Source organism: Camelus dromedarius, chromosome 23 (assembly GCF_036321535.1).
Source record: "Camelus dromedarius isolate mCamDro1 chromosome 23, mCamDro1.pat, whole genome shotgun sequence".
Taxonomy (NCBI): domain Eukaryota; kingdom Metazoa; phylum Chordata; class Mammalia; order Artiodactyla; family Camelidae; genus Camelus; species Camelus dromedarius.
Window position 1 is genome coordinate 12,456,140 of NC_087458.1, and position 59,334 is coordinate 12,515,473.

Consider the following 59,334-nt stretch of genomic DNA (forward strand, 5'->3'; position numbering starts at 1 on the left):
TGCTTTTTGGAACTGAGGGAAAGCCTAGGAGGCTAAAACTTTTCTACAAACAAGAGCTGGGGGACACAGTGGGGTCTGGACCCTGAAAGGCCCTGCGGAGTTGTGCGCTATTTCAATAACAAGTAACTCAGGGCAGACTGAAAACCAAAATGACCTGTTTCATAACAAAGTAAGACAATATAGTAACAGGATTCAGTAAAATCTTCTATATGCGTAGTTCACTGTGTTTGTATGTATACTCCTAGGTCTAGCACAGTGAATCAACCTCTGGTCCTCACCTGCATTTCTGCTTACAGGTATCAGGGAGGGGCTGAGGGGCTGGGCAGACACAGTTCCTTTCCTCGTTAGATCCTCACGGCAGACTTTCAAGACTGTGCTTTTCTTCAGCCTCAAGGAAGTTCAGGGTACTCAAAAAACTAGGTCACAAATTGCTTCCATCTCTTAGAAGAAAGGAGTTAAATGACAGTGTTGTTCTCCCTGCTCCTCTAATCCAGAGATAATGGTGAATATGTGCTACTTCAGAGGAGTAGTTATGAATGTGTGAAAGTCTACCGTGATTCAGTGCCAGCGCACATTAGTCAAAGCCCTTTACGGGAGCTGAAGCTTGTGCTCTCCTTGAAGCCCCAAACCCCCAGATCTCGAAACTGAACAGACAATGAAATAAATCACAGTCATCCTGTGAGTCAGAGGCAAAGAAGCTGGCAGCCTTGGGAGTGATCCCAGTGCTTGTGGTCTGAAAAGAGACCTCTTCCACAGCTGTGGGGTGGAGAAGGGCCTCTTCAGCTTCTCCCTCCCCCAGGAACTCTCACAGGTCCCGGCACCACCCCAGTACAATGAGCACCCCCCAATAATGCAAATGAAGCAACTGCTCACCCATGAGATTTTGATATATCTTAAGAACATATCACAGCCCACTTTAGAGCCCTAGTTTGAGAAAATTTCCTGTGTGGGAGAAGTTAAGTGACTTACAAAGGTGAAGGAGGAAGGGGATGGTGAAATGACTTAATCACCTTCCTCCTTCCACTCCTGCATAAAAGAGCAGTAACTGGCTGCTGAGCAGAGAGGCCAAGATCCTCCAAAGTACACATTCCCTGGCCCCAGCCACAGCTCCCGGTTACAGCTATCTTTGTAATTAGTTCTAGACAATGACAACTGTTCCCAAATCCCTGAAGGGGCCCTAGAAGAAGGTCAAGCAAGTTGGGGGAGTCATGCCTTGTGGTAGGATGTGTGTGTTCGTCCCTGAGCACTCTGAGTTATGCTATCTGAAAAGCCAGGTTGCTGTTTGCAAGCAGGAGCAGAAAGTAGCAGACTCGGCAGATCACACAGTCATGGCATTGGGCTTTGGTGAATTAGGTAGAGAAGACATGCATCGTAATGGAATAGCACTCTATACCTTTGATTTCATCTAAAGCGTGGAAGGGAGAGAGAGATGAGCAGGAATTCTAAGCTGCTTGGAACAGCCTCAACCCAACACCGCAAGGGTGGGAGAGGAGATAGATTGATTACTTCCTCTACTTTCATGGGAGACATTTAGGGGCAGCCAGTGTTCCTGATCTAATACCAACAGGTGCCTGAGAAGGTTTAAGAGGGCCTTTTTCCAAAGTAAAGCACCCGCTGTGAGTGGGAACTTTAATGACATCTTTCTTGAGCATCACCAGGGCAGTTTAGCCTGGGGTGGAGGGACATGGTGTGATGAAGGGAATGCAAATTCTGGCTTTGGAAACAAGTACCCACATAGGACAGAACCGGCCCCTTCACCCCATTCCTCAAAGCCATCTGGCTGTGGAATGCTCTAAGACAATATAAATTAGTGTTCTAATGCAAATCTTACAGGATACTGAGTTCAAGAGGTCTCCTGGCTACTTTAAGTGCAGCCACCATTTACTCAGTAACCTGAGTGAATCACATAATTTTCTGAAACCATCTATAAAGCATAAAGGCGGAAGATTAGAACAGAGCTAAAAACCTTATCACTTATAATATCCTATATACCTCTTGCAACCCCCTATAATTTCTCACCACCGCTAAATTCAATTAAGTAAAATTGCTTAATATTTCTTCATTCTTTGTTTTTTTTTTTTTTTTTTCTCTTAAAGAATCCTGTTATAGAACTTAATGGTCAAAATGGATGCCAGGAAGAAAAATGGCAGCAACAGTGGAGTAGATAATTCCCTGTGTAAAAAACATAAAAATAAAAAAAATTACCCAAATCAAAAAAGCAAAGGGGGATGAGTGGCATCATTGCCAGTGTTCAGGTAGAATGCTGGAGGATGTTAGAAGGTCATCCTTTGTGCCACTAGGACCACTTACAACATTTCCCTCTGTGAACCCCAATCTCTTGTTGGGCTTTTCCCCTAGGTGGTGCTTCCTCCTCCCCAACCTACGTGCATTTGTTCTCTGCCCTGCTTCATCTAAAAATCTGTTCTCCATTTTTCCCTGCACAGATCTTCCTTCAGACTAAAGAATGTGCATCAAAAGTTCACCTCCTGCAGAGGGCTTTGCAACTTAACCTTGTCTGAGTCCTAGGAAGCTCATTGCAGGCGTAGACCCACACATTGGGCATGGGCACCTCCACAGAAATCTCCCTCATTCCAGCCAAATCCTCCCCATTCCAGCTAAATTCCTCCCATTCCAATCTTGCCAAGAGCCATGTAGTCAAATCATTAGTCCAGTGTGGGGGCTGTTTTTTCACCAAGGATTCTACTGAAAAGTCAGAAAGACTATGTTGCCTTTTAGACCAGTTCTCTTAAGCTGAGAGGACAGTCTTTGATCTCTGGTCAACGTTATTCCTTTGGTACCTTCTACATCAAAAGGAAAATTGCTGACTTAGAGGCTCTCCATTTTCCAAAGGCTGGAGGTGTTCCTCTTTTTAATATCGTTAAATGTGGGTTTGAAGAACCCTGGAAATTCACGGCTCTGAAGAGTCAGATTGCCCGTGCTCTACCTCCTGTCTTGCAAGTTGTGCTCTCTGCCCACCTTTTTTCTCTGTGTGTGTCATCTCTCAGTGGGCTTTCTGGAGTCACGGTGAAGGCACATTTTTTAAGTACTTGCCAAGTCTCCCTTCAAGAGCAGTTTGCATCAAAGGCAAAGTTGTCAGTGAAGCAAGAAAGGTGGCTTCTGGAGAGAACTGAACACAGTTCACAGGGCTTCTTGTTCACGATGGAGCTAATGTAGAGCTCCACAGAGCAAGGAGTACCTTGCTTTTTCCAGTGCCCCTCCACCCAAGCTTTATACTCTTCTTTGAACTGTTCTCATAGTCCCACACTTTATAGCCATAAACTCCACAGCCATGAGCACTGGCATTTTTTTCAAGAAGTTTTTGACATTTTGCTTAATCCTCACCATCATGCCTCCTAGTGTTCTTGCCTGTTAATCATCATGACTCCTTTACCCTCACCCCCATCTTATTCCAGGAGAGCAGAGGGAAACACATATCAAACCTCAGATGTTCTTTCATATTAATACTTATTGGCCATGGCTCCCCCACATTTATAAGGCATTGCTCTAGCCTGTCAAAGAGCTCATACGCAGCTGGAGAAGGCTGACATAAAAAAAAAAAAAATGACCAAGTAACGTGGTAAGTGCAAATGGGGTAGATGCTCCTCTATCATGGGGCAATGAGAAGCAGATCAGTCAATGGCATGTGTGTGAATGTGGAGAGAGTCAGAAGTAACAGAGCTGGGGGAGGCAGAGAGCGGATGCTGGTTAGAGAAAACCATCAGTAAAGACAGAGTAAGAGTTGAATTTTGAAGGTTTAAAAGAAAAAAAAACTTGTCAGGCAGGAAGAACATTTCAGCCAGAGGAAACAGCATATGCAAAGAAGTTGAAATAGCACTGCAGATGTTCAGGAAGCCACAAAAAGCACAGCCTAGCTAGAGGGTAGGGTTTGGTGTGGGATGGGAGAGGGAGGCAGGAGACCATCTGCCCAGGAATGCAGAAGTAAGCAGTAACCAGGCTGGGAAGGAAAGTGACTCTGTGGTGGGAAGATTTAAAGATATCCAGGGTCTTGTGGGTCTGATTAAGTGAGCGAGTGAGACAGAGAGAGACAGAGACAGACAGAGAGTGACAGAGAGAGAGATTTAGAAAGAAGAATTGGGCTGACACACTTTGGTGCTGTAACAAGATTCCTCTGAATCAGAGGTTTTCAAGGGATAGTCCCTAGACCAGCAGAATTAGCATCACTGGGAACTTTCTAGAAAGGCAAGTTTTCATCCCCCACACCAGACTTGCTGAATCAGAAACGCTGGGATTGGCATTGCTCGGGTGATTCCAATGTGGGATCAAATTTGAGAACCACTGGTCCAAATCAGACAGTTCCTCTTAAAGTTTGGATGGGACAGGCAGATAACAAGGCAACTGGAGAGGTCAAATAGAACACAGACCTCACTCTATTTGCTCAGTTAAGGACTAAGTTATAGAATTCTTCCTTAAGTGATTTAAAAAGCAGGCAAGAGGTTTTCTTGAGGAAAAAGTAATTTGAATAATGAGTGCAAGTTAGACAGACAAAGAAGGGGAGTATTTCATAGATAAATCCACAGATCAATAGGTAAATAGATACGTTCAAAAAACAAATAAGTCAACACTTTTAACAAAACTCTATGGAGCCTCTATCATGAGCAATACTCTCTCCCAGGTGCAAGTAGGAGCAGAGAGTAAAACATGTCTTCAAGAAATAAACCAGTGAGCACTCAGACATCTGCAATTCTCCCTTGTTAATACTTATCCAGATACAGTGGAAAATTTCTGTCTAGTGCCCTAATCCTTCTTTGGAATAAAACAGCACAGATTTGGTCCATGGAATCTCTGGGTGCCTGTTCTTTCACCTGGACTCGGGGTTGGTGAGGGAGGCGCTGGCCATTCTCCATGTGAGAGTCCTCGCACGTGTGGGTGGCTGGTTGGCAGCAGCTGCTGCAAAGAAAATCATTACTTTACAGAAATGGAAACCTATTTCCTCCAAGGCTTAATCAAGACAAAAACAATCTAAATCCCATTAAAACACATTTGATCAATTCTCCCCTGTGTTCTCTCGTGGAAAAGATGGATTATCTCAGTCCCTCTTCTTCACCCCTTCCTGGAGCCATGCCAGATCTTTTTCTCTCTTCATATTCAGCCATGGGAGAAGCTTTTTTTTTTTTTTCTCATAAAATCAGGAGTTGCTATGCAGTCACTAGGTGATCTTGATGAGATCTGAAACAGAATGGTGAAGGAAAAAATATTGCATAGGTGAAATCCCATGGTCACAGGAGGTGGCTATAAGAGTGACTATAAAAGGAAGCCATTCCTGTACTCCCATAGATGACTCTCCTGTTTTGCTTTTGGTTTTTTGCAAAGCATTTTCTGAGATAATTAAATCCATAAATCTCTCTCTTTTTCTTGGACAAATCTAATTCAGGCTAGTATAGCATTTACTATGTCTAAGATATTTGTCCAGGTGCTAAGAGGAATATAAAGTTTAAATAAATAAGACAGGACCTTGCCTCTAAGAAGATTACCATGTAGTACCTGAAGATGCTTATAAATATGCTAACCACAGACTGAGGCCAAATGTAATAGGTACTAAATAGAAGTGTAAAGCAATACTACTGGGGCAAAATGCTGTATAATATTGGGAAAAATTAAGGAAGACTTCCTGGAAGAGGTGGCATTTGAGATGGTTTTGAAAAGTAGAGATTGGGGAAATAAAAATGGAGTATGACAAAAGGGAAGAAGGCATTGCAATTGAAGGAAATAACATGAAAAATCACAAAGTCATGAAACCTGTAACATTTTAGGGAAAGTGAGTAGTAAGACAGCATAACACAGCAGCTGGGAGGGTAAAGAGGGAAATGAGGTGCGGAAGGGCAGTTGGGCTCAGAGTCAGGTAGATCTTGAAGGCTATGGGTTCGCATTAAACTGGAAGTAGGAGTTTGCACTAAACATTTATAATCTTGAGAATGAGAATATAAATACATCTTGGTGTTTTTGTTTTGTTTGTTTTTGTTTTTTTTGCACGGAAGTTGATAGGTTGGGATCTGGAACATACTTCTTGGTTCTAGAAAATTTCATTGAGTCCATGCACCCCTTTCCAGAGCCAACATTCCATTTATCTCTGTAATAAAAGGTATCTGTTCTCCCCCTCAGAGAATTTGGTGGGGGGGAAGCTTAGCAGTGGGGACTTCTGTTTATCATTTTCATTTTCCACTTGCTATAGGAAGAATCCTCCTTTTTTGCTTGCTAATTCGCTTCAGAGAAACAGACTGGTCCCCAGCTGTTGCAAAACAAGAACGTGATTCCTAGAAATGTAACCATTAAAACAAAATTTTATTATATGGAGTTTGAGCAGCATCTGACCTTCCTTCTCATTTCTGCGAGCTGAGATTCCAAGCTCCAGGATTCACAGTCTCCATGTGATACTCCTTGCACGTGTGCATAGTCTGGTTGCTAAGCCACGGGGAGAGCACAGCTTAATGCAGTTTTCAAAAGATCAATTACTGTTTATCCAGTTTTGTATCTGTGCCCTTCTAAAACAGAATAAAGCAAATCCTTGTCTACCAGGCTCTGTATGAGGGCTAGTTGGTCCTGACTGACAAACTTTAGGGCAGCTGAGAGTAACTTTAGACGGCAGACTGAGGGTTGATCGAACCTACTAGAAGACTTCCACTGTGCATGAACCTAAGTCTATAGAGATTTGAAGGGAAACCCATGAAACAGGGCGGATGTAATCAAATATAAATGGACATGGAAATCCTTTAGAGGAGTTAAAATCAGGAAACATATGATGTTGTCCTGCTTTAAAAAAATATATCATTACTTGGTGGTGGTGATGGTGGTGATGTGTGTGTGTGTGTGTGTGTGTGTGTGAGACAAGTGTCAAAGAAAGGCTATATGGTGACCAGGCTTGGAGAAGCCAACTGCTGATGTGAAGGATTTCAGGAAGTTCTTGAGAAATACATACAGTAAAGAATCTGAATCAATCAGTTAAGGCTTCTGGAAAGCTTCTAAAACAGTGGTTCTCAAACTAGCCTGAACATTAGATGTCTGGGATGGTTTCATGAAGCCCTATGCCCAACTGCCATCTATACACTAAAGGGGCAGGTGTAAATTGATACAGCCACTTTTGAAAAACTTCTGGAAGTATCTACTGAAGATATACACATGTATCCTCTACGGTTCAACAATTCCATTCCTAATATTCAGTAGAAGTGCATGACGTGTTTACCAAAAGACATGAAATGTAACAGTAACATGATTGTAATCAGTCAAAACTGAAAACTAATCAAATACCCATTGCTATAATATTAAACAACAGTGAGAAAGAACTAAATTGATATACCTGGATATGGATGACTCCTGCAAACACAATGCTAAGCAAAAGACACCAGACACACAAAGAGCTACATATTGCATGATTCTATTTAAATAAAATTTAAAGGAGGCATAACTAACCTACGCTGTTGGAAGTCAGAATGGTTACCCTGGGAGGGTATAATAGCCAGAAGGAGGGACACAAGGAGCTTCTGGGGTGCTGGTGATGCAGTTTCTTGATTTGGAAGCTGATCACAGAGGAGTGGTCACTTTATGAAAATTCATTGAGCTGGGCACTTATGATTTGTTCACTTTTAAGGTATAGTATACTGGAATAAAAAGTTAAAAATAATTCCAAATAGCATGGTAGAAAAGACACAAAACTCAACAGAACAGAATAGAAAGCCCAGATATAGACCCACATAAATATGGTTGATTGATCTTCAACAAGAGAGCAAAAGCAATTCAATAGCGAAAGGATAATCTTTTTAACAAACTGTGCTGGAACAAATGACAATCTACACGTAAAAAAAATAAATAAATAAGTTTAGACACAAACCTTATGCCATTCACAAAAATTAACCCAAAATAAATTGTAAACTATAAATTTTTTTAGAAGATAGCATAGAAGAAAATCAAAGTTACCTTGGGCTTAGTTACGAAATTTTAGATTCAACACCAAATGCATGATCCAAGAAAGAAAAAATTAAGTTGGACTTTATTAAAATTAAAATATTTTGCTTTGTGAAAGACACTGTTAAGAAAATAAAACGATAAGCAACAGATTGAGATAAAACATTTGCAAAACAGATATCTGATAAAGGACTTGTATCCAAAAGGTTTAAATAACTCTTAAAACTCAGCAATTCAAAAAAAAAAAAACAAAAACCACCTATTAAAAATTGGCAAAAGATCTGAACAGATACCTCACCTAAGAAGATATACAGATAACAGGTAATCATATGAAAAGATGCTCAACATAATTTTTCACTAGAGAATTGCAAATTAAACAACAGTGGGGTACCATTACACACCTATTCAAATGGCTAAAATCTAAAAAACTGACAATGCTAAATACTGACAAGGATGCAGAACAATGGGAACTCTCGTTCATTACTGATAGGAATGAAACATGGTTCAGCCCCTTTGGAAGACAGTTTGGCAGTTTCTTACAGAGTTAAGCATAGTCTTATACAACTGGGCAGTTGTGCTCCAAAATATTTACCAACTGAGTTGAAAACTTATATGCAAAAACCTGAACACACATGCTTATAGCAGCTTTATTCATAATCACTAAAAACTGGAAGCACAGTATGTCCTTTAATACATGGACAGATAAACAAACTCTGGTACATTCATACAATGGAATATTATTTAGCAACAAAAAGGAACGAGCTGTCAAGCCACAAGAAGACATGGAGGAATCCTAAATGCATATTGCTGAGTGAAAAAAGCTAGTCTGAAAGAGATGTATACTGTATGATCCCAACTATATTACATTATGGAAAAAATAAACTATAGATATACTAAAAAGATCAGTTCAGAGGGGGTGGGGTGAAGGGTAATGAATAGGTGAACTACAGGGGATTTTAGGGTGATGAAGCTATTCTGTATGATACTGTAATTGTGAATATGATATGCATTTGTTAAAATTCTTAAAACTGCACCACACAAAAAAGAGTGAACTTTAATGTGTGCAAAATTTAAAAAACTTACTTAGGACGTTAGGTGATTCCGGTAAAGAATGCAAACTGTGTATTACACATGCACGATACAAACTCAGTGGGGTTGGGGGTAAAGGACTAACTTAGGTAACTTTAGAAATAAATGGAGTTTGTAAGGCTAAAGGCAAAAGGAACTGCATATAAGCACTTCAGCTCATAAAGTTGTCTCCCATGGGGGTAAAGGTTAACATTTCTGAGAGTGCTATACATGTATACTGGAAGTGACCGATTATAGATGGTTGATGGAGGGAGGTGGGTTTCTCACTGTTGGAGTTGGAGGTTATAATAAAGGGAGGAAGCTGATTGGCAGCAACATAGATGAACGTAGAGATTATCATACTAAGTGAAGTAAGTCAGAAAGAGAAAGACAAATACCATATATCACATATATGGAGTCTAAAATACGACACAAATGAACTTACGTACAAAACAGAAACAGACTCAAAGATAGAAAACAGTCATATGGTTACCAAAGAGGAAAGGGGATGGGGGAGGGATAAATTAGGAGTTTGGGATTAGCAGATACAAACTACTATATATAAAATAGATAAACAGCAAGGTCCTGCTGTATAGCACAGGGAACTACATTTAATATCCCATAATAAACCATAATGGAAAAGAATATGAAAAAAATGTAAATATATTTATAACTTAATACTTTGTTGGACACCAGAAACTGATACAATATTGTAAATCAACTATACTTCAATTAAAAAAAAAAAGGAAAGAGGCTAGAATCATTCATAAGGTAACAGATTAGAGTCAGAGGCATTATAACTCATGTATAAGCTAATATATGGATCAAGTGGTTCGTTAACTGGAATAAATACATTAATGAACGAGGTTAATATTAGGGAAAACTGGGGGGTTGGGGTGCATAGGAGCTCTGTACTAACAGCTCAACTTTTTTATAAATCTAAATAGCTCAAAAACTAAAGTCAATTTTAAAAAAGACTCTAAAAATCAAAGTCTACTAATAAAAAAATTCTTTATAATGCTAGGTGAGTAGACTTTACTATCAGTTGAAGGCTTTAAGAGCAAAAATAGAGATTTCTTAAAGAAGTTCTGCTTCAAGACTATTGCGTAGAAATCCTGCGTGAAGTTTCCAGCCTACTGAGCCGGATTTTGGACAGACTGCAGCATCAACTCTTAATTAAATTTCCAGCCTGCGGATTTTGGACTTGACAGACCCCACAATCATGTAAGCCCATTTCTTAAATGTCTCTTTCTGTTTCTTCCCCGTCCCCTGCCACCCCTAATAGTCCTGTTTCCCTGGAGAATCCTGACTGATATACCCACTGAGCCCTCTTAAGACCAAGGCTCAGAACTGAAACATGGTCAAATAGTCAAGCACAAAGAGGAAGGCAGGGTAATGCTGTCTGTCTGCCCATAATGAGGATATAGCAAAGGCATGGACGCAGGGAGGGAGGAATAACTGAGGCCAATAATGCAATCTCCTGTGCTAGGGAAGAATTTCTTTTTGCAGAAGCAATACTTATATTTGAGACCTAAAAAATGAGTAGCAGTCATTCCAGAAAGAAAAGGGAGAGGAAAATTTCAAGCAGCAAACATAAGGTGGGCAAAGGCTTGAGGAGAGAGAGTAGGGGTACATGTCAAGAGACAAGTGGTTACTAGGAGAAGTGGGGAAGGATGCTGGTGATGCCACAGTGCATGGCATCAGAGTAAGATTTCAGACTTTATTCTAACTGTAAAAGAAGCCACGGACATGTTCTATGTTTTAAGCACAATAGTGAGATGATAAACTTGCATTAACATCTTTTTTCACTCTAGCTGTTATATGGAAATTATATAGCGGGAGAGCATAAGATTATGTTGCAATAAGAAACTATTGTAATAGTCCAGGCAAGAGATAACTTTTTTTTTAAGACTGAGTGGTTGTAATAAAGAAGAATATTTATATAATAAGTAAAGAATTTATATATATATATTTAATTCTTTATTTATTATATAAATATTCTTATTTATACAATAATTTATTATATAAATATTATATAAATTTATAATATAAATATATTTATTTATATTTATTATATAAATATTCTTATTTATTATATAAATATTATAAATAAATATTCTTATTTATATAATAAATAAATTAATTAATTAATAAGAATATTTATATAATATATATATTGTAGATAAAATTAAATAGAACTTGGTACTCCTGGATGGAGATGTCATTTACTGAGAAGGAAAACATCAGAAGAGAATCAATTTTGGGAGAGATCTATAAACATACCTTTCATGTAATTACTAAGAATTCCTTAAGGGATAGGGTTCATTTAAATCAAGGATGCCGTTTATTTTATAAGTATTGAACAAACAACAGGGGATGCTAGCATACTACCAGCTTGAATAAAAGTTTAAGCTTATTTTTCTCACTACTTCATGAAACTCATACTAGAAAATTACTTTTTAATGTGTATTTTGAGATACGTTAATATAAATGAGCTTAGACTAATTTAATAATTTGTTGAGTTTGTATAATGAGCTGGAGTTTTGTGTCATATTAACTGTTTCAAACAAAGGATCCTCTGCAAAGGATGTTTATAAAAGATGGCAGCACAACTGGAAGATGCCTTCGTGAAGTTCCAGGGCAGTGGACCTCAACATGATCGTTAATGCCAGAACTTTACAATGAATTGTTCTCATCTGTTTCCGTGACAGCCATTGAAACATTTGCAAGAAAATACTTTAAGGTAGGTATGTGTCATAGAGCACATCTATTATTAAAAAGACTGGTAGAAAAATAGAAATGTAAGAAGCGCTAAAAGAGAAGGAATATAGTTTCCCTGACTGCATGCACTATCCACGTGCTTTCCTTGGAAAAGCGACATGATTTCTTTTCTCTTCATTTAGGAACTTTAAGAGACGTTATCAGTTCAATAGAAGTGGAATCATTCTTTCTTGTTTAAATCCTACTAATAAGACATGTCTTGCACATAAATATGAGGGATAGGTTTACATTATGAATATTTTCATAAATATTCAACTTTGAAAACCTTCAAGTAAATTTATGCATCTCCATTTTTAGGAAATGAATACCCGAGAGAAGTTCCCACGCATAAAAGTCAAAGAAGGAATAGATAAATGGGTGGATTTCAGTGCAGTGTGGGTGGGGAAACTTTGCCTGGCAATTGAGTGGTAGGCAACTAGCTCTTAATGTTCTATTTAAAAGAGGTTGGAAGTCATAATTCAAAACAATAGATACATTTATATTTAAGTAAGGAGCATATTTATATGCAATTTGTATTATGCAATAATTCGCATATTATATGCAAAATGTATTATCCTGAGATTTTTGAAATCCAGAATATTTCCAACAGCATTGTGAAACTACAACATGAAGAATTGCCTTTGAATAAAGAGGAAGCTGCCCAGCTCTTCTCTTTTGTCCTAAGGGTCTGTGGCAGTTACGGTGAGGTGCTTCTCAGACCTCATTTCAAAAGAGAATCTGCCGAATTGAGGGCAATCATTTGACAGCCTCTTGCTGCATTATCTTCAGGTTCCATTACAGCATTGAAGCCAAAGACATGTTCTCTCTACGCAGCACTAGCCTATGCCTAAGTGTGGTGATGGAAACAGGGCTTGGTCATCTCTCTGCAGTGTGGAGATCCTCTGATGAGTGACTTGCTCTGCAGCTCCACATTGAGCTGGCTGAGATCTCAGAGCTGCACTTCAGTCTGGGACTGTTCCTGTCTAGTCTTCTTTCCTACTGTCTCTGTTTGCACAGGTATTAAGCCTGCATAATGATCTAAAGTCTTCCCTGCCTACTTCTGCTCCTTCTCTCCTATCTTTCATAGATAATCCCGGCCTCTCCAATACATCTATTGCACTTTTACTTTGTTTTGGCATCTGCTTTCCTGATCTGGAGCAATCTCTGATCACTTTGGTGTCCAAATTCCCTCTTATCTTATCTACTGTCACTGTTCAAGACCTGTCTTAAGCCTGCATTTGTTTAATTGAGTTTGATTCGTATTAAAGACATACAAGTGACAACTATAAATCAGGCACAGTGCTAGGCATGCTAGCTGTATCAAGATGAATAAGACACAACATCCATTTGCAAAAAGTTGGGAGGGGTTGAGGGAGGGTAAGGAGAAAGGGATGAAAATGTGACGCACAGAGGCTTTGAGGGGCAGTGAAACGTTTTCCATATGGAACTGTATCAAGTGATTCCAAAGTCCAAAAAATGTTTAACACAAAAAGTGAATCTTCATACAAACTATGGACTATAGTTACTAATAATGTGCCAAAATTTGTTTATTAATGATGAATGTTACAAACGCAAGGCATCATTCTGATGCGAGATATCAATAATAAGGGAAAGTGTGTGCAGTGGAAAGGGCTGAATATATGGAACTCTGTGTACTAGCTGCTCAGTTATTGTCTAAGTCTAAAAATGTACTAAAACAATAAAATTTATTAATTATTTTTCAAAAGAACCTATTGGCCTTTTCTTCCAATATGATTGCAGACTTTTCACCATTTCTCTTATCCTTGAACTTCGTGCTCTACAACCTGTTCATTTATTCTTAAAGGCAATGTAAGTATATAGTTTGATCCTTTATCTTTCAGCAAGCCATGCTCCAAGATTTTCAGCTTCCTTCCCCAAATATTTACCAGAGCATTTTTCAAAATAAGACTGTGGCCTTCCTAAGAAACACATTGGTGCCGGATGGAAATTTTTTTTTCACCCTGCTACAAATCTATGTTAATAGTCTCCTCTGACAGACTGATAACGTGTGATCATGTCTTGTTAAAGATCAAATAATACTGATTTTGTCATCAAATGTGCAAAATGAGGAGCTGTGATGACTATAATCATTTGCCTGTTTGAAGATTTGTTAGATGTTAAAAATTTTCTGCCTCATTTTTTTTCTTTCTGGTCACTCTTCGTTGTGTTTCCTTCTTTACTGAAAAGAGAATTCATGCACATACAGGTACACACGCACAGACAGCACACACACAGACCCACACTCATACATCCCCACAGTGATTCTTGAAACTTACAACATATTAATTGTTCTTAAACTATAGGCAGTGAGCCAGAGGAGGACAAGTCTCCTGGACTGCCTTCCAGTGGAGGATGCACTTTTCTGTAATTTCATTTTATTTGTATTCCTACCTAAAAATCTGTTCTCTCTAAAGTTTGTGTTTTAAGCCAGCATGTTGGGTATTTTGACCCTTTTTTTTGCTTTTAGTAGTTCCCATCGTTATGAATTCCTAAATCTTCACAGTAGCTTGAATTCCTTTGGATTAGTATCTTGTTCATCTTGAAAGGATTCACCTTCCATGTGAGTTTGATGAGTTGCATGTTGGATGTTCTGGTCATAATAAGCTTGGCCAAAGACATGGGCTTTTGGCGGGTTATTGTGTACCCCATTTGCCCATTCAACACACCAGAATGTCACTTAAAATTTTCAGGTACGGCCCAATTTGTTCCAGTAGGCAATAACGAAAATGTGTGGAATGCTTGTAGACTTGCGATTTTGCAATGGTAATGAAAACAAGGTGAAATGATGGAGAAGGACCAACCCACACAGTGGAATGACAACAAACACATTTGAGGGAAGTACACACATATCAAACACCTATAATAATATACAACGGGGTTCTGCTTTGCAATGCAGCCCAGCTGAGGATAAGGGAAATGTCTCTGCTTTGCCATGTCCCTGGTGTATGGAATTTCCTATAGCATTATTTTCCACTGCTTGCAGTTCCTGGAGTGGCTGTTTGTGTCAATAAATCTATATATGCTCCATTGAAGATAACTATTTCTTTCTGCATCCCAAATTTAGCTGACTTTCCAATTTTGAATAAAATGGTCCCTGTCAACTCAGTTTTTGTTATGGGCTGAATATTTGGACCCACTATCTCTCCATTTACACATTGAAGCCTTAATCCCCAGTGTGATGCTATTAGGAGGTGGGGCCTTTTGGAGGTCATTAAGTTAAAATGATGTCATGAGGGTGGTGCCCTCTTGATGGGGTTAGTGCCATGAATTAATTACTCTCTTAGATGGCTTCTCGTAACCTAAAACTTGCTATTTTTGTCTGAGTATAACAGGGCTGCTATCTCTAAATTTTGCCTAGCTGTCTTTTTAAAAAAATTTCTTCTGATTTACGAGGGATGATTTCCAGACTGACTGGAGGTAGAAAGGCTTCCTTAGGTCTTGCTTCCTTATATGTGAAGCAATATTGTAGGTCTCTGATCTCTTGATCTTGCTTTAAGGTCCCTCAATTTTTAATGAGATCATCCAACCATTCCCTTTGGTCCTGATTCAGTAATAATTTGGTCCTTATTCTTGTGACCTTCTCAGGAGAAAGCCCCTGGTGAGCTTCACAGCAGGTCATGGTTGTGTCGGTAGTGATACTGATCCTATTTTTTCTTGGTACCACTGCCCTGGGCGAAGTGACAGGGAGAGAGACCCCAGCCTCTGGACCTTCAGGGAGGGTCCCAGCAGTCATTCTCTCTGACCACCCTGCAGCTTGGCCCTTTGTCTCTGTACCAGACCTTGTTCTGCTTATGAAAAGACGTCAGCACACTATACCCATTCTGGTTCTGGTGGAAATAAATGTATTTTCTGGGGGACAAGAAGTACCTATTAATTTTCTGGCGAAGGCACTTAAGAAACCTGGGGGGGGGGGTTGTTGTTGTTGTTGTTTTAGAAAAAAAACATTCTCCCTCCTTGCTTAATACTCTCCTTGCAAACTAATATTCTTACCTTGATTCACTGTATATTGATCACAGCATAATATTACTCCTCCCAAAATTCCTGCAACTCAAGTGCAAAAAATATATGAGTTTCCTTGTGTTGAAGAGGAGGATTTTAAGACAGTGAGTCACCCAAGAGCACACAGGAAGTCCGTATCTGCCATTCGTCGGAGGAGCCGGAACCTCAGGGGAATTGAGCACAGCCTTTGTTGAACTTGTAATAAATACCCTTAGGAGTGCCAGGCTCTCTGGGGTGAACTGAAAACTAAAAGAAAATCTGTGGCTGCAGACTGTAGAGTTAAGGATAAAATTCCAATATGTGGAAATCATCTGGCTAATAATGCACCAGGGCACCACATGTTAAATAATAGTGCTGAATGTCGTGGTACTTAAAGTTTTTAAAAAGGGAAGCGATTTACCAGTAAAAGCTTTATGGAGGGGGTAGGGTATAGCTCATAATGGTAGAGCACATGTTTAGCATGCACAAAGTCCTGGGTTCAATCCCCAGTACCTCCATTTAAAAAATACACAAAAACTACTAATAGATAAATAAATAGACCTGCAGACCTCTCCACAAAAATTTAAAAAAAATTTTTTTTTAAAAAGCTTTTGTGGAGGAGGTGTTGTGCTGCAGCAGAAAGGGTACAAACCCTGGAATCAGATGATGAAAATATGAGTCTCTATTATTACCAATTAGTTCAAGGATCTCAGGCTAAAATTGAACGTCTCTGAGCTCATTTCCTTTATCTTCAAAATGTGACAGATAATGTCTACCTCTCATGGCTGTGAGACTTAAATGTGATAATTACTGCAAAGTATGCTCAATGGATGATAGTATTAGGGGTAGGGTGGAAAGATTTGATAAACAGGATACAGACTGAGGTGGAGGAGTCACAGGCTGCCCTGCGACTGGTCCGACTTAAGCCATGGTTAGCGATTTCCATCTTGTCTAAATTAGCGTTTCCTCAAGAATGCTCCGCGGACGGTCAGTACCAGGATCACCGAGTGCCTGTTGAAAGCGCCAATTCAAACCAGGGCCTACTGAGTCTAAATGATTTACAAGCACCACAGGTGAGTCTAATGTAAATTGTCTAGATACAGTCAAACTGAAAGTCTTCCAAAATGGCTAGTCAGGCAACTCCCACTTCCGCGGAAGGTGAATTAACGGAGCTGCATAACTTGTAGAGGGTCTTAGTCCTTCCTGATTCATCAGAAAACCGTACTCACCTCTTCTGATCCTACCCGATATTCTTCTGGATACACCCCAAGAACTTTCAACTTTATGTGCCTCAAGCGGAACTCATTATGTCTAACTCTGACCCTCTCCCTCCTCCTCTCTGTCCATCAGGTTATCAAGCCTAACCTCTCGGCACTAGCTTTGGCTTCTCTTTTTCCAACACTCTTTACAGAATCTCCCTGCTGATTCGTCCCAACTTCATGAAAGTTCTTTCTTCTCAGGGGCAATCAAATCCATCCTTCTCTCCTGACTTCCGCTGTCACTGTCCTCATTCTCATTGTGAGTGCTAAAATGCGTGTCGCTTCCTTTATTCCTAAGCTGTGGTATTATTCCTTCATTTACAGAATATTTTAGAAAACTATGTTTTGAAAAAATGCAGGCTATACCTTGTGACACGCAAACATCATATCATGTCACTCCCGTGATTACAGTCCACCGCCAATACCCCGTTGTCACAATGATGGTGTTCCTGTCCATCACGTATGAGGCCTTTCACCATCTGTCCCTCATCTCTCTCTCTCACTTCAGTTCCTGCCGCTCCATACTCTAATCCAGTCGTGCCAAACTACTCACAGTACCCTGTCAGTCACGCCATTTCCTATTCCTTATCTTTATGTAAATGCTTCCTCCCCACCCTTATCTAGATCCCGAACTCATCGTTCAACTATCAGTCCAAATGTCTCCATTTCTGTGAAGTTTCCTGTTTGCTTCCTCTCCTCCCCTATGAAATATTTTTGTCATAAATTCAATAAATATTTAATGCACACTCGTAAGGCAAACGTTATTCTCGGTGCTAGGGATGCGTAAATCTACAAAACAGATAAAACTCCCTTTGCCGTGGAAGCTTATAGTCTATGAGGAATGGAGTGGGGTGGATACCACTCTGTCTTTGTCCTAACTAGATGGTGGTCGCCTTGATTTGCATGAGATATTTGGTCTTTGTAATCCCAGCACTTGCATACAGTAAGTACACAGCAAATTGTTTTTTAAATAAATAAGTAGTGTCAAACACTTCCCTGATGTTCATGGAACTACAGGCTTCAGAGAAGTCAGAATATCCAAAGGGCGTGGAGGAGAAAATTAAACACAAACTTGAACGACTTCTTAATCTTGCCAAATTTCCTTATGTTTGCACCTTTCCTTCCGTGCAGTTCAATAGAGTTTCCACTGTGTAGCCCAGAGGCATGTAGATTATAAGGAACACGGCCTTTAGCCTTGTGGGACATGTCAATCGTTTAAATAAGGTAAACATTTGATATTACTTTTCTTCTAAAGCATCGATTACCTTGCTTAGAGAAGACTTGACAGTGAGGCATTCTTAAATGGACAGAGGTCAGCTTTTGTGGCATAAGGAAAACCTTGAAAGGGTCGATGAGGATACGCTGAGATGTATGGAGAAATAAGCCTGATCCCAGACTGGTTTTGTGAAGTGAGATGTCAACTTCCCCTTCAGAAAGCGAATAGGTGATTTAAGGAAGAATTCATAGGTAATTATATGGAATAAATGAGATGGGAGTATGGTTAAGACAATTATGAAAGATAACTCAAGTGCTGCTAAGTACCATATTCTAGGTAGACATTGCCAGATGTCCCCTGGGTAGCAAAATCACCCTGTTTGAGAGTCGCTGGTCCACATGGATAAAGACAATGTATAAAAAGGCAGACAATAGATCAAAGCAGAGCAGGACAATGAGCTGCTGACCCTCCCAAATCTTAAATATATAAACCCTCCTCAAGAAAGGCAGCATGGTATAAGGGAAGGAATGTAGCCTTTAAACTCATTCAGCCCTGCGTTGTATCCTGGCTCTGCTACCTAATAGCTGTGTATGTCTGGGATTTGTTCTTAACCTCTGTGCGTTTCTGTTTCTTATCTGAGTTACTGAGAAGATGGACCTACAGCATCCAAAGACTGACTAAAGGCCTGGCACATAGTGAGTGCTCAACAAAAATGAATTCCTTCTTCCCTTCTGTTGTGTTGGGAGTGGATGCAACAGGAAGCCCAGGGAATTGGATAGGCTTTCTGGCAACATTCTCCTGGGATGAGTAAGCAACTCGGGAAGAGAGTTCTGTATTTCCTGGGTGAAGAGAGGGTAGAGAAGAGGGAGGGTAGTGGTAGTGCCTTACTGGGTGGGTAGGGATGCCAAGCCTGAGAAATAGAAGCGGAAGACCATTCCAGAGCCTTGGGAAATGACAGTCTGAGCCAGAGGGAATTAGAACAAGCAACATCAACATGCATTCAAATTTAATTTAAAAGGGAAAAACAAGGCACAAGCGAACATGGCTCTCATAACATGCACTCAGCTCTCTGACGAGCCTCGTTTGCGCGTGTATCTCGCAGTCCCACCTATTCGTCCTTTGCCACATTTGCTCTTGAGTGGGAGCCTGCCATATGGTGCCATTTGCTAAAGGAGTTTTGGGGACAGGTGTTAATCAAAGATACTGCCCCCATCACACCCACACCACACACACACACACACACAGAGTCACACACAATTTCCCCCAAGGGAGAATTGCTATATTAGGCAAAACCTGTAAACACAAGTCACAGCCATAAAATGGTAATCACTGGAAAATGACTGCGTGAAGCAGGGCAGACTCACTGCTCTACTTACCTAATTACTCTGCCCTTGAGATATTTTTGTTTAAAGCCAGGAAGATAAGAGTAGTGTTGCCATAGCAACCTGCTGTTGGATGTTGTTTAGTATCTCCAAGTGGATTAAATCACCCACAATCCCCCAACAGTGCTCTAGTGACATAATTTTTAACATCCTAGTGCATTTTCCCACTTGCTTTCTACAAAGTAAGAGTAGAAACTGGATGGCGATTGTCAAAAAGCCCCTGCCATTTCTACATGTTTCTAACCAGGCTTCAAAGAGAACACATTTCAGAGAGCAGATCTGAATTATCAGGAGGACCACTGAAACTGAAATCAGAAGATTTGTACTCCAGTCTTAGTTATTACTTCCTAATTATTATCCTCAGTAATTTCCTAACTTAATCTCTCTGAAGTGTATTTTCCTTATCTGAAAAAAACAGGCTTAAAAATTGTTTCCCTTCCCTTATCTCACCCCCAGCCTGCACCTTACTATAAGGGCCGCACAAGAATGTGTATGTGGAAGCACATGGGTGTTGTGCTGGGTCAGGAGAGAGGAGGTGGATTTTCTGGGATGTGAGCCAGTTTTCTGAAGCTCTAAGACATGGCCTTTGTGTGTTTCCTGATTTCTTGGAGGGGTTATATAAAGCTCTTTCGCACTGTGTCAGTTGTAAACTTTTGTATAAGCCATTCATTCCTTTTCTGATTATTAAGCAGAGAGAATTCTGATCTAGAGAGTAAAACTTGATATAGATTGAGAAGAATCTCCAGGTTGCTTTCTTGGATGAATAATGAAATAGTAATGAACTTTCTTTTCAAAGATTTCCAACAGTGAACTCATCCCCATTTCCTCCAGGGAGGAGGAAAAAAAAAAAGATACATTTCCTTGATCAAAATGTGAAATCATCTTAGACGCTGATTGTGAATACGTAAGAGACTATAGCTCCTGCCCTCTTGACACAAGTAGTTTGTGTCTTCGTGGTCTGAGGGGGCTAGAATACAGCAGGTGCTCAATAAATGCCCATTCTGTGGATGGAAAGTGGTAACTGGGGGCAGAGGTAGTGAGACAGATGTCAAGATCAGATGAGAGTCATGGGGTAACTGAGTAAAAGTAGAATCTGTGAAAAAGAGAGGGCAGGGGAAATATTCTACTATGTCAACACTTTTTCCTTCTGTCCTACTTTTTGCTCAGGATGACAAGCCAGGAAGGGGAGGAGAAAAAATGATAAAAATAAAACTGGAGCTAATGACGTCCACCTCTAGTTTGAGATAGGATACTAATTTATTGCTGAAATCATGACAGAATTTAAAATGGAAACACATGACAGCACCAGTGTTTGAAATGAGACATTGAGGTGATCAGAGCTCACACTCTGAATACTTCTTCCTTTGCCTTCCCTCCTGTCTCATCATTTGTTCGTGTCTATTTTTGAGACTAGAAGTCCTATCTTCTTTGTCCTCACATCAGCCATGATACTTTTAGCAGTATTCATTTGGAATTAGCCCCTAAGTGCAGTTAATAATAATCATGGCCTCATTTTCCAATTATCTGAAATTTAAGATGAGAAACATCTCAGCTTCAAGACTTATCACTAGAAATCTTTCTAAAGTTCACTCATCATCCATTTTCAGCCTTAAGGGAGAACATGTGAAGAGCATAATTGAATTTCTGATGACTCAGTGACTTGTAGAAACATGAGCATGACCGTTAATTCTCATTTGTCAGCGGAATAGGATCCTCAGCAGGGAGGGAAGGAACCCAGAGAAAGAGCTTGGGCCAAAGCGTGCTGATTTTAGAGCCTACTCTGGGAGCTTTTAACAATAGATTTCTAAGGCACATATGTCCCCCTATACCTTGACATTTCCTCCTAAAAGCTGAATACAGTTTCAACAGTACCACTTAAAATTAGGTTGTGTGGAGTTCAGCAAATCTACATCTTACCGGCCTTCTTCCCTCTTCCAGTTTGATCAATACAGTCATTCCTCTTGCACTTGATTAAGGCGGTCCCTACCCCTCACACTGTAGTACCTACCGAGAACCCTGAGGGGCAAGTCTACACAGCATAGCCCGGGACTTACTGTCAGTCTGTCTCTGTTCGTCCCTGTACCCGCTCAGCTTCCAACTCATTTTCCTAAAACACAGGCCCTCATGCTGTCCGCTCTATCTTCTTGCGACGAGGATGATACTTTTTAATGGATAAGACAGGCCATCTTTCCCTTCCCGAAATTCAACCCTTTGAAAAGAGCTCTGTCCTGGCCACCACCGTTCTTAGGCTTCGGTGAGGCAAAGCCAGGTGCTGAGTGCTCCAACTGCTAAGGTAGGTGAAGCAGCTGAGCTGCTGGGTGAGGGCGAAGCTCAGTAGAGGAGGAGGAGGTTAAGTCTGCTGCAGATGTCAGACAATAGAATAGAGGGGGAAAGAGAAATCTAATTAGTGCAGCTGTTCATTCTGAATCGGTAATATTTAAGATTGGAATTAATTTTCAATAAGTTTTGCTTGATTTTCTGTGGATTTGTGATTGCAGCATCAAGAGGAACCCTGGGATTAATTCAAGTCATGCTGTATTTCTTAAAATCCTAGCTATGCCTCAAGGCTTCCTTCAAATGACACATCGTCAATGAAATCTTTCCTGTTTTTGCTAAATTGATATGATCTCAGTCTTTCTCTCTCTTCCTCCTTTGAGCCCCCTTGGCATTCTGCACCTCTCTTGTGACACTCATCTGACACTATTTTGCATTATGTTATGTTTAACATTATTTTTAACTTCTTCCTGTGATAAGACTGTAAAATGCCTTCAAGGACAGATTGCAATTTTCTCCTCTGTATAGTCTGCACTTTAAAACTGCTGAATTGAATTTAGTTAAAATGAGCAACGATAAATTCTGGTGCAATGTCAATATTTTGCAGGCTCTCTCACCCTGGAGTCTCATCACACATTCTCTGTCAGTAAATAGTACCTCCATCCATACAACTGCCCAAGTTGAAAATGTAGCACACATGTTTGGTGACTTTTTCCTTCTCATCTCTTAAATCCAATAGATCAAAAATTTGGTTGATTTTACCTTCAAAATCTTTCTTTGATCCAAGTACATTTCCCATCCCCCATCATCACTCTAGTCCAGGGCCAGCAAATTTTTTTTCTGTAAAAGGTCAGATAGTAAATAGTTTGGTAGTCTCAACAGCCTCTGTTCCACATTCTTCTTTTTTGTTGTTGTTTTTACGACCCTTTAAAAAATGAAAAACATTTCTTTGCTCTTGGGCCATGCAGAAACAGGCTGCGGGCTGTGGTGTGTAGACCCCTGCTCTAGTCAGAGCCACCCTAAACTCCTCACATAGACCAATAACCTTCTACCTGGTCTCCCCACCTTTATGTTAGTCTTCAAGTTATGTTTCAAAATAATGTCTTACAGAATGCAAATCTTCTTTTAAGCCTCAGCATAACCATCATATTATTATTTAGCTGCTCTTTATCGTGCGTTCCCATGGAGCCCTTGTCTTATAGTGAATTCCCAAGAAGCAGATTGTGGATGAGGATCCACGTGTAAGTACTCACAAGAGAAACCATACAGAAGTAGAGGGATAAAGGAAAAGGTAGGGAAGCCCAATGTGTTTGTCTAGATGCTCTGAGAAGCAGGTTCCAAGATAGGATTAGGCATTCGAGGGTTTTATTAGGGAAATGCTTGAAGAATTGGGCAGGAGGGAGTCAGAACAGGCTGGGAGAGCCACAAGGCTGTGATGCAGGTCTGGACCCAAGTGACCCCGAGGAGGAAGGAAGGAAGATTGTTGGGATAGTCCAAGACTGCTTTCTAGTCTAAGGAAAATTCTCTGAGACTGTCAGATAGTCCTTGAGCCAAAGTCATCTGTCAGAGGAGCCCCATGTCTCCCACTCTAGTGTCCCTTCACACTCAGTCATAGGCTGGGAGCAGCCTGGGGGAGCGGGGTGTGGCCTTGGCACAAACTCAGTGATGCATGGCAGCTGGGTCCATCTGTCAATTCTGCTCTTTATTGTTGGATGTCTGTGAAGCATGTTCTCATGGCCACAACATCCAGCAGAGATACATTTCCATCCAAGTCTCAGCCTCAGCCTGATCAGGGGAATTCTGTAGTGTAAATTACGCCTCTGACTTTGTTTCCCTGGAAGGCAAGTGAGTCTGCTTTCAGCCTCTCCTGCCAATCATTGGGTAAGTGCCCTCAAGCTCCTAGAAAACTCCCATTTTCTGTACTTGCTACCAAATCTGCTCCAGTATCCTGAAGGAAATCATCCAAAGAAAAAGTCAGGTGCAGGCAATCAGAAATGAAGACTCCCAAAAAGTGTGGGGAGAAACTCAAAAGAAACAATAAGAGGGATTCAGGAGAAGCTTGTCAGGACACCAGTTCTTCCCTTTTTGTTCTCAACACTCTTGTAATGATGTTACCTAATGTCTGCATTTTGTACTAGATTATAATCTCCATAAGGTCAGGAATTATATCTACCTTGTTCCCTTGTCCTAGCATGGTCCCCAGAACATTGTAGAAGCTAACTCTTTGCTGAATTCTGTATAGAAAGGGCTAGAAGTCTGCTTTGCTTGTATAAACCAAATTTAAACAATGTTGTCATTAATAGGAAGATGAATACATTTAAAGAGACATCAATGAGCAAAGTCACCTTGAGCCTTATATATGTCCTCTAACACTTGTGCTGTCAGGCTTCCCCGGACTTTGTATTCCTGAGTGCTGGTAATGGTATTTAAAGTGCAGGTAATGTAGCTGAAGCTTCATTCCATTTTCTGCGTTCTCACTGCTTCCAGCATCCCCTTAAGGCAATCAACGGTAATAGAAGCTGTCACTTCCTGTGTTTCCATCTATGGCCACAATAGTCGATTCTCCTGTACTGATATGCTCAGAGAACTGACCTCAAGAAATCACTCATCTCATTTGCTCTCTACCTTTAAAAGTTCTTGGCTTGTGAGTCAGTTTAGGTGTTTAGAACATAGTTGCTACCCTAGGCACTGCTTTATGACCTCTGATAGTTTTTTTTTTAATGACAAAATGAAAATTAAAAACTGAACTTTACAAATGACTTCAAGTGCCTATTCTGTCACTTGCTAGTTATGTCATTTGGGACAAATCATTAAACCTCCTTGTGGTAGACTTTGTTATTGTTCAAAAAATATTTGCTGCCTCTCCTGGAGGGAATATTATCCTTACTTTCCCCCTTGACATCAAGCTTGGTTACATGATTTTCTTGGGCTAATGGAATATAAACTGATTTACTATGTGTTATTTCTAAGCAGAAGCTTTCAAAGATAGTGTATATTTTGCGATGTTCTCCCCTTTTTCTCCACCATGAACACCAGCAATATTCCAGACAGAGGCTGTTCCAGGTCAAGACAACAGCCTGTACTCCTGGAGTCAAGACAACAGTAAACACAGCCACACTTGATGTAAAAGGACATGTGGTATGAGCAAGAAATAGGGCTTTGTTTTTTTAAGTGCATTTGGATTTCACGTGGGGCGGTGGGGGTTGTGTGTTACCGCAGCATAATCTAATTTATCCTGACTGACGCACACCTTATGTCTTAGTTTACTCATCTGTAAAATGTACGTTACAATACTTCTTACTGCATAGGATTACAGGTTTATTCATTGAGCAACTCTTCAGGCTTATTAAATTCAAGACAGATGCTAGGTACCAGTAGGTTCCTCAAGGAGAATTTATGGGCAGCCTCTTATCATCAGTGACTTTATAGGATAACAAAGAACACACACACATACACGCACACACACACACACGCACACACACCCCTTGACTTAATTGGGGTTACGTTCTAATTAACCCATTGTAAGTTGAAAATATTGCTAAGCCAAAAAAGCATTTAATACGCCTAACCTACCAAACATCATAACTTAGTTTGTCTACCTTAAGTTTTCTCAGAATACTTACATTAACCTATAGTTGGGCCAAATAATCTAACACAAAGCCCATTTTATAGTAAAGTGTTGAATATCTCATGTGGTTTATTGAATACTGTACTGAAAGTGGACTAACAGAATGGTTGCATGGTGCAGTCTGGTTGTAAGTCTGCTGGCTGACTGGGAGCTGTGGCTCACTGCTGCTGCCCAGCATCAGGACGGAGCCTCACAGCGCATGGCAACAGCCTGGGGAAAGATCAAAATTCAAAATTCAAAGTACAGTTTCTACTGAACGCACGCCTCTCCCACCATTGCAAAGTCAAAAAATGGTAAGTCGAAACACCGTAAGTGGGGGACTGTCTGTAACTAGAATTTATGACTGAAATTGCTCAATGCGACGCTAAGTCGTGATAAAAGTACTTTGGGAAATTGAAAGAAGGAGGTACCTTTTAACTGTGAGCTCAAACGATGCTTCTTGAAGATCAGGTAGCTAAAAGCAAGGAGGCTTTTTCCCAGATAAAAATTGAGACTTGAGTCTAAGGAAGCATGGACCACTTAGGGAGAAAAACGTATTTCAGAGTATTTAGGAAGGGATTAATTAACATGAAAGGAAATGAATGCAGACAAGGTACTTGGACGTTGTGTTTCAGATAGTCCTGGTTAAGAAATTTGAATTCTATTTTGCAGAAAAATAGTAGTATTAACTTTTTGAGGCAGGTATGACAGTTTGTTAGATGAATTAGAGAGAGGAATTTAAATAGAGTTAACATGGAAGCCCATTTAATGTGTTATTGCTATAGTGTAGCAGTCAACACTTTTTTTTTTTTTTGGAAAGACCAGGTAGTAAAGGTTTTAGTCTTTGTGAGCCTTATGGTCTGTATTGTAGCTATTCAATTAAGCTACTATAGCATGAATGCAGACTAAGACAAAAAAAAAAAAAAAAAAAGTGCGTGGACATGGCTATGTTCCAGTAAAACCTTAGGGCTTTCAGGGGATATCCTGAGCGGAGGGAAGGCTCTTCATTCCTTCCAGCTGCTCCATGTCACTCCACTCTATATACTAATGTTCCAAAGACTTTGAAACAAGAGCATTCCCACCTGTAAAAGAATTGAAGAGGTCTGTTCCAGGAGACAGGCAAGGGGGATCTGCACCAGGGTAACGAGGCGTGGAGAGGAAGAGCAGAGTGAAAAACATTGTAGGAGTGGAATGACGGGAACAGAGGACACTGAAGGCAGCGTAGCTTTGAGAAGGGAAATTATTTCAATTTTGGATATATTGAGTTTGATGTGAGAGGCAAATGAGATAATGTAGGGAAAAGTGCTTCACAAACTGTGAAGTGTTATAGAAATGGAAGGGTTATTTTAAGAGGAAATGGCTGAGACCATTTTATGACTCAACATAAATCCATCAACACTCCTGCAAAAACAATGAAATCACATGAACCATATATTGTGGGACGCCCTATCCTGTTTCTAGGTCAACACCTCAGCATTATGATACCATTTCAATTATCGTTATTTCCTTTTAAATGAGAGGCAGCTGTTCCGACAATTTGGTGTAGGTGACTATGACATTTAACGGGGTGACACTGAGCTCAGAAGCAAAGGGCAGAACTGGATAGATGCTCCTTCGATGGGTCTCCTTTTTAGAATTTTGTTGTAGTGTCTCTTTAAAACTTGACCTCTCTAGAAACAGATACAATGACTTCTTTGTACCTTTATTGTCAAGTCAAATGATTAACTATAAGTTAAAAAATGCATGGCTTTAAAAATAAGGTTTACACGCAGAGGCATTCATCCTGGCAGGAATTACCACATGAATTTATGAGACTTCTAAAAGTGTCCTTTCCTTCGTTTCTTGCCATCACTTAGATTCTGTCATTATAGCAGTGCCAGCAGAAGAGTGAAGACTGAAGTCATCAAATTCAAAGTGAACATGGGAAGGTTAATTCACTGACATGATAGAGGTTGATTCCATCGCCCTGGTCCCCTGAGAGAAAGGAAGCAATGCACAAGTGCTGAATATCTTTAGAACAAGAAAGCACAGGGCATAAAGAACTTGTAATAGCTCTTTATGGCCAGGCAGAGAAACACAACACACAGGAGGGGCAGCATTGCATGGGGGGTTATGAGCATGGCCTCTGGAGCCAAGTGGCCTGAGCATCAGTCTTGCTTAATTAGTTCCTAGCCAGGTAACTGTTGATCAACTTACTTAACTTCTTTGTGGCTCAAGTCCTTCATCTTTAAAATGAGAAAATAACAATATCTACCCTTTGAGGTAGTTACAAAGGATACACTTTAATACATGTGAAAAGCTCCATAGGGAGTAGCTATTATTATGAGCTGCTGAGAAGAACTGAACAGTATAAACCTAGAGGGAGGCCCCAGATTGAAATGAAAGAGCATAGGAAAGGGGGTGGAAGTATATCTCAGTTGGTAAAGCACATGCTGAGTGTGCACGAGGTACTTGGTTCAATCCCCAGTACCTCAGTTTGGAAAAAAGAAAGAAAGGAAAGAAGGAAGAAAGGAAAGCAAGCAAGCAAGCAAGCCAGCAAGCATAGCCAAGACCCCCAAACTTGTTTTTCTTTCTAATGGCAGGGGCAGAGTGGAAGACATGTCTGGATTCAGACATTGTATGCAGTGTGAGAAACACTGAAATAAGACACAAGAAATGCAAAAGCCAGAGTTGACGAAGAAAGGAAAGAGACTCTGTAAGAAAGATACAGATACTACCCAAGGCAATATACAGATTAAATGAAATCCTTATCAAGTTACCAACAACATTTTTCACAGAGCTGGAACAAAAAATGTTAAAATTTGTACGGAAGCACAAAAGACCTTGAATAGCCAGAACAATCTTGAAAAAGAAGAATGGAGCTCGGAGAATCATGCTCCCTGACTTCAGACAATACTGCAAAGCTACAGTAATCAAAACAGTATTGTTCTGGCACAAAAACAGACACAGAGATCAGTGGAACAGGATAGAAAGTCCAGAAATAAACCCATGCACTTATGGTCAATTAATCTACAACAAGGGAGGCAGGAGTATGCAATGGAGAAAAGACAGTGTCTTCAATAAGTGGAGCTGGGAAAACTGGACAACTACCTGTAAAAGACCGAAATTAGAACATTCTGTAACACCATATACAAAAATAAACTCAAAATGGATTAAAGACTTAAATGCAAGACCAGACACTATAAAATTCCTAGAGGAGAACATAGGCAGAACACTTTTGGACATAAATCTCAGCAATATATTTTTTGAACCAGCTCCTGGAGTAATGGAAATAAAAGCAAAAATAAGCAAATAGGATCTAATTAAACTTAAATGCTTTTGCACAGCTAAAGACACCATCAACAAAATGAAAAGACAACCTACAGAATAGGAGAAAATATTTATTTGTAAATGATGCAACTGACAACAGACTAACTTCCAAATTATACAAACAGTTCATACACCTTAGTATCAAAAGAAAAAAAGCAACCCAGTCAAAAAATGGGCAGAAGATCAAAATAGACATCTCTCCAAAGAAGACATCCAGATGGCCAAGAACATGAAAAGATGCTCAACATCACTAATTGTTAGAGAAATACAAATCAAAACTACAATGAGATATCACCTCACACCAGCCAGTAGGGCCATTATTAAAAAGTCTACAAATGATAAATCCTGGAGAGGGTGTGGAGAAAAAGGAACCCTCCTACACTGTTGGTGGGAATGTAAATTGGTGCAGCCACTATGGAGGACAGAATGGAGGGTCCTTAAAAAACTAAAAATAGAATTACCTATGATCCAGCAATCCCACTCCTGGGCATGTATCTGGAGAAAAATATAATTCAAAAATACACATGCATCCCAATATTTATAGAAGCACTGTTTACAATAGCCAAGACATGGAAACAACCCAAATGTCCATCAGCAGCTGACTGGATAAAGAAGATGTAGTATATTTATACAATGGAATACTACTCAGCCATAAAAAAGAATAAAATAATGCTATTTGCAGCAACATGGATGGACCTAGAGATCATCATTCTAAGTGAAATATGCCAGAAAGAGAAAGAAAAATGCCATATGATATCACTTATACATGGAATCTAAAAAAAAAAAAAAGGACACAAATGAACTACTTATTTATAATTTAGATGACTGATTTCTTGAATATGTGTAAGCACATTTGACTGCCTGTATGATTGGACTACCACATTCTGTTAATTCTTATTTTGTGGTTGGCTTTATTCCTTTGATAACTATGTAAGTTTAAAAAGCTAAAGCTCTAAACAGTCTTTAGAAATAATGAACAGTACTGATATGTAAATTTTTTAAAATGTGTGCAGTTAAAAAAAAAAAGAAAAGAAAAGAAAAAAGAAAGATACAGAAAGTAAAGAGTGGGTCCAGAGTACAAAACACTTAATGCCAGTACTTTTTGGAAGGTCAACTACAGACTTTGAGGAGGAAAGGAACTTAGATATTCAGTCTCACCTTTTTTTTTTTTTTTTGTCAGGCAAAGCTAAACAGAACCCAGATCTGCGAGGTATCATCATTTCTCATTGTAATGAATTTTGTAATGGATTCTGTTGTTGTTATTTTCCATCAGAAGTTTCCAAAACTCTTCTTGTATAATAAAAATCCAATTAATTCACAAGTATAATGAAACTTATGGGGATCTGACTATTAAAAAAAATTAAACTGGTTTTACAACATTGATTTTAGACACAGCTACATATAAAAGGTGACACATCTCAAATTAGCTACCAAGGGAGCTTGCACACCCACTTACATGGTGCCACCACAGCTACAAATGCCCCAAGCCAAGAAATATTGAGAGCCTACTGGGAACTTAACATTGTGCGAAAGCAGCAGGAAGCACATAAATAATTCACAAGTTTGTTCAAATGGAGAGATCGAGAAATATAAACCAAAGTGGTATACTGTCTAATTTGGCAGAGCTTACAATTGCGGGAAAGAAAAGTTGATTTTAAGTGGAATATTCACAGTAGGCTTATGGAAGGAGAAGGTCCTAAGCTGGGCATTAATGACTCTGTCAATGCTTTGGAATTTGGTAGGGTGGGGTGGGGAGCACAAAAGTTCATATATGTGTGACTTGCTCAAGTCTTCATTCTACTCCATTTCCTCTTTTCAGGGTCTTGCTGGTTACTCCACCATCTGCTTCCCTGGATCTGGGATCAGTATGCTGCTTCCCATCTGTCTCTTATCTACTTCTCTACCCCACTGTGGAATCATCGCTGGGCAGTTCGGATGCTTGGAAACCGTCACCAGCATTTCCCCCGTGTTCTGATCCTTGCCTTACTCTCGAGATGCAAACGCTGAGGGACCAACACCAGGGCAGTGTAGAGGCTGTCGGAGTAGGAGTGGGGGCTCTTATAACACACTGCATAAGCTACACCGAACTCAGCATATTTGCAAGACTCATTCACATTCGTGAAGATCTCATGCTTCCCCTTCCTGTTCTCCTACCACCCAAGATTCTCTCTATTTTTGAGTGTTTGGCACTTTGCTCACATTAATGGTTTAATAACTTTTTCTGCCACCAGAACACAAGCTATTCAGTGTTAGGGATGGGATCTTATTCACCTCCCTGATGTGGGCATACACCATTCCTTATCTGGACAGTTTCCATGGTTTCCTACAAAACCTGCTGGGGTCTATTTCCCATAAAACAATTAGAGAACCTTGAAATATAAGTCACAAAACAGACATGTCACTTTCTGTCATTGTAGGTGAAATAAAGTTCAGCCCCCTTACCAGGGTTCCTGTTAAACTTCTTAACCTTATCTTATGCTATTCCTGCTTCTACTTACCACATTCTAACCAGTGTGGTTTTCCTGTGCATCAAACTTTTTCTGGCCTCAGGACCTGTGCACATGCTTTCTTTATTTGCATAACAAGCACCTTTTCCATCTTTTAAGTCTTAATTTAAATCTTACCTCCTTAAGGATGTCTTGCTTCTTCATCCAATATAAAGTAGGGTTTCTTAGTCTATTATTTCTTAAGTCATTTCCTGGTTCTAATTTTTTTCCTTAAAAGCACTTATCACAATTTATAATTATTTTGTTTATTTGCCTATATCCTTGATTTTTGTTGTCCATCTGCCCATCAGAAAGTAAGATCAAAGTGCACAGGGTCCAGTTCTGTCCCTAGTGCCTACCAGAGTACCTAGCACACAAAGGGGTCAATATATATTTGCCAGATTAATGTCTCCAGAGTGAGCGCCTTTTCAGACACATAGAAGATGCTCAGCATAAACGTTTACTTGAACCTTACCAGCAAAGGGAACAGAGTCAGATTTAAGGAGGACTTAAACAGAGGTCAGGTTGAAGCATTGTGCTGGGAGAGTACAAAGGAGGTAGTGATGGATTAGGATTAGGGGCAGAGGAAAAGAGTTTGATAGGCAGGAAACTGCGAGAATATTCCAGGTTGAAGGCAGAACGTCAGCCTAGGTACAGTGTAGAGAAATCACACAGATCCACGGGGAATACTCAATTGTCTGGGACTGCAGGGTAGAATATGATGAAGAAGAGACTAGAGGGGTAGGGTGAAGACTGTGCTTTAGTCAAATTATCAAAACATTGGAGTGTCATGCTAAGGAGTTTAAATTTCCATTTGAGGGCAAATGGGAGCCCATGGTTCATTTTTAAAGAGATAAATAATGATCTTGCTGTGAATCAGCATAAAATTTCATAATACATTCCTAATAATAAAAGTTATAAATTTTGAGACTCTCAAGTGTTCCTGATAACTTTTGCATACATAGTGTCACATAATCTAACAACATTCATTCAACAAATACTATTAGGTAATTTGCTATTATCCCATTTTACACATTAAGAAGCTGTAAGTCACAAAGACCGCCCTAAATTTCAAGGCAACCCAGCCAGTGTGTGGAGGAGCTAGAATTAAAATCCACGTCTGCCTGACTATGAAATGCAAGCACATCCCATGACACCATGCCATCTCTTTCTACTAGCACAAGGTAAATGAACTTTAATGAAATTGCTGTTTCTATCCTGGGTTAGATCTGCTAAGAAAGATTAAATCTTTGGGATGGAGATTTTTGTGTTCTTTCTTTATTCCTTGGAAAAGAAAGATTTTTTCCCCCAGTTAATTAAGTGTCAAGTATCAGGGTGAGAGGCTCTCATTTACTGCATGTGCCCACAAAGCTGGATGCAGAGAGTAGGACGCAGTTCCCAAACATAAGACATACTGGGAAAGTCCCTGTTCCCGGTGTACAGCATCCTCCAGCTGGGTATGTTTGCTTTTCAGCTTTAAAAATCAATAACTGTGAACTGTCATTGACATCCAGGCCATTGTGGTAAACAATAAAGGGGGATGGAGACTTCTAACAGCTGAGAGGAAATTGTCATCTGAGATGGTGTGAGTGCTGCCGAAGGCTGAGCCCAGGCCCACATCCTGCCCTAGTGGAGAAAGGTGCTCCTTTCTGAAACCTGATGGAAGCAAAGAATCCAATGCCTGCCACAATAGCTTATTTCCTTCCTCCTATTAGATCCCGTCAGGGCTTGAGCAATGCTTTCCTTTGTTCTCCCTGAGCAAAGGGTGGGGAAATTGGAAACCTACCTGGAGAACACGTGCAGCTTACGTCCTGCTGTGACTTAATGTCCTCCAGTAGGAACCAGTACTTCTGTATCCCTTTTGTCAACAGTACCTTCCAGGTGCTCAACATTTTACACTTTATATGTATTACCTCATTTGATTCTTGCAACCATCTTATGCAGTATCATTTTTTAATGATCATCTTTCACTTGGACTATTGCAGTAGCCTTCAAAAATTTTGCCAGTTTCTCTCATGCCCAAGCTCTACTTCTAGAACATAATGTCATTAAATACTTTGATTAGCACCCCCACCGCCAACAACTAAAGGGTAAAATCTGGTCTCCAGTGTGACCAGAAGTGCTATTTGGGTCTCAGACTACCCATCTAGCTTCATTTCACTCTCTCTCCCCCAAAGCTATAATCACACTTAACATCCCTATGGTCTCCAAGTAATATGTTTTCTTTAGACCTTTATGGTCACGGTAGCATAGAGGTCAATGGCATAGAGGTTAATAGCAGAAATGCTGGACTGTCTGAGCTGAACTCCTGTCACCACCGCTTAGATATATAACCTCAGGTAAGTTACTTAAACCGGCTATGTCTCATCTGTAAAATGAGGTTCATTGTAGGAGCTTCTTTCAGGATGAATTGTGAGGAATAATTGAGTTATAAATGTAATGTGCTTAAAACAGTGCCCTGCACAATCAGTGCCCAATAAGACAAGCTGTTATTATGGTGCCCTCTATTGTAACACTCTTCTTTATACACCTGCTAAGTCTCCATCTATCCTTTGATAGTCTCCTTTGTGAAAGACCCTCCAGATTTCAAAGGTTGCATTTATTCTGTATCCCCTGTGCTTTCCTTGAATTTTGTGCAAACAAGTTCATTATAGTGACACTCAACCTAGTGTTTTCCAGTTACTAAAAGGTCTTCCCTCTGAGAGTGTGAGCTCCTAAAAAGCAGATCATTTCTGATTTACATTCAGTTCACTAAAACCCAGCAGAAAATCTAGTACATAGATTCTAGTAAATATTTATGGAGTAAATATCCATTTTGCAACATAAAACTCATGAACTAGGAGCCAAAGTGCTAACTCTGCTGACTGGTCTACCTGCTTCCATGCTCCCCCTGAATCCATTCTCTCACAATAACTAGAATGATCAGATCAGACCCATCGCCCACTTCAGTCCTTTCAGCAGATTCCCAGGGCATGTTGGTAACGGGCAACCACTGGAACATGGCCTCTAAGTCCTTGCAGGAGCTGACCTCGACCTTTCCATCATTATTTCACGCTATTCTCTGTGTTTTCTCAATTTTCTGGCCGTGCTGGCCCCCTTTTCTTCTTTCCCACTTTAAAGAACATTTTCACTTGCTCTTACCTGGGTTTGGAATATATTTCCTAGGCTTCTCTCATTTCTCATTCCTTCTCACCCATCCAGTCTCACTTCAGATATCACCTGTTCAAAGAGTCCTTTCCTGACCACCTTGGCTAAATGAATCCTTTGCCATCTGGTTACTCTCTCTCATATCACTTGCCTCTATTCTTCATGACATGGGTAAATCTGGAATTAGTTATTTATTTTCTGACGCTTTCCACTGGGATGAAAACTCCACTAGGGGAGGGGACCTTGTCTGCTTGTTCACCGCACCAACAACAATTCTTCAAACAGTACCTGTCACAGAGTAGGTGCTCAAAAGATATGTCTTAAAGAAATGAATAAATAAAAATTAAATCTTTTGAGAATAAAGCTTCCCCGCATCACCAGAATCATCCAGGAATGACAAGTCATAGAATAATAGAATTTAACACTTTGTGTGTGTCAGAGAAGGAGGGTGGAAAATCATCAAGGTATCATGATGTACCAGTCTGCGCCTCCTCAAACACAACAAGTCCCAGAGTGAAAAGTAAAGTTACCTTATGAAAAGCTTTTCCAAACACTCTTTAAAGTATTTAAACTCCTAGGACTGCAAGAAATCATCGTTAAAGAAGAGAATGAATATGAAATGACTTGACAGATTGATGGGCTAACCACAAAGTTAAAAAGACCTGGTTCTAATAGGAAGCCAGGGCAGTGAGGTTAGAGGCAGCTCCTGCTGTTCTGGAGCAAGAGAAAATTGGGCAGAGTGAGTTTTCCTGGAATAAAATGTATAAAATTAATATTATATTTTGTTATCTGCTGTGTGTACTGTAATAGTAAAGAATATCTGCCTAGCTCTTTACAGTTTAGAAATACCACTGTTTACAGAGTTTATCTCATGTGATAGGACAACTGAGGGATAGGATCGCACAGTAGAAAATCCATGCGACCTAGTGTCAAGAAACCAGCTCCATTAGTGAGAAGCTGTGACCTTAGCAAGTCGCTTTCCCTAGTTGCTCTTGGTAAAATGAAGGTGTTAAGTTATATTGTTTTAAATCCCATTCAGCTCACTTTTTGAAGCCATTTATATTTCACTCATGACAAATCAGTCTTCTCTTTGATTTATGTCCAAGATATAAAGTTCCTATGGTCTTCATTCATGTACCCAAAGTCAGATTGTTTGAGTGATCACTATCTTGGGTGCCTGGCTAAGCAATCTGGTCCATCTTTGGGTGGCCTTCTCTCCTTTTTAATTATCTCTCCTCTTTGAAGCCCTTTCTGACTGGTTCATCCCCCTAGCTCTACCTTCCTTGGCCTCTATCGTTTTGCATTGCACTGTATGCACTCCCTTCCACAACATCACCACGGGTGCCTGCCAGTTTCACAAAGAAATTCATTTGTTCTATGTTATATCTCAAAGAAAAGTTGAGCAATAGCTAATCTGATACATTTTTTTTTCTATCTTCATGGAAGAAGACCAGAGTTCCGTTTGTTTGTTTGTTTGTTTGTTTGTTTTTCCTGTAGTTTAAATGCATCTTCTGGAGATTACGGTCCTTCCACCCTTTTATTTTTCTCTGCCTCGCCTTGCTCTGCTATCCATGCACAGAGGTTGGCACAGGGGTGGGGGCAGCGAGGGATGTTCAGGGTCACATATGTGGTAGGGTATGCTCTTTACCACTTTCCCTTCTGTATTTTGGGGTGCCTTTGCATCTCACTGGAACCCATCTATTTTTCATCTTCTTTATTTAAACCATTTGATGCCTCAGCTTCTTATATGTAAAGTCTAGCTCACTATATCTTATGATCAGGAAACTTTCTGCTTTCAAAATGAAAGTTGCTCATTCTGACATAGCAATTAATTTTCTCCTTCCATGCATAGCTCTCCTACGTGGAGAAGATCCCTCTGTACCTCTGTGTGAGTACTGGAGCTCTGACAAGATGTGAAACACCTGCATGATTCTTTGAAGTATTCAGTCCATCATACTGTGTAGAAAAGATACAAATTATCCAGGTGTTCAGAAGCACCTGTAGGGTCAGGTAATCTTATATTCATATTCATTGTGATCCCTGGTAACGTGCAAAGCAAACTGCATATTTTTCTTCTTTCTCTCTCTCTCAATATTTTGAAATACTAGTTTGGATACCCGGAATTGCATAAGATATAATAAGATATAAATGCACTTGCAAATGAGAACAGGTGTCTATATTTGTTCATTTATCCCCTCCTCCTGTCTTCAAGCTGCTGTTTGAAGCTTTATGCAGGAGGCATACATGCACAAAAGAGACTGTCAGTACTTGGCTGAATCCTTGTCTTAGTAAGCGTTCTAGAAAAGTATCGCACAGTCAGGCTGATTACAGGTGCAACGAATCTATTTTCCCTAAGCTAGTTTTCTGTGCTGCCAGGCATATAACTCTCTGTCATCCAGCTATTCCTCCCCCACGCCCTTGTGTGAATGTGACAACTGACAAAGCAACTTCTGCAAATCTCTGCCTGGAAACGATGATCCTGCTCACTCTCTTTTTGGAAACAGTGAGGCTCAGATTTTGGTCCATGTATGAGATGATATTTCAAATCCAAAAGCGGAAGTGCTTTGGGAGAGAGTCCCAGAGTAAGCCCACGAACTCCGGCTGGCCTCTTTTCTTCCAGGAGGTGCATTCCCTTGACATTGTTTTGACAGACAAATGAATAAACCCCATGTATTGTAGCATCGTAAACTTACTGTTTTCTTTCCCTTTTCTGGAAATTCAAAACCTCAGACATCAGTGGAGACATAGAGCAAGTCTTTATTTTCTGTATGTCGGCTTTGCAGGAGGGTTTTTCTGCCTGTTCACTTTGCACGGCTGCTGGTTGCGTCAGTCCTTTCTTCTTTATCTCTTCCAGACGCTGGAGAGGCAGAAGGAGGCTGAGAGGAGCTGGTTTCACAGAGCTGCCATCTGATTGGCTGGCCGCTGGTGGCTGGGCTATAAAAGAGACCCCGACAGGACTGGGAGGGAGACGCTCAGAGGATTCTGACAGTATCTTTACCGGAGAAAAGTCAAAGTGAGCTCCAAACAGAAGCCACAGCTCCTCCTGCTGCATTTCTTTCCTAACGTGAATCCCACGCTACGCAAGATGTGCAAAGGACTTGCAGGTCTGCCGGCTTCTTGCTTGAGGAGGTAAGATTATTTTCAGCCACTAAACCAGATAGTGTTAAACTTTCAGATAGACTTTTTTAGTTTTTGCATATCCTACTTACTAACCTAGCTCTTTGGAATTAGAAACAATGTGACCAAGAGAGCATCGGCCTCCTAGCTTTCCTCTAAGACTAGCTAGAAATTGTGACTTAGGAAGTGTTCTCCCCAGATCTTAGCACCTGTGTGTTGTTGTATATATGACCTCAGTTTTGAGGACTGTTCTTATCCTCTGACCAAGCTCTTTCTAATTAAGAAGTGATAGGAAGTTTTTAACTATATAGTGGTCTGTAATATCTCTACCTGTGATTACTGTCCTTTGAGCATCACTGGGGTAGGTAGACTCATGGGTCTAGTCAATCTTGTTTGGAGAGGGTACCCTAGGATGGGGTTTGGCTACATCACCAGAAAGGCACCGCACTGTCTATGTGATGCCACGGTATGTTTCACTCTGTGTTCTTATAAGCAAATGCTACAATAAAATGAGTTTCAAAACTGGGTTTCTTTTATCTGCTCTTACCTCTGATTCTTGAAATGTCATATGTGAGTGATGGTTGAGGAGCATTAATCATAACAAATCAGTTAAGGGCTTTATGGAAGCTCTTATCTTAAAGATACAGTTTTGTCAATGCACTGTCTCTTGACTTAAAAAAAGTTAAAGATATGCAAATATTCATGTTTTTGCCTTTTTTAAAAAAGGTATAAATAAATGCTTTCAGAGGATGATCATATATTAGCTAGTAGAAAAAATACAAAACTATTGCACATTACATTAATTAATCTTACAGTTAAAGGTAAAAGTCAATTCATAGGTATACCACCCCCTTTCCTGTTCCTCTGCAAATAGAGATAACCTTAAACTTAATTTAGAATTATCTCAGAAAGCACAGTCTTTTGTGCATGCTAAAGGAGTTTACCTTTCAAGTATTCTGTCATTCACTGAGTGTGAAAAAAAGAATTCTTTTTCTTTTCACCCTTTCCTGGCTGCTTTAAAATGAAGCAGAAGGGTCTGGGAGAGGGTACCTATGAAAACAGTGCCTCTGACCTCCACCATCAATTTTCTAAACTGAATGGAACAAATTACTCCAAGCTTCAGTTAACTCATATATAAAATTAATCACACAAAATACAGGAGTGTCAGGAGAAAGTTATGCTCTGGTAAATGTTTTAGGAGACAGATGAATAATTGCTCTAGAGCGTTCCCCTCAAGGAGCTGAGAGGCTGTGCTGGGGAGGTAAACTCTGTGTCAGCAGGGTGAACGGCTCCCTCTTTCCTCGCTGGTGGACTGTGAATCATCTTGTCCAACACCTTCATACTGACACAGATGCCTGAGTCTCCAGAGGGAACGTGAGCTACTCATGGTCACATAGGTGATGGGTGGCAGCGTGTAGATCAGATCCAGGTTTCTTACTTCAGAGGTCACTGGAGTCATTTTGCTTTTTATTTTTATGTTTGTATTGTGTCATAAGGACAAGTGTAATGTACTTGCTAAGCATCCTTCCAAGTCTTCATGTAATGACTCTGCATCAGTCAGTAACTGTCAGGTCCCAGCCGGATCTGGCATTTGGAAACATGAAATGATGTTCTGTTTTGACCTAATCACAACTAGCTACATCATTGCCTTAGAATCACCTTAGCCATCATGATTAGATGTTCCTATCATTAAAGAAGACTTTGTATCCTGTGACCTTTTGGGGAAACAGGGGAGGGAAAAACAGTCTTGTAAAGGAGAAAAGACACTATTTTAGAAACAGTTCAAGAACATAATGGATTTCAGACTTTCTGGAGAAATGCAGATAGATAAGTCACTAATATATCAGTAGCCATCCTAAAAAATGTCCTTTTATCCTTGTGGTTTTCTTTTCCCCCATCTGAGTAGAAACATCTAGTCATTCATTTTTTTCAAAATGACATTAAAATTATGTCTTGGCTTTTATAAGAAAAGAGAGCCAAGCAAAAGAATAAATAACAAAGAGTGAGAAAGATGAACTAAAAACTTATTGTCAGGTCCTCCTCTTTGAGTAATTCACGCTCCCTGCCGATCCTTAGCTCCCTATTAAACAGTGGCTATGGGCTGGAAGCTCTGCTCCAATTAAACGATCACAAGCATCAGTGATGAACCCTGCTGGTTTCTTACAGTTTTTAAGCCTCAAATGTCCTTTATAGTGTAAATATCCGTATAGCATACCTATTAGAAAGGAAAGCTGAAGCAGCAGCGGGAGCTCAGATCTCAGCCTGAGCATTTGTGTTTAACCCCTCACCTTCCACTCCTCTCTGCCGGAGCCGCACACCTCTGTGTACATCCCGCAACATGAACTGCTTGGCCCGCCACATACAGGGCAGGAATCGGACAGACCTTTACCTCCTGAGGTGCTTCTGCATTCCTCTGCTGGCAATGAGGCAGATGGAAATAGCAACCACCCTCCAGGAGGTGGCATGAGCCAAGAAGGTGCCCTGTGTCACAGTTCGCTGTTTGCTCTCCAGTTCCTAATAATTACTCAGAGAACAGTCAAGTTTCCAATGCGTTTCTGCTGGAGATAGCTAAGTGTTCCATTGGTCAAAATGACAGGTTTACAGAAGAGGCTCCTCAGGTAGACTGAAGGGTCAGAATTCCAGATACTGATGAAGGCGGCTGTGCTCTGGGTTTTGTAGGAAGTCACAGACAGAAGCAGGAGTGGAATCTTGTTTTCCTGAGAGTTCATGACGACTCCAACTCCCATTTCCTAAGTAAACTGCCTCTGCCCCGCTGTTAGAATGGGCTCTTTGAACTCTACCACTGGGGGGTCTTTTAAAGAGAGCTGATTATCATTATTCTTTTTCTTTACCCCCTCTTCTGCGCAGCGCAAAAGACATGAAACATCGTTTGGGTTTCCTGCTGCAGAAGTCTGAGTCCTGTGAACACAGTTCTTCCCACAGCAAGAAGGACAAAGTAGTGCTTTGTCAAAGGTAAGAGAAAGGGCCTTAGGGAGGCTCCACTGAGTATTAACTATCTGCTGACAGGGATGTTCTCTGAGGAGAAAGGAAGCTGTGTCCCTAGTTAAGCTGGATTTGGATCAAGGCAGCCTCCATTTTTACGGAGATCATACTTGCACTTGAAATTTCCATACATTTAGTGGAAAGACTGCTTTAATCAACAATAGATCTCACCGTAAGGATGGAAAATAAAATCTCTGCATTTTATTCAGGGCCTTGTATTTTTTGCCCCAATTTTGTAAAATAGTATCCAAATTATTCTTTTTCTCTGTAATATCTCTAGGGTGAGCCAAGAGGAAGTCAAAAAATGGGCTGAATCACTGGAAAACCTGATTAGTCATGAATGTAAGTATGACAGCTTTTCCCCAACCGCCACCCTTCCCCTTCCCCAAGATAAAGCACACTGGATAGACAGCTTATTTCTTACTGTGTTTGATCAGATAGGAATTGCAGAAAGTCTTGGATGTCTTCTGTCTTCCAGACTCAGGAGAATCGGTCTGTTTAAAATTTTGCCGTCCCCTAGAGTGTTGTGACATACGGTGGAAAGCTCATGCACACTCTGTGCAGAAAACCATGTGGTTTTCCCTGTGGACAAAGGCTAGAGGGAAAAAAAAATCCAAATATTGAGATTTCTTGCAGAATTAACCTCAGTTTCTCTTTTCCAAACCCACTTGGGCAATTGATGGTGGTGTAGGCATTTCACAAACATAACACTTTCTTGAAAGAGATTTCAAACGTTGAGCAAGACACACTAGGTATAACAGAGATCCAATAGATACCAGACAGAGATTAGGGTTACCTGACCACAAATGACCTCCTCAAAAGAGGGGGAAATAAGGGGTTATTTGAATTGATACCTTGTTCCCTCAGGTACCTCGTCTTTATCTGAAATGCAATCCCCACCAGCCCAGCCAGTGTGATGACAACTGTGTTTCTTTCTCCCCTATTGCAGGTGGGCTGGCAGCTTTCAAAGCTTTCTTGAAGTCTGAATACAGTGAGGAGAACATTGACTTCTGGATCAGCTGTGAAGAGTACAAGAAAATCAAATCACCCTCTAAACTCAGTCCCAAGGCTAAAAAGATCTATAATGAATTCATCTCGGTCCAGGCAACCAAAGAGGTAAGTAGGTCTTCACAGTAAAGAACTCTCTGGATCTTAGTGAAAGTTTCTAAAATTCAGCGGGCATGGTTCCTTAGCTGATATAAATTGGAGATACAATGGCGGAGCAGATAATTACAATCTTGATGACCCTAAATAAATCAGTTCAGAAAAAGAGCTTTCAACCAGATGACTCAGATGATTCCCCCTTAATGAATTTTTCTGATGAATCTCCCCAGCTTGTGAGAAAGAATGGAGGATATTGCCTGCCCACCCTGAAGCAGATGACCCTTTAATGCTCCCTTTCCTGGACCAGGATGGAGCCCAATGTCCTTTTATTTCACTCCTGACACAGTTATTCGGTACAAAGCACACAGCCTGCCATCCTTACCGTGTAAATGTCTAATGGGGCCTTGGTCTCTGCCTCTCAGGTAAACCTGGATTCTTGCACCAGGGAGGAGACAAGCCGGAACATGCTGGAGCCCACGATCACCTGCTTTGATGAGGCTCAGAAGAAGATTTTCAACCTGATGGAAAAGGATTCATATCGCCGCTTCCTCAAGTCCCGGTTCTATCTTGATTTGGCCAGCCTTTCCAGCTGTGGGTCAGAGAAGCAGAAAGGAGCCAAGGGTTCTACAGACTGTCCTTCCCTGGTCCCCCAGTGTGCCTAATTCTCGCTCAGCGGTGGAGGGCAAAAATGCCAAGACTTTATGCCTGGAAAACCTGAGGCCAAATATTGATCTGCATTAAGCACCAGTGCTTTCTCCACATTGTAGCCTAGTATTCATGCTGCTGGCTAGGTGTGAGTCACTTCCATACGAAATCTAGATTTAGTTTTGATGTTTTGGTGTTCATCAGGGCAGGACCTCATTCCAGTCCAATTTTCCCAAATTTCTTTTAGGGTGCCATGTGAGCAAGTATTCAAATGATTGTCTTGGGGGTCTGGGTTTTCAAAGACTGTTGGCAGTTCTCGTCTCCGAAAAGTGTGACCTCAGGTTGGTTGGTTGGTGGTTGGGACACATCGTGTGACATCCACAGACACGTGTGTTCCGTTAGCCAGCACCTTCTCCGAACTTGAGATGTGTAAATGAGGTTGATCAATTCTATGTACGTATGTGTGTGTGTGCATATGTATACATGCATATATATTTTTGCAAGAATAGAAGAATAGACAGGAAAGACCCTAGGTGCTCATAACTAGAGTGTGTGTACATACTTACATGCATGGTCTGATTTCCATCTTTCATCCTGCAATTGAACAGGGCAAACTAAACCAGCTGCCCTGCAGGCTAAGAAAGGAAAGCTAAACTGTGGAAAGTTGACTCTGTAAAACTCCACGAGTCTTGCTGGAGAAGCATCAAAGGGACTTTATGTTTAATTTAACCACTGACAGCCTCCAAGTTGAACGGTATTCTAGGGAGTGAATATAAAGAATCTTATGCCTGACTGACACAGTGCTGTCTCGGGCTGGTCATCACTAATGGCACTTCTGAGTCCCCAGGCTGCTGACCTCCCTTCCTTTGCCTGGGTGCTTGGTGCATAATATCAACAGTCAGGTTGGTACGGAGTTGGGAAATGGGGTGCTTGGACTGAATGAAGAAATGGAGGTAAGGCCTTGCCAGCTCTGCCTACTATGCGGTGCTGGCTGAGGAAGGGCACAGAATTTAAATGTTAATATTCTTACCTTCTGCTCATCTTCCCTCTCTTGATTAAGGTGCTCTTCTCATGTTGTTTTTCCTTGAGAATTTTAGCCGTCAGACGAGTCTCCTTATTTCCCCATGGTTGTTTGTTCCCCTATAATGGCTCTAGGCTCTATGCCTATCCTTGTAAACCAGCATCAGGGGAAAGATTATATTTTATAAGGGGAAAATGTTTTCGCAAAATGGAAAACCCTCGTTAAGTTTCTCTTTTGAAGGTAGAGTCTTGTTCATTCCACCCCAAACATCAGAGCTAACAGATCCTGAAGGCATTTCTTTCTAGGCTCTGAGATGAAATGAGAGACAAAAAGAAAAAGGAAAAAAGGCTTTCAAGGATATCTATTGTTAGAACTACTGTTTGTAACTTTCCAAGGCACATGAAATACTTGAAAATGTCTCATTTATGTTATTTATGATGTTTTGTACAATATTTTTATTACTGTATTGTTTTATAAATGGAGGTGCAGGATATCACCTGAATTATTAATGAATGGCCAGGAAGTAATTTTCTCCTCATTCTTCTAAAACTACTGCCTTTGAGGTGCACGTACATGCATCCATGAACACTGCACCATTTCTCCAGTATAAATTACATACATGGGCACCTTTGTGGCTTTTAAGTCAATAGATTGGATTGAAAAATGAAGACACCGGAGTGTGTGCGTACAAATCTCATTGTATTAAATACACAGGTTTCCTCAATTGTACCTTTTTTGTCTCTCTGCCAGTTTTGCTTTCAATGTCCCCAGAGTTTCTCATCAGTGTCCCTTTCTGTTATACACAGCTCAACACTTTATCTCCAGTTAACTCCAGGATCCAAACCTGTAACTCTACTGGTCTTGCCCTATTATAACTCTCATGACTTTCAAATTGCATCTGTACTCACGGACTGTTGTCTCTCCAGTAGGTCTGGAAGGTAATTCTGAATGAGAAGTAAATTATTTTATGTAACATACATTTCAAGCGTGTTTTTCAATTGTATTTCCCCCTTGTTTCATCACTCTTTGACATGCTGAACTTACCCACTCATGGTCCATGGACAGAATACTCCGTCCATATGCATGCTTATTTTTATCATCATGTGCTTTAAAGGCCTCAGAGCTGATGCTTCCAGTGAAACACATGCATCTTAATAATAAGGATAAATAAATGCTTCATACAAACTATTCGCTTGTAAACACATTAATGATCCACAGAGACATGTTATCAGAAATAGCAGGGTGTAGGGTGATGATAGAAAATGGCTTATATCCAATCTTTTATCTCTCCCGTGTCAGCTCTGAGACAGAAAGTGGAAAATCAGTGTTGTACTTTCTTCAGTTCCTGCCACTGAGCTGCTTACCTTTAGTCATAGAACCAAGGCAGTCTTGGCTACAGAGACTTTGCTAAATAGATTTGGTGGTTTACGGGCAGGTCCTCAATAAGTTTTCAAAGAGTAGAGTTCACCTCCCAGAGTAGATCTTTGTCTACCTCCTACTACCTGCCTGATTGAGAGGAGATGGGAGCAATAGGAGACTGAGGAGGTGGAAGGGAGCTACAGATGACTGAGGGGTAGATCTCTGCCCAGACTGCTCAAGTCCTTTTCTTGTTTTCCCTGGAAAGGAGGTCACAGAACATTCACAGTCTATGTCTGTTCTATAATGAGATCCCCACTTCTGTCATGCTTACAAGGTGTTAGGGACAGAGGATCTTAAACTATTTTGAGGAACAGATCCTCTTAAGGATCTAATGAAAACCATGGACCATCTTCTGAGAAAAATACACAAAAAAATCCAAATTTCTCATAAATACTTAAAGGAAACTCTTGCAACTCCACTTTAAAAAGCATTAGGCTAGAATCTCTCTCTTGTGCTATAGCTGTGTCAGGCTCTCCCAGAGAGTATGCAGTTGCAGCTCATATACCTTAACATCAAAAAAGCAAAAAACCCAATTTAAAAAATGGGCAGAGGATCTGAAAAGACATTTTCCCAAAGAAGACACACAGACGGCCAACAGACACATGAAAGGATGCTCAGCATCCCCACTATCAGGGAGATGCAAGTCAAAACCACAATGAGATGTCACCTCACATCTGTCAAAATGGCTATTATCAAAAAGATAACAAATAACAAGTGTTGATAAGGATGTGGAAAAAGGGAACCCTCATGCACCAATGATGGGAATATAAATTGGTGCAGCCACAATGGAAAACAGAATGGGGGTTTCTCAAAAAAATACAGGACTACCAGACAATCCAGCCATTCCACTTCTGGATATATTTCCAAAGAAAAACAAACACTAATTTGAAGGTATGTATTAACGCCTAAGTTTATCGCCACAGATGAAAATGTTTTACATTTTGTAAAACTGAATCTGTCAATCTTTGCTTTATAGATCAAAGTTTCTCAGCAAGTTTACTGAGCCCATCTTCATCAGAATATTACTATATCCTTCTATGTTGTATTCTAATATTTTCATTTAGATTGTTTTTAGTTTTATTCATGGTGTTAATATATTTGGAACTTATCTTTATGTATGATGTCAAATAAGGCTAAAAGCAATGCCATATGATTTTTTGAATAATCCATGCTTTTTCTATTTAATTGAAATACCATTTTATCATTTGGTCAGTTTCACTATGGACGAGAACCTGTTTCTGAATTTTGCCTAATGATGCCAATTTCTATGCCAATACTACACTGTAGTTTGTCTTGGTATAAGGATTGTAGTTTTACTTTTAGTTTTATTTCTGCAGATGAAAAAGTTTTTATTTATGATTTTTAAAATTAATGCAATAAAAATCTAAACATAAACAACAACAACAAAAAACTACTTTCAAGGGAAAACTGACTATCCATCAGCCTAAGCCAAACAAAAAAGTCATCAGAGCAAAGCTAGTCAGATAAATTGGCTCATGTGACCAGCCAGACTCAAAAGTGCAGTATAAAAACTAAAGTGTTTCATTCATTTAATTCAGAGACTGAGTTGAAAACATAAGATTGCTTAGGCCTTAAAACTACGTGATCACGAGATAAATTGTTCATCATCAAAACCTGCTGTTGTAATATGCACTGCTTTTCTTCTCTGATGTCTAGATGTCATACAAAAATATAACATAAGAAAGGAAAATACAGGGTTTTGTCCTTTCTGTAATATAGAAGAGGCAAATGTGAGTGAGATGACTCAGGAAGGGTTCACCTAGAAAAAGAGTTCATTTTTTTTAGTCTGTGTGCAAAGTGATAATGAGGGAGCTGGGGTAAGGGACTACTGTACTTCTTAGGTACATCAATGGAGGTAAACAATGCCAGGAGAAAGAACTGAGTTTCCAAAGGAACCTAAAATTTAAAAATAGCATCTTACACAGTAATAGCATGCTTATTAATTGCCAAGTCTAGGCTGAGTGCTTTACATGATCTCATTTAACTCTGAGAACAAAGCCCTGAAGTAGATGTGATTAGCATCTTTCCATTGTGAACAGGAAAAATGTGATACAGGGAAGTTCAGAAATTTACCCATGATCATATGCCAAAGAATTGATAGACTTGAGTCAAACCAAGGAATCTGCCTAGAGTCCATATGCTTAGTCTAGTCAAGAAGAAAGGCAAAAGAGGGAAGAGAAGGAAGAAGGAATCAAAGCAAGCAAGGGAAGAATGATAAGAAGAGATATAAATAGAGATAAAAAGATAAAGAGAGTGGAGATAGGAAAGGAAGGTGTGAAGGGAAAGATGGGAAAAAAATGCGAAAGAAAGAAACATGAAAGATATAGTAGAAGAAAAGGAAATAAAGATACATGTTATGAAGGACAAGATACCAACACTCCCTGCTCTCGTATCTGATTGGCTACCACACTCCAGAGCATTGTGCTGCTACTGGGTTATCTCGGACCCTTCCTGAGCTGGGGCAGGTGGAAGCTCTCTCTGAGGATAGTAAAAAGTAAGTTTGGGAAACAAGGGATAAATCCTAGGCCAGGGTCCTCTTTAAGAATCACTTCTGTTTCCTTTTCTTCCTTTCTCTAGTTTTGCCAGATCCTAAACCATTCTCCAGAGAAAGTCTTGTTTGTTTGTTTTTTAAATACCTGAAGGAAGAAGAAAAGTGGATAAAAAAACAGCTCAACCCTCCTTTGGTTCCAGCTCATCTGTTTTGGGGTGACATTGCACAGGAAATTCATTTAGCCCCTGTTGGAGTCACACACACATAGGATCCCAGATGGAAACAGGCATTTGGCACAAGATCCTGGTCACGTTGCTCCTGACCTTTCCTACCCCCTGGGAGGGAAGCCAGAGATGACCACAGAGTCTGGGTTAAAGGGAACTGTCCCCCACATGAGTCTGGTTAAGGCAACAGCCTGTGCAAATTGACAGAGTTAGACCATGGGAATTAGCGAGCGGTGACCTCTTGAGAATGACTTGGGGGTCAGTTTTGGCAGCATTGTTCTTCTGAAGAAAGTAGAATAAAAGTTTTGTTTTTGTAGTACTACTTGTAAAATTCCCAGATTATTTCACCAATCCATCTGGCTTTTCTGGAACTGTCTTCTCCTAGGACAGGATATGCCTGAGATAATCTCCTCAGCAGCAACAACAAATTATGGGAAACAAATTCTAGTTACGTCATAGTAAAGACAAGGTCTGCTCATTTTTCTTTTACCACCATGCCTATAAGCTCTGTCTTTTTCATTTTCTTCTCATTTCTTCTTTGTAGGACTTGGAATCTTTGCTACCCTTTCCTTGTTGCTAGTAATTTCATACTGTTGGGGTGTTAGAAAGGCCACGCGTAAAGGTAGTTTGCAAATTCCAGATCAATTTCTCTTCCAATTCCTACCTTGGAGGTGGCCTTACCTTACATGGAGACCCTTAACTAGAAACTGCAGGCTCATCCTTGGTAATTCTTTCTCATTCACTCTACACACCCAGGAGTTACCCAGCTCTGTAGAATTCCTCTGGGTGAGATCTCTCAAGGTCTGTTTCTGCCTCCCCTCTGCAATTGACCATAGCAGGCCCTTCATCCAGGCCCTCATCATACATGGCCTGGCTTGTTGTCTTGGCCTTACTTCTAGACTCTCTACCTCTGGTCAAAAACCCTCTACTTCACTCCAAATAACTGCAAGTCTGCTCTAAAATGCACATTTGATCTCTCACTCTCCTGCTTAAAATTTGCAATGCTCCCAACCCTCCAGGCTAGTAGTCAAGACTCTCTGTGGTTTGGAATTCTTTCTAGATTTCTGGCCTCATCTCTTACAAATCCTCCTTTGATGCAGCTGTAACAATTTACAGTTTCTAAAGTGACATGTTGTTCATTGACTCTGTCATCATCCAAGTCAGTCTTCTAAGCCTCTCTTTTATCTAACTAAACTCCTACTCTTTATTTGAAACTCAGCTGAAGACCTACCCACATTGAGAAATCTTCTCCCACTTCCAAATGTTCCTCTGTGGGGTTCCCTTGATATTCGGTCATGCTTTTATTATTACTAGCACATTGTCCTATAACCGTTGACTTATAAGGGGTCTCCCAACCCACAGTGCCAATTTCTCAAGATTACCAACCATGTCTCCTTTAATTTTATAGCTCCTGCTCCAAGGAATGAGCCTAACACACAGATGGGGACTATAATGACTGAGTGGCTGATTGTGGTTTTACGTCCTCCTGGAGTCATCCAGCTCCTCCTACTTTCTAAGTGCTTACTGTGTACTGAGTTCTTACATGAGCCAATGATCTCAGATTCTACTATACTTTTGCCATTTTCCTCTTGGAGAATGAAAGGATATTTCTCCCAGGCTTGTGCTGGGGACTGAGAGTGAAATAACCAGAGTAAGGAAGAGTGGTTGGAGCCACTTTACAGAGAAAAGAAGATTTAAAAAAAAGAAGTTCCAAGAGTGCAAACAGTGTGTTTTTATATCTATTTTATACATACAGTTAGAACTACAAGGGTGTGTATGTAGCTCAGTGGCAGAGGCCATGATTAACCTGCATGAGGTCCTAGGCTCAATCCCCAGTACCTCCATTTAAAAAAGAAAAAAAAAACTTACATATACTTTCTATAATTGTATATATAATTAAAATCTGTGTGCTCCTGTATGTGCAGAACTCTTTTACATCCATGGCATAGAATGCTAACGTTTATTATTTGGTTTCTGCTAATACCTCTCTATGTGTATTAACTTATTTAATGCATGTAACAACCTCAGGCACTAAAATGTATCACCTCCCTTTTATAGATCAACTGAGGCATAGAAAGGCAAGCAACTTGCCCAAGATCACACAGCTCACATGCAGAGGAGCCAGGAGTTGGCCCCAAGGCACGTGGCTCGAGAGCCCAAAGTCTTTGCTACACTGCCTCTCACATAAGCCTGAAGTTCTGTCTACCTGGTCATCACTCAGAAAGAAAGAAAGAAAGAAAGAAAGAAAGAAAGAAAGAAAGAAAGAAAGAAAGAAAGAAAGAAAGAAAGAAAGAAAGAAAGAAAGAAAGAAAGAAAGAAAGAAAGAAAGAAAGAGGAAGGAAGGAAGGAAGGAAGGAAGGAAGGAAGGAAGGAAGGAAGGAAGAAAGAAAGAAAGAAAGAAAGAAAGAAAGAAAGAAAGAAAGAAAGAACAGAAAGAGAGAAACTAGATTAATTGACCACTCTTCCATCAAAAACTGTTTCTCTGAAAGTTTCTTCTGCTAATTTTGTATCACACGCATTTCTTGGTATGCTCCTATATCCGTTTGTCTCCACTTCTTCTTGTACAAATTTTAACAGCTTGCTCCTGACTGTGCTTTCTAACATTCCACTGCATGTTTCCTTCAAACCCTTCTCCCGTGACCTGCACGAGATACCCCTATCACTGGAGCGAGAGTCAGGACTTCTAAAACCAAAGCAAATCTAGACCAGCGCTGTACCGGCACCCCTCTGCAGAGCCAGCTCACTCAGTTGCTTCCTTCATTTCTACGTCCCTGTCGACACTTGGACTCTGTGCAATAATTACAGATAGCAGGTGGGGCAGTCTCCATGTCTGCCTCTGATTCTGTTCCCCGATTTATGGCTCTTTAGCACACTGATAATCGAGAGGTAAACTGGCATTCTGTGACCTCAGCACTGAAAATAAATAGGCTCCCAGCACTATTAATTTCTTAGGATGAAATCTTACAGAAAGTTTGAGTCAGATGAATAAACTTAAGTATAAAATGGAAGACCCATGCACAGGAAAGGGAATACTTAAAGCAAATGGGGAAATGATTACAGGTAAATGTTTAAGTCCATATTTTAAAGACAATAATAGTTTTCACTTCCTCGAGGCTGATATTTAATTTGGCACCGAATTTGTTCTTTACATAGTTTTCCCATTCAATTCTTCCACTCTGCAAAGTAACAAAGCTTTTCAGAGTTGAGTGTGGTTGAGTTATGTGCCCAAGATCTCAAGCAAATAAACAACAGAACCGAGGTTAAAATAAAATCACTTTGAATCCAGAGTTCTTCAGGTCTTATTGATTCCTAATGAGTTTTTCCCCAAATTATTCTGCTTTTAATGATCACCTCAAAACAACTCTTTCATGAAGGGAGATCAGCATGTGGAAGTGATTTTACATGAACTTTTACCCAGTCCTAGATAACTGATCTGGGACAAATGAAAACTCTTATCTGAAGCAGAAATTAGGGAAGCTTCACATAAATGACAGATTCCCAGGTTCCAGCTCCAAAGATTTGGTGTTTGGAGAATGGATGCCATAAAAAATATATACATTTAACAGACTGTCTAAATAATCAGTTTGGAAACCATTGATCTAGGGGACGGAGGCTAGAACCAGGAATCTGAAACTGTATCCATTCATATAGATAATTTCCTACCACTCTCTGTATCTTAGTTTCTCCACTGGCAAAATGAACTTAATAATCCAGTCTGAACTGGACACAGAACTGTGCAAGGAGGGTAGCCTGCAAGAAGTACCTGAAGGATAAGGAGAAAAGGTCCCCTGACTGGTTATTCACATTGATAATGACTACGAATCATAGCCTCTGAAACAAAAAACACATTGGCTCATCTGACATTCACAGCCACCTGTGAAATAGGTATTATTGTTATGATACCCATTTCTTCAGAGAGATGAGGAAACAGAAATTTGCATAGCTAATAAGTTGTAGTCTTCAGTTGCCTAATTTAATGGTCTTCCCACTATACCACACTGCTTTCTACATTATAATTATTATTTCAGGGGGTTGGAAAAAGAAAAAGAGAGAGAAATTTGATAGCAAAATTATAAGACAGTGAACTGAAATGATAAGGTTATTGAGGAAGCACAAAAGTTATTAATTCTTAGGAGTAAACAGTTCCAAAAATTGCTGACTTATATCATGCATCTTCAAGAGACATACTTGAAAATAATAAATGTGAAGTGAACAAATTCCTCAGAGGACTTATTCCTTTTTATAAGGACACTAGAATGATAATAATAATGAATGACAATAAGTGAACTAATGGATGATAATAAGGTTCCTTAGTAAGTTAGAATGAAAGGAAGTTAGCTAAAGACAATATTTCATTGAGTTAACTAACCATTCTCCGTAAAAGAGTAAATCTGCCTGGAGGTCATTAAAAATTGTATAATAATGCCTGGCACAGAATAATTGCTCAATAAATGGTGTCTGTTTTTACTATTACATCTGGAGTCACCTTCCTTCACTCAGTGCAAACTTCAGAGAGAAACTGACAAATTACTACTCTTGCATTCTCCTTACTGTTCCATGACAGCCATTCTTTATGTTTTAATTAAAGCATTTCTTTTCACCTATTTCCACAGTGTAATCTACTCCATCAGTAAAGTTGCTTTTGCCTGGTGTTTACTGACATCTAGAATAAGCTCAAACAAGCACCCTGATTGTCTAGTCAGCTACCTGAACATTAGAAACCGTTCAATTAGGAGGTGTTGTCAGATAGCCTGCTTTACTGGAAAAGGTGAATTGGTCACCTGAATTTCACTTTCACAGGTCTCTGGAAAAGAGTTTTTCCAATCAAGCAGATGTCGCTTGGTGTACAAGATTCTCTCTTGAATCTAGTTATTCTTTACCTGAATTAATTTATTCCAGGAACTGGACTATTCCAAATAATTCAGGCACACTGGGCAGTGACATTGATTCTTTCAGGTGACAGATTGTCCTTTAATCAGTTCTTTTCTTTACTGAGGTCTGCTGACTTCAGAGTGGGGAGAAACCCACTCAGGAACATTGCCTTTATCAGCAAAAAACTCAGGAACATTGTCTTTATCAGCAAAAAACTACCGAATTCATTTTGATGGTTTTTTCACCCCTCACCAGCAGATGACAATGATAAAGTCAGTATTGTTACTGTAAAGACCTGTGTATATCTATTACCCAAGATGTTTCTCTTTAAGGCCTTGAGGCATCGAAATGAAATCTTCCTCCCCATCCATCAGTGTTCAAGATGAAATGAGAGCCAGAGAAACAAAGTGAGGAGGGAAAGGGAGATGATCATCTTTACAAGCTGAAATTGGAACTATACTCTAATAAATCTCTTTTATTGCTTATAGTTCATCAGTTTTAATTCGGAATGGGATGAGACAAAGATAAGCAGACCTTGTTTAATCTTCAACGAGTCATGTGTATGAAAAATGCTCACTACCTGGGTCACTTAGCCGTGACAAAATTATCATCCTTTCTTGTTAGAAACATTTCTCAATTTCACCTTCACCTCTTTAAATAAGGACAGAACGTTCTTGAAATTCATGTCCACAGATTAATAATTAAAGTGAAGACAATGTTATAGAGGCCCAAGGTGAATATTTTTATACTTGCCCCCAAAATATAAGGAACTCATTACCTGCAGCCTGAGAAAACAGGAAGAAACAGATAATCGATATCACAATCTGTATTTTCCAGAGACTGGCCACAATTAATTAAGAAAAAAATCAGAGATGTAGGGAAAATAGTTTTAAGGAATTTTTCAAAAATAGTCATCTATATGGGAATCAAAGAGAGCAAGCTGGAACTCAGCGGGGTTCCCGGAGAATTAAAAATGTTATTGGCCGTGAAACCCTTGAAAAGCACTGGGCGATATACTTAGGTAAGGTGTTACTGATAAGGCTATAAGGAATGGACATAGTACTGGATGACCTCTGGTAAAGACACACTTCAGTCTAAGTAGAAAATCCAGAAGTGTTATTTCTAGGCTAGACACTAACAACATTCAATGCACAATGAATTTATGCAGTCATAGGTTATCTTTCATTATGATTAAGAAATTGTTCCAAAAAAAAAAAAATCAGGCATCTCCTGATTTGATGTAACTTTGATGCAAGCTGGAACATGATGTAATGTTTTAATATAGAGATCCTTGGGTAACCTGATGATGGAAAATATTGAGAATGAGAAGATAAGAGCATTGGAGTGTGAGAGGACTGTTAATAGTCCATTGTCCTTCCGCTGCTCCAAGGGCTCTTGAGATGGGACCATCAGTCACAGTAGAATGGCCCTGCCTCCCTCCATGCAACTGGACACACAAAATAAACGAGGCTAATCAGACTTTGTCATTTGCCTCTTGAGCACAAAAGTGTCCATGAAATCCAAAGCTTGATTATTTAGCTCTTCTATGAACTTTACAGCACTTTTGCTACATTTTTTTTTCAGTTTCCTTAAGTTTGCAAAAGTTGATTTCTCTAGTTTAAAACCAGAGGCCACTGGCAGAAATGTGTCCTGTCAGGTGGAAATATTATATAAAATCCTCAAACTTTATTAGTCTTCATATATGTAATTTAAAAAGCCTCTGGTAATCAATTTAGTTTCCTTATTTTGTGACCCATGGAAGCAGCTCTGCAGAACACTAAAACTGTCCATTTATTTTTGTATCAGTCAACTTCTGTTGCATAGCAAACCACTTCAAAACGTGAAACTCAACGCCTTAAAACAACACTTAACAGGCACACCGCATTTTATTGCTTTATTGTGCTTCACAGATGTCGCGTATTTTACAAATTGAAGGTTTGGAGCCACCTTGCATGGAGCAAGTCTTTTGGTGCCATTTCTTCCAATAGCATTTGCTCGCTTCCTGCCTCTGTGTCACATTTTGGTAATTCTCACAATATTTCAAACTTTTCCAGTATTATGGTATTTGTTATGGTGACTTGTGATTGGTTATTTTTGATGTCACTACTATGACTAGCTGAAGGATCAGATAACAGCATTTTTAGCAATAAAATAGTTTTATATTATGGTATATACTTTTTAAACATAATACTATTGTACACTTACTGTACTACAGTAGAGTGTAAACATAACTTTTATATGCACTGGGAAACCAAAAAATTGGTGTGACTTGCTTTATCATAGTATTTGTTTTATTGCGATGGTCTAGAACCAAACCCACAATATCCCCAAGGTGGGTCTTGTACTTATTGTAACCTGAGTGCCTATGGAATTGCTAAGGGTCCCCTGGTCTAAACCAGGCACAGTTGGGCTTGTCCTCAGGTGGCAACTTGTGCCTAGGGCTTCTTCACATGCCTGCTTCCTACCCTCCTTGGTCAGCAGGCAATCCATATCACGTCCTCATGGAGATGACACGAGTGCCAAGTGACAGGTTCCATTCTACAAACATATTTCACGTCCTTCCTGACATCTCATCCACTAACATCACATTGGCCAAAAAAGTTACATGGCCAAAGCCATGCCGGGAAGCCAGGCTGGCAAGTACACTTCGCCTATTTCAGAAGGAAGAAGTGAATGAATATTTGCTGTGAAACAATCTGAATAATCACATCACAGCTTTCATTCATATTTTAATATACCTTTCATACACAAAATGTGCTCACTCCATCCTAAGACCTTTAAAAGACTTATTCAAGTTTAGCCTCAAGCTTGAAGTTCAGAATCTCTTGATCTACTTCATGTTCAGAGAGAGTTCATCTTATTCCATAGATCCATACATTTACAAGACAGTTTGCCCTCCACACACATCAATATATAATGGGGTATGAGCATGGCAACTATTTTGAGAAAGAAACAATGAAAGGCCCATAGTAGTCACTGGTCAGGAGAAATTCTGAAATCGTGCTGAGCAAAAATGGCCACTTCCCTCTCCACTGAGGGTAGAAAGATTCCTTTATTAGTCACTAAGTCATTGTTTTCGACAGTTCTTGGGCCCAGCCTCTGGGAGTTTTGTTTGTTTGTTTGTTTGTTTGTTTCCTTTCCCATCATGCTCCTTGGCTATTTCTGAAGAAGGTGTCAGTAAATCTGCCCTCTTGGTCACTGAGCAGCTTTCTCTACCTGCTTCCCACCTATAGAAAGTTGGGAACGTGGAGGTCTTTTTACATATTAAGCAATATCAACCTGTTTTTAGTCGAGGTTGGCAGCACTTTTACCAGCACAATTCTATTAAAACTGTGTGGGTTTTCTATGTATTTGATTCCAGGCAACTCCATGTTGCCAAAAGCATATGTACAACTACTTTTTAGGTATGCTCCATTTCTAGGATAAATCACTGGTACTTCAGGCACTTCAGACTCCTGTGGTACCATATCATTAAGCTTTCTATCACCCCCTTTTTTCAATGATGGAACCCTAGTTGCCAGATTTTTAGGGAAATAATAAAAATCCATAAGTAAATATCTATCACAGTGCATGTCACACAGTACATGCTTCGTAAATATTACGTAGCAGTTCATTCTTATTTCATATGGTTGTTAAGTCCATCTCTTATAAGTTTGGTTGAATATTAACAGATATTCCCCAAATAATATATTGTTTAGAGTCTAGTCATCCAAAGAGAATTGATAAAAATCAAAATTTTATATTTGCAAAGCTGAGAACTACACGACTATTATGGAAGTGCACCAAAGAGCCAACTTTGCATAAGGAAAGTCCCAAACCACCTCTCTCATACTTTGTAACACTGCTAAGAGTCAGCAAGACATTTATGGAGGAGTATCATAAATTTATACAAAAATTTGTACGCTCTCTGGTTTTACATTTGGAAAATGGCATCATGGTCCTCTACTTAACCCTAAGGCGTTCGACCTTGAACAAAACAATGGTTGCTGATTTGTGCCACTGAAAGGGGGACACTGTTAAACTCCAGAAAGAAGGCACACGAATCTCTCATTAGATGACCTCATTAATGACTTGAGGCAATCACTTTCTGAGCCTCTATCTTCTCATCAGTTCAGTGGGCAAAATGGTATCGACCTTACAGTGTTTTTGTGAAGACTGAATAAGGTTATGCACTAACACACGCCTAGCATAGGACACATAACTGTCAACAACAGTTCTGAATCCCTTATAACCTGCCTTTCAGTCTTTTGCTAACTTGGAAAGCTACAGAACTACGTTTCTCAGTCCCCTCTGAAGCAAAGTTTCTGAATGTGACTTGAACTCCATCAGCCAGGCGGATTTGTATGCGTCTTTGATACAGAACGGAGTTACACAGAGAAAGAGACAAGATATAGGGAAGTCACATTGCTGGCAAGGATCACGGTAATGGGGGTAGAATTCTGGATCTAAGACCCTTGGTGTCACTTTCCTGATTCAGCAGCTCTGTGTTTATCACAGAGGTAGTCTTACCCTGAATCCAGCAGCGACAGCAACTAACTTCATGCTTCTGCAGTTCCTTGAAAGCGGGAGAGGTAGCACCTGCTCGCTGGCAGCTGTGTGGGTACTGGGTGTGCTATCGGTAGTCCTTTTTGGAAGTTCAGCTTGCTTGTTTCTTCAGTTCTGCCAATGATTTTGTGAACTATCTGCTATCATTTGTAAGTCCATTTTGCTTAAGCCGGTTCAGTGAACTTTATTTCTACATTTTGGAACCCTGATAAGTACAGTGTACATTCTGATGTTACATCTGAAGATAAGTCTCATGGAAAGCTTCCTTTTAGGGAATAAAGTTTTGTATAATGGAAAATCACAGCTTTAGGAGGCTTTGTATTTTCAAATCCAAATGATTTATGAGTCGTAGAACATCAGAAAAATTATTTCACTTGTCTGAATTCAGGCTACTTATCTATAAATTTTTGCTAATAGTATCAATACAAAAGGTTTCCCATTTTTTCACAATGTATTTATTAACCATTTACTAAATGTCAATTCTTCTAGATACTTTATTTGGACAAGACAGACTAATGCCTTCTCTTATGGTTGCTTAAACTTTAGTGGGAAGACAGAGACAATAAAAAATAGGAAAAATATATAATATGTCAAGTGAAAATAAGGGCTTAGAGAAGAAAAATAAGTCAGAGAAGGGGTTAGCATACAATAGGGGAGGGGCGGGTGGATCTTGTTTTATGGAGTATGGTCCAAGATGGCTTTTTGAGCTAAGACATGAAAAACGTGGTTTTCTGAAATAAGAATGTTCAGGGCACGGGGAAAGCATTCTTTGCACATTGAAGGACCAGCTTGCAGGCCAGTCTGATTGGAGTGTAATGAGTGATGGCGAGAATAGTTGGCAATGAGGCCAGAGTGGTAGCAGGGGACAGATCACAGTTCTCAGGCCATTGGAAGGTCTTTATTTTACTGGAACTGAAAATAGATACAATATGTACCTTCCCTAGCCTGGAGTGTTCAGAGTTTCTTTCTCTTTCCACCACAAAGTAAGTTGGTTAAATCTCTGTGATGTAAGGCCCACCTAGTGGGGATTCCAGGCTTAATGGCAGGAGTTTTTTCTTTCTCTGTATCCTCCTCTCTCTCAGAAACTATAAAAAAGTTACTGATCTTCACGGATTACCAATCCATTGAGTCTTTAGTAACTCAATGAATACAAGGTCATGTAAAGAGGAAGAAAAGTAGAGGAAATCAATTTGCAAAAAATTAAAAGAAATATTTGCAGCGTGAGAGAAAACTAATTGATCAGCCTCTCAGCTAACGTCAACAGATTTTCTGATATAGAGCATATCCATCCGAGTCTCCTTGCCTTCCTTCTCCTGTTGGACCTCTCTGTGAAGCCATTCTTTAACACATACTGTTCCCGCTGCCTGGATTGAACATCCCGCTTTTAGTCTGCTAAAATGTCTTAATTTTGCTTCTAAAATAATTATGATCGAGCTTCCGTGCCATCTTCTCTGTGAAACCTCTTCTGATTCCCCAGAGCAGAGCTGATTGATTCTTCTATCTGTTCTCATCACATTTCTTTCATGTCTTGATAGTCTTTCAACACTTAATAGTCTCTCCTGTCTCTCACACAAGGCTGTGTGCTCCTCATGGCACATTTATCTCTCATTCTTTGTGAGGAAGAAAGGAAGGGCGGGAAGGAGGGAGAGAGGGAGGAAGGAAGAAGAAAGGAGGGAAGGAAGGAAGGAAGTGTTGTCAGAGAATAGGTTCTTGATTCACCCAGGGAAGAATTCAAGACTGAGGCATAGTAAAGTGAAAACAAGTCTATTTAGAGAGATACACACTCCATAGCAGAGTGCAAGCCATCTCAAAAGGTGAGAGGGAGAGAGATCAAGAGGGTGAAGATGTTCAGTTTAAAGTAAAAGTAGATACACACTTCACAGAGTGTGGGCCGTCTCAGAAGGCAACAGAGAGAGCAACCACAAGGTGCAGAGCTGTTCGTTTTTATGGGCTCGGTAATTTCATATGCTAATGAGTAGGAGGATTATTCCAACTACTTTGCCCAAGAACTGGGCCCCTGCCCACTTTTTGACTTTTTATGGTCAGCCTAGGAACTGTCATGGCACCTGTGGTTGTGCCATGAGGCTCAAGGTCTACTGGAAGTTGAATCTTCTGCCGTCTTGGTAGTAACCAGTTTGTTCTGTCCTCAAATGCTGTGTCATTCCTTCAGTGGTTGTGCCCTGCTCCCTTCCCTCCTGTCCGAGAAGGAAGGAAAGAAAATTATTTATATCCTTTGTTGCATGCTTCTCAAACATTTTTGGAGACAAGCAGGATATATAAAACTTACAATAAAACATAAAATGCTTAGAACACTATAAACGTAAGTGGGCATTCTGCTGATAATGAAATGTTGGCGACTTAGAAAATTCTAAATAGGAATCACATTTTTATTAGAAGCATTATTTGTTTCGGAAAATCTTAACATTCTTAATTCACTTCTCCTGACCT

At 40.0% G+C, this 59,334-nt stretch overlaps 1 protein-coding gene and 2 long non-coding RNA genes across 4 annotated transcripts; all 3 read left to right on the forward strand.

Annotated features, from left to right (window-relative positions):
• Positions 1-9,790: 9,790 nt before the first annotated feature.
• Positions 9,791-16,907, forward strand: LOC135318931 (uncharacterized). Its single transcript, XR_010377396.1, has 3 exons — positions 9,791-10,209; positions 11,558-11,728; positions 16,705-16,907. It is a non-coding gene; the product is annotated as an uncharacterized LOC135318931 (long non-coding RNA).
• A 7,236-nt stretch (positions 16,908-24,143) lies between these two features.
• On the forward strand, positions 24,144-29,649 carry LOC135318996 (uncharacterized). Its single transcript, XR_010377523.1, has 3 exons — positions 24,144-25,013; positions 25,624-25,796; positions 27,339-29,649. It is a non-coding gene; the product is annotated as an uncharacterized LOC135318996 (long non-coding RNA).
• A 7,715-nt stretch (positions 29,650-37,364) lies between these two features.
• On the forward strand, positions 37,365-44,293 carry RGS4 (regulator of G protein signaling 4). Of its 2 annotated transcripts, XM_031435876.2 has the most exons (5): positions 37,368-37,553; positions 40,410-40,514; positions 40,825-40,886; positions 41,494-41,660; positions 42,071-44,293. In XM_031435876.2, the coding sequence occupies exons 1-5, from the start codon at positions 37,510-37,512 to the stop codon at positions 42,308-42,310; spliced, it is 618 nt and encodes a 205-aa protein (XP_031291736.1). In that variant the 5' UTR covers positions 37,368-37,509; the 3' UTR covers positions 42,311-44,293. The 2 variants fall into 2 exon arrangements, with proteins under 2 accessions (XP_010982730.1, XP_031291736.1); XM_010984428.3 differs by lacking the exon at positions 41,494-41,660 and having other exon boundaries at positions 37,365-37,553; positions 42,071-42,232.
• The last annotated feature ends 15,041 nt before the right edge of the window (positions 44,294-59,334 follow it).

Bases quoted from the DNA above. Each gene is read 5' to 3' on its own strand.
- RGS4 (XM_031435876.2), top strand. From the start codon at position 37,510: ATGTGCAAAGGACTTGCAGGTCTGCCGGCTTCTTGCTTGAGGAG. The intron at 40,515-40,824 runs GTAAGAGAAAGG...TAATATCTCTAG, and splicing joins AAAGTAGTGCTTTGTCAAAG to GGTGAGCCAAGAGGAAGTCA. The intron at 41,661-42,070 runs GTAAGTAGGTCT...TCTGCCTCTCAG, and splicing joins CGGTCCAGGCAACCAAAGAG to GTAAACCTGGATTCTTGCAC.